This window comes from Leuciscus leuciscus (assembly GCF_965113295.1).
Source record: "Leuciscus leuciscus genome assembly, chromosome: 4".
Lineage (NCBI taxonomy): Eukaryota > Metazoa > Chordata > Actinopteri > Cypriniformes > Leuciscidae > Leuciscus > Leuciscus leuciscus.
In genome coordinates this window covers 35,697,253-35,769,341 of record NC_138728.1, presented here as the reverse complement: position 1 = coordinate 35,769,341, position 72,089 = coordinate 35,697,253, and positions in this window count along the sequence as shown.

The window sequence follows — 72,089 nt, the reverse complement described above, 5'->3', positions numbered from 1 at the left end:
TATGTGAAAGCACTATTGCGCGTGCTGCTCCTGCACTGTATACGCACTGCAACACGCACCGCATACGCACTGCACACGGAGTATGTGTGAAACGGGCGTAATAGTGCTTAACTGACCATCAATTATGCACCTATTGTATTTTAATACAGGCTGATAACAATAAGATAAAACTACTGCTGAGTGAACAGAAAAGGCCCCAGGATTAATAAATCCTGGCTGTTAGCCTGGTCTGGAGCAGGCTAGCTGCACAGAATAAATCTCCATGGTAACTAAGGTGCCTCTGCTTTTGTGCAAACAAGTTAAGACTAAATTCATCCAGGATAACTGGAAAATCCCAGCTTAATCCCTTATCCTAGTTTTGTGCAATACCCCCCAGGTGTTCTTTACGAAAGCGGGGGTAAACTGTTTTGAAAGATGTGCAATATAGTTGTCAAACATAAACAGAAATCGACAATTAAAAAACACTTTGCCACGACTAAATATACGCGGAGAATTCATTAGTTGTCAGTTATAATCATCAAAATTAAAAGAAATAAAACACTTGATATATATCAGTCTGTGTGGAATGAATGTATACATTATACAAGTTTCACTTTTTGAATGGAATTACTGATATAAATAAAATTTTTGATGATATTCTAATTATATGACCAGCACCTGTATATCACAATAAAGGAAAGTGAAAAATACAAAAAGCATAATATGAGCACTTAAGGTAAAAATCTATCTACATTTGCAGTTTTAACCTATAAAAAAAATTGCAACTTTCATCACAACTTTTTAGAAAACCTGCCGCAATATTAGGCATTTTAGCCCGCAACAATCACAAAAAAAGCCCGCGAAATCCTGGCCTATTTGGATGAGGAGGGCATGTGACTGATCAGCTGATCAGCATGGGCGCAGCTTGAGTTGTCTGCCAGAAGTAGTTTCGCAGACTTTGCATCAATCATTGCTACACTGTCATGATTGGATATAATCATTCCCACTATCCTGGCCTAAAAACACACAGAGCCTAATTTTGAAAAAACTTACTTAGGATTCCGTCAACTTTTTTACGGTCAAGGACCTGCTTTCCTTCCTTTCCTGAGGGGTTGTTGCCAGGGCGACCAAAGGGCACTGCATTTTGACACTCCTCAACAGTGAAGAAATGATCAAAAAGTGCATGAAACAGACGCATGCAATTTGGTTTTGATGCGTGATTCATGGCAGCCAGGCGGAATGATGAGATGAATATGCCGCTCCCAGGAAAACAGCTCCTGCTGGCCTGATGGTGAAGCTGGGCTGCCACAATATCTCTCTCCAATTAAGTAATTAAGATCGACGGAAAATGAAAAGTTGCGATTTTCTAGGCTGATATGGCTAGGAACTATACTCTCCAGAGGTGTGGACTCGAGTCATGTGACTTGGACTCGAGTCAGACTCGAGTCATGAATTTGATGACTTCAGACTCGACTCGACAAAATGTACAAAGACTTGCAACTCGACTTGGACTTTAACATCAATGACTCGTGACTTCACTTGGACTTGCGCCTTTTGACTCGAGAAGACTTGCTACTTCCCATGAAAACTGGGGAAAAAAATTTCCACACGGCCGCGCCGCTCTCAGTTTTTCTGCATCTGTGAAAAAAATGTGCACCAGCTGTATGCATGCAGAGAGCGCGTGCGCTGCCTGCAGGACATCCAATCACTGTAGTCCCACGTTGTTTTGATTCGACAGCATCTAACGCCCGTTTCACACAAACTCAGTTTGTAGTGCGTATGCGCCAGCGGTGCGTATTTTTTTCCGTACCCATGTTAACAGGTTAGAGCTTTCACACTGCACACGGTTGCAGTCCGTCGATCCGTTCCAGGTGCGGTGCGTATACAGCAGTGCCGCGATTGTTTCCGCACCGAGTCTATTTCTGCTGTGCTGCACATGTGCTGCACGCGCTGAATTAAAGTGACAGCGCATGTTTCGTGGTCAAAATGAACACAGATTGACCTAAAAATTTAGTAATTTCACCATAAACGCGATTAATTAAATAAAATGTAGTAATCTCTCCATAAATGTATTTAATTAAATACTATTTTCACTTTAAGACCAGGGTAAAGCAAGGAAAACTACAATTTACCTCAACAAGGCGACATAATGAACGACACTCGTCTCATTCGTGGAGGTGGAAAAACATGTTCCTTGTGACATGCGAGATTTATTGTATTAATTTAAATATAAAATAAAAGACATGAGAGTCGGCTGTTTTTTTATACAAGTAGCCTACATGGTTAAATATTTGACCACTTGCTTTAGGAACTTAATATAAGTAGAAGTAATGCATTGAATAATAGGCCTACGTTGTTTAAATTGTGTTTAAACGTGCATACGTCTATTAAAGAGTGTATGTGTACAAAGAGAATCGCAATGCTGAGACGTTAAGACCGGGGTAGCCTAAATCAAGGGAAAATACATATTTCAACAAGGCAACATAACACTCGTCTCATTCGTGGAGGTGGAAAAACAAGTTCTTTGTGACATGCGAGATTTATTGTATAAAGATTTAAATTATGCAAAAGAAAGAGTATGAGTCTGCTGTTTTTGTCAATTTTAAGTTTTAATTAAAAATGTAGGCTATGCGATTTTAATATAAGTACATGGTTAAATATTTTACCACTTGCTTGAGCAACTTAATATATAATTATATAAGAGTAATGCATTAAATAATATGTTGTTTAAATTGTATTTAAACGTGAATACGTCTATTAAAGAGTGTATACGTGTGTACAAAGAGAATCGCAATGCTGACAATTTTTTTTTTTAATAAAAGATGCTAATAACTTCTGGATTTGAAATACAAATAGGCTAGTGAGTATGTATTTGTGGTACAGCCGCGGATCACGCACTGCAAACGCAGCATATGTGAAAGCACTATTGCGCGTGCTGGTCTTGCACCGCATACACACTGCAACACGCATTCCAATTATATTATCAGGTTGGTCCAGTTTTTCAGAAGTGATAATTTTGAGGAGTGAGGATTTTATTGATGACATGTTTAAAAAGGTTTAAGCTAAAACGACCCATGTCTATTTGAAAGTTAAACTGTTTTGCAATATGAGGTTAATACAATACAGGACTGAAGCTGCATGCTGTGCATTGTTCTAGTGCAATATGCTGTTGAAATACAAGCATTTTTTGTGAAAATTAAATTTTCTGCTTTTTACTGTATTTGATTAATGTCATTGTATAAAAAGAGGTTTAAATAAATACAAATCTTACAGACGTACATGATTTGTATAAATTTTATTTCTGTGGTAAGAGGACTTGAAATGACTCGAAACTAAAATGGTAGGACTTTGGACTCGACTTGAGACTTGTTGGCTTTGACTTTTGACTCGACTCGGGACTTGCCTCATCTTTGACTCGACTTGACTCGGGACTCGAGGGCAAAGACTTGAGACTTACTTGTGACTTGCATAACAATGACTTTGTCCCACCTCTGATACTCTCATTCCGGCGTGATAATCAAGGAACTGTGCGGCCGTACCATGAGTGCAGCAGGCGTAATGATATGACGCATCGCCTGAAAATAGGTCTAATAGGTTAGACAAACTTAGTCCCGGTCACGTTGGAAGTTACCGAGCTGGGGACTATTTTCAGGCGCTGCGTCATATTATTACGCCTGTTGGACTCATGGTACAGCCGCACAGTTCCTCGATTATTACGCCGGAATGAGAGTATAGTTCCTAGCCATATCAGCCTAGAAAATCGCAACTTTTCATTTTCCGTCGATCTTAGTACATGGTTTAACTACAGAAGAGTCAAGTTTTAAATAGGAAAAATATTGAAACTCTTTGGTCATTTTGAAAGAAATGCTACTGGACTCGTCAGAATCAATGATCTATGCTAAGCTATGCTAAAAGTGGTACCGCCAGACCCGGAGTTCGGCTGAATGGATTCTAAAACGGTAAAACTCAACCGTTTAACTCTGGGGGAGTTGTAAAATGAGTATATTTCTGAAAAAAAGTGGAGTATCCCTTTAACTAATGTAGTAGGCTAGCTTGTGGATGAGCGCTGACTCACTCAGGACACGAACAATTCAGTCCATTTGGTGTATTTTTTCAACCGGTTCAAAAGAACGATTCGGACATCACTAACGTTACAGCGTTCATGTAAGCATGTACAGATATACGTGTATATCAGTTTGTGTTACGGGTTGTACTTTCATATTTTCATATGTTGATTTTGACCGTTTTATGACATTCACAGTAGGTTTTTGTAATCACGTCATTCTGACGACGGGCCAAATTCAGCTGGAGGTCAGGGAATAAATTAACTGATAGTAGGCCTAATGTTAATTATGTTTAGATACACTAACTACAATGTTGAAATACCATGGACGTGTGTTGTACTATTTTGAGAAGGTATGATTGATAAAAAGACAACTGGAAAAGTGACAGATATGAGTGCATTTTCTTCTGTGATGTAAATATCTCTTTGTGTTCCGGTTTTCAGTGCAGATAGGCTTCCATGAAAAAGTGTCTTGTATTATTATGCATGTATCTAGTCTGCCACTGAGTTAAAGCTTTATTAGTCTAAAATAAGTTTGTATTTTCAGGTTCAGAATCATGAATATTGTTATTCTGATGTCTCAATTGTTCAATTGGGTGTCCAGCACCAAGTCCAAGCTTATATATTTCCACCCCCAATGTAGTACCACATTTAGCATTTTAATCGACAGAAAACCTTTGACAGTTTTTTAACCTTTTACCATAGTTTTTGAATTATTGGAAGGGTAATATTGTATTGGGACTTTGCAATAGCTTGTCAATTTTTTGGTAAACTGAATTTGATCTTTTTGTTGTGTTTTTCAGGAGACTTTCAGAACTGATTTATAGTCATGTTATACCTTAGCTTCTTGTGTTAAAGTTGTGAATACATTTCATAGTTTAACAGAGAAATGAAAGCATATTAGCCTAATTGGTCATTTGTTACTTGACTGTCTTTGAGAAAAGGTAGGAAGTGTATTTTTGTGAATGTAAACGAATGTTTTTGGTAAAAAATAATTTTGGTGTTCAAATAATTGTTTTGTTCTATATAAACAATAAGTTCTTAGTTTCATTAGTGCAATGTTTACAAAATGTTATTTCCCTATTTGTTTACTCTATTCAAAACCACATATCAGGGGCCTGTTTCAGAAAGGAGATTAAGTGAAAACTCTGAGTATGTTAACCCTGAAATGAGGGAAACTCTGGGTTTTCTGTTTCAGAATGGGAGGTATGTTAAACCTGAGAAAGCAGAGTAAGTCAAGCCCGTTTCTGAAAGAGAGGTAACTTATATTCGGAGTCAGTTACCATGGTAACTTACTCTGTGAACCTAACCTGGTCGGGAGCAGGTTTCCTTCGGTAAACCCAGAGTTTCTATCGGTCTCCTCCCCTTTTTTAAAGAGGAAGTGGTGTTTAAACACCTCATTCATTCTTTCAGTACATTTTTATTAATAAAATTAATCTTTTATTAATAAATAAAATATTGCTATTTTTACTGCTGTTTTTTTTCTATTTATTTTTAATAAGATGAAGTCTATAAAACTCCTTAACTGCCAACTGAAAATACAGTAGTAGATTAGAGTTACATAATGTAGTTCTAAACAAATTCTACAGAATTAAACTGTGGCATTTACTGAAAATCACTGAACTGTGTTCATCTGTGCACCAGAAGTTGATGGACTCTCCTCCTGCTGTTCTTCCACACTCTGGGGGAGAGATGAGAATACCCGTTTATACTTAGATTTAAACTTAGATTCTATAGGCTACTCCACATAAAAATGTGAAAAAATCTGAATGTGTAGATTGTTTGATGTGTAGACACTGTAGGCCTCTCTGTGGCAGCAGAAACTCTTTATCCCCATCGTCCTGTGAAGATGAGCATTTGGTCGAGTACACTTTATAACACTATTTGTCATAATTTCTGGTGTATTGAGTAGGCGACTTACAACTGCCTGGGGTTCTGTTGGGACAGGAGGCTCCAAAAGACCAACAAAAAACCCAACCCAAAGTAAAATAAATGGAAATATCAAAAATAGCCTATCTAAAAAATAACACATATGTAAACCTCTTACATGTTATGAAGGCCCTTGGATCTTCAGGAGTGACTGGCTCTGAAGTCCCTCCAGGAATTCCCTCAGCCAAAAATGCTGCTGCACTGCTAGACACTGGATGCTTTAGTTATTTAATATGTCAAATGTTTGTAAAGTCAGGTAGCCTACACCCATGATATGCTCAAGCCTTACCTGATTGAATTATGTTTTTATATTTAAGCTGCTGCCATGTTCTTTTAATGCCTGCAGGATTGCACCTACATGAAAATTTAAATTAGGTTGAATAACATACTGTTCTTCCAGTTTCACCTCTGATATTATAACAGTTGGGTAAGTTACTTGTATTACTAATTACAAATGACATCTTCATCAGTGTAATTAGATAAATGTAATAATGACTATCTTTAGAAAGTATTGGTCTACTTATTACTAATTACTAAATCCCATATCAACCTCAACCACTTGAACAATACAAGGAGAGACAAGAAACTGCACATTTAATGCTTTCAAATAAACAATATACAATTGCATGAATTATTCTTGAATTGACCAAAGTGTTTAGAGGGAGAAGGTTAACGTTACATTAAAAATATACCTTTTAAAAATGTATGTTAAATATACAGAATTGTTCTATAGTCTAATGCAATTACATCAGATTTTACTTTAAATTACAGAAGAATTAAGAGTAATCCCTTTAATTCAATTAGATTACTTGGTAATTAATTACACCCATCACTGTATAACAGTAATTAATATGTAAACTTACGCATTGACTCGAGCAACTATTTTCTCCCAAGCTAACTCTCTGTCCTTCGCTGCTGCAGCCGATATTTAAAAAATAATGATAATATGTGTTCGTATATTCATATTCATATATTCAAAGCACATCCAGTTCTGCTGGTGAGAAATATGAAGACCTCTTTTTGTCTGGCGCTGTTGCCATGGTGACTCATAATATCTGCGCTCCATTGATAATGGCTTTTTATAGTGGTGGTGCACGCGCTTAACTCAGAGTCAGTCAACTCAGAGTTGATTGAACTAACTAATTTCAGCTGTTCTGTAATCGAAAACTCAAGAGATTCCCATCTCAGGGTAAGTCAACTCAGAGTTCAAGTTTTAACTCAGAGTTGGTTGAACCTCCTTTCTGAAACAGGCCCCAGATACATTACTATACCTGTATTAAGTAAACAAAATGCTTAAAGATGAACTGAACTGAAAATTTGAGTAAAGGTGATATAATAGATGTATTTTATTTATTCTCATTGGTACAATTATTAAAATGGCAGAATTTGTTAAAAGGGATAAAATGGTACGTTGAAAATGTTGTTGTTGTTACACGGGCGCCGCCATGTTGGATTTCAGCATTCCACTACGTCACTGGCATGGTAAGCTACTCTGTTGCTAACCAACACAAGCAGAGCAGCCATAGCATGTACATAGTCTGAGGCTAGCTGACATGGCTGAGGAAACAGAAACCAACAGGTCTAGGGGGGCTTCATACTGTATTGCCCCTGGCTGTAGTAATGAATGGTATAGAGCTAAGGCAGCTGGGGTTACGATACATTTTCACAAGCTACCTTTGACAAGGAAACCAGGCTTTATAGACAAAACTGTTCAACAAAACTGAGACTGACACACTCGGCATTCATTGAAATTGAGTCACAAAACCAAGCTAGATACCAAACGATCCAACCTAGGTAAAGAGCTAGAAGCTAAACACGTTGGAAGCACTTTTGTCAAACTCCACAAGCTAGCCACCACTCCGACCATATAAACTGCATAAATAAATCATGAATCCGACGATATCACAGATCGATAATAATGCGTTTACTAGCAGCTAACTAAACCGCAGCAGGTCTGTAAACAGAATCCAATGTCCCTCTCTACTCACCCTGAAGCTAGCTGATGTTCATCGTGTCAGGAAACATTGTTGATGCAGGGAGTTCAACTCGCAGAACTAACGTTAGCTGCTAGGTCCATAGTAAGAGGTATCTGTGTAGTAACCGGCCATACAGTATTTTGATTTTAACATTTTGCCTGCAGCTAACTTAACAAGCGATCCCATTGGATGAATTCGTCCAATCACATTTGCCATTTATCTGCCTCGACTTTCTAAAACGCACAGTACCTCAACCATGTTTAGTATTTTTCTCTAAATGCACACGACATATATAAGCAGTCTCTATTTAATAAAATGCATAATGTGCTTGTATACAATAAATGAGAGTGCATGACAGGCTACTACAGCCCTCCAACCTCCCACCACATTTCCCTCTTATAACACCATGAACCACTATTGCTCCATTAATAATTGACTATGTACATTGCAAATACAATCTGGATCATACCTGCATTACTTTTATTTCGTGTAATTTACAACGTAACGGCGTTGCATGCTCGTAGTTTCTTTTTGCACTTGATCAGTGAGGCGATCCAGCCGCCGCATTTGCGCGTGCAATTGAGTGTGCGCTACGAGAACAGGATAACGGCTGACATGACAAGAAAGTCAGTTTTTCTGAGGTGAAAAACTTTATTTCAGCGTACACTTATGTCACTGCCTGGTAGTTCCTATTGTGCTGGGTTTTCTGAAGTAGTCATGATTCGCCTCTCATAACATAACATGCTCTAAACACGCACGCAGAGTGGAAAAGGAGGAGCGGGGGCGCGGGGAGCAAAGATCACAAATTTTAACTATATCGATATATGCGATATGGTCTAATTCCATATCACATTTAAAAAATAAATGTTCCAGGTTGACCTCTCTGCAACAGATCGATTCCGGTGCAGTGTCCATGCTCCGGCAGCGCCCGCACCCACACCAGTCACTTCCCCCCAAACGATCCTGTACTGTAGGTGGAGCCTGAAACTGATCGTCCTCCTTGTGGTGGTAGTCAGGTACTACTGGCCTGTACCTCACAGGCTCAAACGCGTAACCAAAATGACTCATTTTCGTGTGTATAGGACTTGCAGCTGCAGCTGCCTATATGCCTTCGCAGGTCCTACCATTCCAGTGACGTCATCAGAATTGCCAGCGTTCTTATACTAACAAACACAATTTTTGTGTTGCTTAAAAAAAAGCTATATTGATATTTTTAATACATTGTTTTTGTGTCATTCAGTTCAGTTCATCTTTAAGGCCATTGCACACCGAATTTTTCGGACGTTAAAAAATAAATACGACCTCAACGTTATGTAAATCAGGCTTGCACACTGCCTCCGAAACTTTCGTCCGTAATACAAATATTCGGATTGGGTTCGATTTTCTGCGTTTTTCGCATCCACAGGCAGCGTTTTGAGAGGATTTTTGACTATTCAGAGCCACCGTACAAGCGAACGACAACATCAAGAATGGCGTCTGACAATTTGATACACTTGGTCTCGCAGCACAAAGCACTGTATGATAAACAAAATGCAGATTACAAAAACACTGAATATAAAGACAGATTGTGGCAGGTGATTGCTGAACAGCTTGGGAAACAGGATGGTAGGCATTCATTTCAAAACAAAGTGTGTATGAAAGTGTATAGTATTTTGTTCAAGTTAGCTATACTCTTTTGCTAATGTCATTCATTCGTAGTGAATAATGAACATGGGTTTATTCATTCAGTTGCTAGCATACTTGGACTTTAGTATAATAATAATAATAGTTTAAGTAATAATGTTAACAGATTGTATATATTTGGTTGTGTTTACAAACTACACTGCATACACAAATGCATACATAATGCACGACTGAGGTCTATACGTTGTGATTGGTTGTGTGTGTCTACAATCTGAGTCCACGACGCACACGGTCATACTGCCATGGTACCTCGCCAGCAGGTGAGACAAAATATTTTGTGTATGTGTCTCTAATGTGGAGAGCCTCTTCAGATGCGCGGTTGCCCCTTGGCCTCTGAAGCTCCTGTAGACAGGCGTTGCCACTGCCAGCATCGTCAACATCAAAGCTTTCACCCAGGCTGGCTTGTCCCACAACTTCATGGCGCAGGTAGTTGCATAAGATACAGGTTGCCTTGATGATGCTGTCTGACAGGTCAGGGTTCACCTCCATTGGCCTCTTGTAAACCCTGAATCTTTGAGTCAAAATGCCGAACGCATTTTCTGAGATGCGACGGGCTCTTGACAGGCGGAGGTTGAAGATGCGCTTGTCTTCTTCAATGCGCTTTCCACCGTAGGGTCGGAGCAAATAAGGCTTCATGGAAAAGGCCTCGTCTGCCACGATAACATGGTTGACCTTACCCAATTCAGGCGCAGATGGGAGCTCCAATGGGGGTGGAACATTCAGGGTCCCACGCTGGAGGGCCCGTCCCAGTGCAGAATCTGCAAAAATGCCTCCATCGCTGTTCCCACCATAGCTCCCCACATCGATGGCCAGGAAACGGTAATCAGCATCTACTAATGCGAGGAGGACAATGGAAAAAGTGCCTTTATAATAAAAAAAAAGGGAACCTGTGTTTGCAAGGGCCTCAATCTTGACATGCTTCCCATCGAGAGCGCCAATGCAATTAGGGAAGTTCCACTTCTCATTGAACCTCATCGCCATGTGTTTCCAGATGTCCTCTGTTGGAGTTGGCATGTAGGTGTCCTTGAGCTGCAGCCAGATTTGGTCACAGGTCTCCCTCACAATCTTCCCTACAGTGCTTATGCCCAATCTAAAACTGCTGGCGAGGGTGGTGAATGAGTCCCCAGTGCTCAGATACCTAAAATTATACATATATTAATATAGAACATGAAATGATGTGGTTTTGTATGCTGTTTTCAATAATGTGTGTGTGTGTGAGGCCAGGGGGAGACAAGCCAAGGCTCTGGGAAGAACAGCTCGTTTCGGTTTTCCCAGCTCACTTTCGGTTTTCAATTCGATCAAGTGTTTACATGTTCTCTCGATCGTATTAGAAAAGGATTATAAACCACTCCTTTCAATTTGATCGAAATTTCGGATCGATTAAGGTGTGATTGAGCAGCCAATTCGAATACTAATGTATTATTTGGTTAAAAAAAATAAAGCCTGGGTTGTAATTTCAAAGCTCTCCGACGGTTTTCCTAAAAACAACCCTAAAACTTTTGAGATTTGACTATAAGTGAAATTTTACTAAATATGGAGGCTAGGGTTGCTACAAGGAGGAGAAAGACGAAGGGCACAGCACCTGTTACTGGGGATTTACAACAGGACAGCCGAAGCTGCTCTCCGGCCCACGAGGCCGAGGGGCAAGAAATGGAGGAGGTTAGCTTGGAAAAGGTGCTAGCCGAACTGAGAGATTTTAGACGCGACAACAAGCAACAGCTCTCGGAGATACAACAAGACTTGCACAAGACAAACGATAGGCTGGATGAAGCTGAGGGTCGAATTGAGGAGGTGGAAACGGCCATGCAGGCGGCTTCTTCGTTACTTACGCAACTTTTACAACGCCAGGACAAGATGGAGGCTAAACTTATTGACCAAGAGGGTCGCGCACGCCGAGAAAACATAAGGATTTACGGTATTCCCGAGGGGGCTGAAGAAAATAATATCGAAGGTTTTATTGATATACTGCTTCGGGATTGCCTGGATTTCCCCCAGGACACGCAGATCAAAATTGAAAGAGTCCACAGAGCTCTTGGCCCTAAACCCGCTGACGTGCGATCAAAGCCACGCTCCATCATTGTCAAGTTTGCGAGTTACAAAGTCAAAGAAGAAGTTATACGTAGAGCCTGGCAGAAGGGACAAGTGCAATACAAAGATGACCGCTTTTATGTGGACCACGATTACCCACCAGCTATTATCAAGAAACGTGTGGAGTACAATCAAGCAAAGAAGGTGTTGAAGGAAAGGAAAATTAAGTTCCAAACTCCCTACCCTGCAAGACTACGCGTCTTCTATGGAGACGAGACATGCCTGTACCAGACCGCGGCGGAGGCAACGTCAGACATGGCATCACGGGGGCTCCCAGTCAAAGTTATCCGTCCCTCAGTCAGCTCATACCAGCGGGAAATACGACGGCTTTCATCTTGGCAAGTGGCTGGAGACCAGGATGCAGTTACACCGAGAGGCATGCGCTCCCAGGAGGATGATGAGCCTCGGCAGCGGTTTAAAGAAAAGCTGCAGGAATTCAGACGTCTACCCCCAACTACAGATAAGTGATTCCCAACAGAACGCATTTAGACTGCTGCTTGTTCGAATAAGCTAACAGAAGATGTCCTTTTAGTTCTAGCTGTTCCTTCGTTCTACTCCTAACTAATTGTAAACTAAAATGTCGGAGCATACGAACATTTTGAAGACTGGCTAAAATCATAATGCAGCCAATACAGTGGGCCCTACGCTACGTGATGAGCGGGTTTTCCCCTGAAAGGTGCTCTAACATCTCGAGCCCCTTAAAGGTTCAGTTCATTGGAACCTCTGATCTGGAAGCAAACCTTGTGCAAAGAAATGACATTTTGATATTTCATCATATTTTAGTTTTGTTCATGTTTTACTTGTTCGTGTTACAGGTGTGCATTACTTTTATTTGTTTTGTATGGATACGTCTTCAGTTAAAAACATAGGAAACCATGGCTGACAAATGTACTCTAAAATTTACATCATTTAATGTGAATGGGGTTCTTAACCCCATTAAGAGAAATAAAATATTGTCTAAAATGAGAAAGGAAAAAGTACAAATTGTTATGCTACAAGAAACACATCTTAATTCACTGGAACACGAAAGATTAAAAAGAATGGGTTTTTCTAAAATATATTACTCGTCCTATAAATCAGGTCATAGACGGGGTGTGGCTACTCTAATATCACAAAGAGTGCCATTTGAACTCATATCTGAAACTACAGACAAAGAAGGGAGATTTTCACTGATAACTGGTAGGATAGATGGAGTCCAAATGACACTGTTGAATGTATACGCTCCCCCAGACAGTGACATTTCATTTTATAGAAAACTATTTGATTTAATGGCACAATCAACTGGTATACTTATTTGTGGAGGGGATTGGAATATTCGACTTAATTTTAGACTAGATTCCTCAAGACAGATTCCACAAACGTCTTTGCAGAAGAAAATTAAGATCCTCATGTCAGAATATGGTATTGTGGACATTTGGAGGGATTTACATCCAACAAACCGAGATTATACCCACTTTTCCCATGCGCATACAGTATACTCTAGAATTGATTATTTTTTCATTTTTAAAAGGTATCGTCATAAGGTATGTAACTGCGAGATTGGAAACATTGATCTTTCTGACCATGCTCCTCTATTGATAAACGTAGAAATAAATGATGATTTCAAAAACACACAGTGGAGGTTGAATACAAGTGTACTGAACGATCTACAATTTTCCAAATTAATCAAATCCGACATAAAAACGTTCCTAAAAGAAAACCTTAATGGTGAGGTGAGCCCAGAAATCGTCTGGGACACACTGAAAGCGGTTATGAGGGGTCAAATCATATCATTTTGTGTCCAGAAAAAAAGAGCTAGGCAAGTTAGATTATTAGAGTTAAATAGGGAATTAAAAGAGCTAGAGGGAAAACATAAGAGAGAATTAAAACCGGAGCTCAATACTAAAATGAAAATATTGAGAAATAATATTAATGCACTATATTTACAAGAAATACGAAAGAAGATGATTTATACCAAACAAAAATACTATGAATCTGGGGCTAAGTTTGCTAAACTCTTAGCGAGCAAATTACAAAAGCAACAAACAGACAACACAATATGTAAAATAAGAGACCCAAATTCTAAGAGATGCGTTTATAAACAAAATGAAATTAAACAGGCCTTTCAGAGTTACTATAAACAGTTATACACACAACCAAAGTTAAAAGATGGAAAACAAATCAAGGGTTTCCTTGAACAACTTAATTTACCTGTTTTGTCGGATGATCAAAATCAAAGGCTAGTGGCTAATATCACAGAAAGAGAACTATTCTATGCCATATCAAGGCTTAAAACAAACAAATCTCCGGGTCCAGACGGATTTACGTCCGAATGGTATAAAAAATTTAAAATGGAGCTATCGCCATTCCTCCTTCAAATATTTAATCAGGCTCTAAAAGAGGGTAAGATGCCACCATCATGGAAACAGGCCACAATATCTGTAATTTATAAAGAAGGAAAGGACCGGCTTAATTGTAGTTCCTACAGACCTATTTCTGTTCTTAATATTGATTACAAGCTTTTCACATCAATTCTTTCGAAGAGAATTGAAGAGATACTTCCACAACTCATTTTTACTGATCAGACAGGATTTATCTCGCAAAGACAAACTCATGATAATATAAGACGTACATTACACATACTAAACCATATTAAAAAACACCAAACACAAGCTGCAGTGATCAGCCTTGACGCTGAAAAAGCTTTTGACTCTGTAAGCTGGGATTTTCTGTTTGGAGTACTGGAGAGATTTGGTTTCCACTCAGATTTTGTTAAAGTGATCAGGGCACTATACACAAAACCAACCGCACAGATCAAAATAAATGGTTATTTATCAAATACTATTGAACTAGAACGCGGGACAAGACAAGGGTGCGGGCTCTCCCCTTTACTCTTCGCCCTTTATATAGAACCGCTAGCTCAATTAATAAGGCAAACAAACAGTATAAAAGGTATAAATATTTCTGGTGATGTACATAAGCTGGCGCTATACGCCGATGATGTGTTATTGTACATAAGTGAACCAAACACATCACTTCCCAAAGTATTTCAGACTCTGAGTAGCTTTGGTGATTACGCTGGGTATAAACTAAATGTAAACAAAACACAGATATTAACATTTAATTATAATCCTCCAAAAACAATAAGCGATTAATTAAATCTTAGATGGGATCGGACCATATTAAAATACCTAGGTATCTTAATCCCCAAAGATATAACTATTACAGCTAAGTGTAACTATGATGATCTTTTGAGTAAAATAAAACTTGATATAAAGAGATGGACCATTATCCCCTTTATGAGTCTAATACAAAGAATCGAATCTGTAAAAATGAACCTATTACCAAGATTTCTATTTTTGTTCCAAGCCCTCCCAGCAGAAATTTCGAAAAAGCAATTCTTAGAGTGGGACAAAATGATTTCTAGATTTATATGGTTAGGGAAAAAACCGAGGATCAGATTTAAAAGTTCCTGGGGACCCACATCTCGGCGGACATGACCTGGACAACCAACACCTCCAGCCTGGTCAAGAAGGCTCACCAGCGCCTTTTCTTCCTGAGGACACTGAGGAAGAATCAGCTTTCCTCCACTATCCTGGTGAACTTCTATCGCTGTGCAATAGAAAGCATCCTGACCAACTGTGCTACAGTGTGGTATGGGAGCTGTTCTGTTGCAGAGCGCAAGGCACTGCAGCGGGTGGTGAAAACCGCCCAGCGCATCACTGGGACTCCACTACCTGCCATCGAGCACATCCAGAGGAAACGCTGTCTGCATCGAGCTCGCAGCATCCTTAAGGACTCCTCTCACCCAGCCCACAGACTGTTTTCTCTCCTGCCCTCCGGCAGGCGTTTCAGGTGCCTCCGGACCAGGACCAGCAGACTAAAGAACAGTTTTTTCCCCAGAGCTGTCTCTTTATTAAACTCTAACCCTCATTGATCCCACTCCCCTCATATACTGATTGACTCTCCTCTCCCTCCTCACACCTGCCTCCATTTGTTATTTGTTATTTGCAATACTATAATGTTCATTTGCACTGCTGACTGTTATTATAGTAACAACTGTTTACATATGCATCTTGCACTACTACCTTGACTGGAATATGCTCAATTTGCACTGCCGACTGTTTATTTACAGTACCGACTGTTTACATATACATTTGCAATACCGTACTTTAACTGTAATATGCAATTATTTCCACTGCACTTTCACTCGGATAGCTTCTGTCCAAACTTTATTTGCACTACTTTAAATCCATTGTTATACTGCTCATTTTAGCCTAACTTATACATATATCTATTTGTAAAATTCTGTTTATAGTAATAGCCATCTGTATATTATGCTCACATTCTGTTTATAGTAACAGTCATCTGTATATTATATTCAGTACATATCTATCTGTAAAATTCTGTTTATAGTAACAGTCATCTGTATATTATATTCAGTACATATCTATCTGTAAAAATTCTGTTTATAGTAACAGTCATCTGTATATTATATTCAGTACATATCTAGCTGTAAATTCTGTTCACAGTAATAGTTATCTGTATATTATATTCATAGGACAAATCTATCTGTACATTTTTGTTTATAATAGTATTCAACTCTATATTTATTCAGTACATATCCATGTTCTGCACTTATGGAACCACTGTATATCCTGCACTTGCTGCTATTGCACTTCTGGTTAGACCTAAACTGCATTTCGTTGCCTTGTACCCGTACTTGTGTAATGACAATAAAGTTGAATCTAATCTAATCTAATCTAAAACACTGCAGCTCTCTAAAGAAAACGGGGGTATGGCTGTACCACATCTTAGAAATTATTTCTACTCTGCACAAATTAAACCCCTGATGAATCTATGTAATACAAACTACCGTGCTAGGTGGAAAGACATTGAAGTACTTCTCATGTCAGAACCACCTTTAATGGCAATACTGGGAAATAAAGACTTAGAAAGGACTCTAGGTAAGATTGAAAACCCTTGGTTAAAATCACAATTAAAAATCTGGACGGAGGCTAAACATCAATATAAATTGCACGGTAATTTGAAGATAATAAGATGGTGTGCCTACGACCCTGATTTTAAGCCCAATCAAACAGATGTTGGATTCCAGAACTGGATATCTAAGGGTATAACAACACATTTCTCATTAATAGATAAAGGTAAAGTGAAAGATTTCCAAACACTTAAAACCAGTCATAATCTGGAGAAACAGGCCTTTTATAGATATCTACAGATACGCCATTATCTCAATCAAGAAGTTATTAGATCCCTGGATGTGCAGGAACCAGTGCTTCATGAAATATTAATGGCATACCAGGCAAAAGTTAAAAAAAGTATTGTTTCACGGTTGTATAAGGGATTTATGAATAAACAAACAAATTCAACATTATATCTGAAAACAAAATGGGAAAGGGAAAGTAACATGAAAATAACTGATGAGGAGTGGAATGGTTGCTGCATATCACAGTGGAAATGTACAAACTCATATTCATGGAGGGAATTTGGTTGGAAATGCTTGATCAAGTTTTTCATTACTCCAAAACAAAAAATGTCTGGTTCCGAGAGGAGACTAAGTGCTGGAGGCAGTGTGGAAGTGAAGATGCCAACCATTGGCATATATTCTGGGATTGTCCAGTAATAAAACAATATTGGATAGAGATACACAAAGATATGGAAAATATTCTTAACATAAAAATACCCTACAAGTTTAACAATTTTATTTTGGGTAACACAGACTTTTTGCCGGATTATGCAAAGTATCTGTTCAGAATTTTAATTATTGCATGTAAGAAAACTGTCACCAGACACTGGCTCCTCCCTGATCCCCCTACTCTGGAAAGATGGATAGAATGTGTTAATGAAATCTACCAGATGGAAAGACTAACATTTTCACTCCGTTTGCAGATGAATAAATTTGTAATTTTATGGTCAAAATGGGTATCCTATGTTAATCAAACACTACATGCAGGAATGTTGTCTTGATTGTTTTCAAGATATTGGTAATCAAGGGTTACCTCTATTGTACCTTTTTTTTTATTTTTTATAATTGTGTTTGTTGTATTTCACTTCTATACGTACTAGAGATTTGTCACATAGTAATGCACCCTTTGTTTTGTGTTCTAATGTGTTCGTTATATTTACAAAAATCGGAATGTTGGGAATGGAGAACTGTGGTCTTGATCACAGACTGGAACTGTGACCATGTGGTAAATGTAAATCTGGCTATTGTATCACTCCCAATGTTTCAAAAATAAAGAATAAAAAAAAAAAAAAAAATAATAAAGCCTGTAGGCTACAGCTGTTCTGTCTGCCCAGTGCTTCCGCCGGCCGGTCGTGTGTGTGTGTGTGTGTGTGTGTGTGTGTGTGTGTGTGTGTGTGTGTCCATACCTTAGACATACTGCCAGTCTCTGTTCAGGATGGATTGGTTCACGATAATTGGTGGTCTTCTTTTTAATATGTGGCTCCAGTATCGCTAGCAAATCGTCAAACTGTTCCACTGACATTCTGAAGTAAATTTTAAATCGCTCGGGATAATTTCGTAACTCCTTAATTAAGAGGTGAAACTCTCCTTCCTCTCGCCGCAAAGTCAGAATTGGATGAACCCAATATTTCCTCTTTCTTTTCTTTTTAAGAAGAGACAGGGCAACAAAATCATCCTCACTGCTTGACGAATCCATTTTGTATTGTTTGCGTTTTTTTCCGCAAATGTGTAAAAAATATGCATCGGACTCAGTGTGCAAGGTTTCTGTGCGTGACGAATTTTTAGGCTGACGAACACGAAAAAACGCATACGAAAAATTCGGACTCAGTGTGCAATGGCCTTTACTCTTCACTTTTGCTTTGCACAGTGACAATGTAAAGATGGTGTAACGGAATTTGAGATGAATTTTTATCTGTATGTATTAAGTAGTGGAATTCAGCATCATTGACTAATTTGTTTGTTGTCTTTTTTTATGTGTTGTCTTTTTTTTATGTGATATGGGGAATGAATGGAGCAGTGCTGAGGTAAGTGTAATTTTACACACACCATAATTTTCAGTAAATAGCAGATCAGTCAGATTTAGATTTCAACACTGTCAATGATCAGTAGGGCTGCGAAAAAGAAGAAGATTTTTCTATTAATCGTTTTTTAAAATGTGGTTGATTCAAAATCGATTCTTAAAGACCACGAATCGTGTTTTTTCCATATTCAGGGTTCTAATGTTTGCATGGTATTGCACATCATTTTAATTAGGGCTGGGTGTCGATTCAGATGTTTCGATTCGATTTCAATTCGATTTCGATTCACAAGCTCTAAATTCGATTCGGATTTTGATTCTTGATTCTAAATTAATAAAAAGAAATGAAGAGCCACAAACCTGTATATTAAACTCTTTTTAGGTACACATTAACAGCACATTAACAGTAATTAGGTACATTAAAACAGAACCAAACTCTATATTTCAAATGCATACAATGAATAGACAGGATTTTGATGCAAGTCAGAACAGTCGGTTGCCTTGATCAAACAGGATCAGGTTATTTTATGTTTAAGATTAAACATACATAAAATCTCACAGCATTAGCTGTAACATGGAGGCTGCAAGCCTATGAACAGTGTAGGACAACTAATACTGGATATTGGGTGATTGATAGATAAATATCTGAATTTCTGGTATTTTATTTATTTGGGAAGGGGTTTAAAGGGATATTCACCCAAAAATGAAGATTCTGTCAGTAATCACTCACCCTCATGTTGTTCTAATCCTGTAAGATTTCTGTTCATCTTCGGAACACAAATTAAGATATTTATGATGAAATCTGAGAGATGGATCACTCCTCCATAGGCTTCTAAGGGATTGAAACTTGCCTGCCTAGAAAACACACTAAAGACATCGTTAAAATAGTCTAAGTGACTACAGTTTCTCAACCTTAAGTTTATCAAGCGACGAGGATACTTTTTGTGCGCCAAAACCAAACAAAAATAACTACTTTATTCCACTATCTATTTACTCCCCATGAGCCGCGAGTGTGTTTACGTAGTCTAACTGCGCAGAGCTTCTGGGTTCTGTCACCACGTAGGCTCACTATTGGCTGACGCTGGTCATGTGTTTGATGCGTGTGACGTACAACACAGAAGCGTTGCGCAGTTAGACTACGTGAACACACTCGAGGCCCACAGAGAAGAAAAAATAATAGTGGAATTTTTTTTTTTTTTTTTTTTCGCACAAAAAGTATTCTCGTCGCTTGATAAACTTATGGTTTAGTCACTGTAGTCATGTGGACAATTTTAACGATGTCTTTAATATTTTTTCTGGGCGGACAAGTTTCAATCCCTTAGAAGTTTATGGAGGAGTGATTCAGCTGTCAGATTTCATCATAAATATCTTAATTTGAAGTGTTACAGGGTTGGAACAACATGAGGGTGAGTGATTACTGACAGAATCTTCATTTTTGGGTGAACTAACCCTTTAAGACAATTTATGACATTTATCTCACCTTAATGTTTGCTCACAAACAAAATGTTTGACATTTAAAAATGTCAAACATCTTTTTCCGGCACTTCAAAATATTAATCAAATATCAAATGTAAATGTTATTTATCTATAATGTAATGACCAAAACATTATTTGTCATCCTTCAAAGATTAACCCTAGTTATGAAACAAAAAAACTTTGTCAGTAATGATTTGAACAGAAAGATAGGAAACATTTATCATGATAATTTTTTTTTTGCTATATTGCACAGCCCTACATCAAAGCCTGTTACCCTTGATTTCTGGTTTTATTCCTAGAGAAAGCATAGAAACACAAAAGATGCTTTAATGTTATCCCTGGTTTCTCAGACAAAGCTTAAACTAGTTTGAGCATCTTATATCTTATAATATGGAGGTGCTATTGTTTTGTCTCAAGCTATACCAGAAGTAGTGTGTTTTTCTTTCTTTTTTCTGAGGCTTAGTTCAATTAAGGCATTAAACTAGCTTTAATAACCAAGATATAATGCTGACTTAATCTAAGCCATATCTGTAAAAACAAGCTTGTTTTTTTATTAGACAGTTGAACAGCTGTGTTTAATTGATTAGAAAACATTAATTGACAGAAAACTAATAATGTTTATATAGCTGAACAACACGGATTATCTTATTGTTTGAATAACGTATTTGTATTGTGCGTTAGAGGCAACACTATTGTCAAGTATGTAACTTAGCATAAGAATTAATAACTTTATTTGTAGTAACAGTAATATGGCATTTTCATCAAACTGTGCCCTTGTTTTGAATAAGCGACCTCTAGTGGTGAAATCTGTATATACTTTGCATGTAATATCAGATGTGTTTAGTGGATGTATATTATTAATGGTTCTAGTTCAATTAAATAAATTCTGGTAAGCACTCAATTTAGTTATTTAATTTATAATAAAATGTATGTAAATATTTACTCAAGACTAAATAATTGTTAGCTACCTTTGAGAAACAATTTGGAATTTTTTTTTTTTTTATTTGTTCAGGAGAAGGTTTTAGATAAAAAAAAAAAGGATAGATATACAAGCTGTTAAGGGCACACATATCAATTTATTTGCTAAAGTTTTTGTTTAAATGAATTTGATTAATGTTATAAATTAAATATTACAGGCTAGGGAGTAAAATAAAATGTAGTAAGCACTGTGATAAACTGGTTTTTCTGTGTGTCTTTTTATGTATTTGCAGATGCCTCGTGGAAAGGGTTTCCGTCGATCCCAGGCAGCGAAGAGGAGGAATGCTGAGTGTCATTCGCTCAGTTCCTTCTTGGACTTAGAAGAGGTTGTGCCTCTTCTCCAAAAAAAGGCAACCAACAGCTCTGAAAAGAACTGTCCAAATTGCCGTAAGGCTCCAAATGATTGCCAAAACTGCCGTGAGTCACCAAAAACAAAAATTTGACAAATACTTGTCAAAACTCCTGCCGCAAGGCACCAAATACTTGTCATACTGGCCGCAAGGCTGCTGAAACTTGTCAAAGCTGGAGTGACATTAACAGTGATTTGCATGTCAATAACTCTGATCCTTTTCCACTGAAAGTCATACAGGGTTCCTACCATCAAGCTGATTCCAGATTTGGTTTCAACAGTGGCAGACAGTGTGCAGCAAACAGTGTCACAGCAGTCATGATGAGTGTGCTGAAGGATGTGCTGACCTGGACAACAGAGGACCTGAATGCTGTTCTGTTGCATGGAGATGAGCTGTACACATCTATGAGATGGCAGGGGAAGATCAATGATCGACGTGGTTATGTTGCTGTTCCAGAATTGCCAACCGTGCACACACTCTCAACCGTGCATTCATTCATTCATTCATACATTTCTGCTGTTATAAAGGCGGGGTCAAAGTTTGCTGTAGTCGATTCCCATGCACGTGATGGTAAAGGTATGGTATCTAGTACAGGCAGAAGCGTAGTAGTTTATTGTGACGACATTTACGTGTTGTTTAATTATGTTGTTAACCTTGCCATGTCACTGAAGGGTCATGGAAAATCATTCGAAGTGACGGGTGTAACCGCAACAGTAATCGGTAAGGCCATACCTGCTGGCACAAGTTCAATTCAGTCTGGTCAACAATGCAGCGTCACTCAAGTTTCACCTACGAGCAGAGCAGAGTAACTGTGTCGGTGACGGTGGTAAACAAACACGTGTAGACAAACAGGCTGAAACGCATCTCGATTCAAGTAAGAAAAATAAAGGTGTGCAGAGTAAGTCGAACCAAAAGTTAATGGATGATGATGTCAGTGTTGGACTTAAGTTAAATACCGAGTTCAGTTCTCAAACTTTAACTGCTGATACAAGTCAAATAAGTCTGGTCAACAATGCAGCGTCACACAAGTTTCAACTACGAGAACAGCAGAGCAGAGTAAGTCTGTCAGAGGTTGTGGTAAACAAACACGTGTAGACAAACCAGCAACTATGTGCAAACCGGTTGAGCCGTGTCTGGATTCAAGTAAGAAAAATAGACGTGCGCAAACCAAGTCAAAAGTTTCACATGTGAGCATGTTGCATGATAATTTATTAATGGATGATGATGTCATTATTGGCCCTACAGCTGGTTAATGAAAGCGTTATTGTTCAAGGCACAAATGAGTGTTCTTTAGGAGTAGGCTACCGTGCAAAACTAAGAGCATTAAAGGAGATGGTAATTGCTTGTTTAGATCCATGGCACATGCAGTATGCGGCAATCAAAAGAAACACCTGAAAATCAGATGTGCAGTTGTTAAACATCTCGAAGCTAACAGTTCTAAATTTGTGAGATATTTAAGTGAAGAGCACACATCAATGAAAGATTATTTGACACAGTCTAAAATGAACTTTTCAGGAACGTGGGGAAGTCATGTGGAATTATTTGGTCTAGCTGACTTTTTAAAAATAAATGTAATGACCTTTAACGATGACAGATGGAATGCACACGCCCCTACCGAACAGTCATTTACAGATAAGGCAATATATTTGAAGCATTGCAATGGAAATCACTATGAAGTTGTTACTTGTGTTAAACACAGAAATCAAGAAAATATTTGTGCACAAGCATGTAACATTGAAGTGGATGATCAGAGCATAAATTGCTGTTTGCGAAAAAGGAAATTGAATGACACAACTGAGAACTCTAAATTCAAAAGAGCACGTGAGTTTTACCACAGCAACGGCGATTTCAGGCAGAAAAAACTTGAAAATGTTCGAAATAAATATAAAACCAATATTAATGTACAGCAGTCAAAACGTGAAAATTCAAAGATTAAGTATTCGACAAATGCTCGTTTTCAAAAACTTGTTCGGCACTATTCTCAGACCAAGTATAAAAGCAGTAAAGCCTTTAGAGCAAGTGTTTGTGAATATTCAAAGAATAAATATCGCAAAAATTCAGCATTTAAAGCAAATGTATGTGAATACTAAAAGAAAAAATATTGCAGAAACCTCTCATTTAAAGCAAGTGTATGTGAATATTCAAAGAGAAAATATCAAAGAAACCCCACCTTTAAAGCAAGTGTTTGTGAATACAATAAAAAGAAATACCACGATGATGAAAACTTTCGTATGAGTAAAATACAAAAAAGATCTGAAATTTCTGCAAAACAGAGGGAGAGACAGAAAGACATTGATTTCACTATTAGTCAGTTTAAGCAAGAAGTCAGTACAGGTCCAGAATTTGTTTGCTGTGTTTGCCATCGTTTATTGTTCAGAAAACAGGTCGTTGAATGTAGAAGAGATTGCTATAAAATCAGAGGTCAACAAGTTAATGATTTGGCTGAAAGATGCATCACACTAAAGTATTTACATGTATGCAGTAATGAATGTGAAAATAGATGCAATTTATCAGGTAATCTGTCTTGTAAATTGTGGATTTGCTATACATGCCATCGTAAAATCCTTGGTGGGAAATTGCCTGAAGAGAGTGTTGCCAACAACATGCATTTGGTGGACATTCCAAAAGAACTAAAAGGTCTGAACTCGTTGGAAGAACATCTTATTGCACGCAATATTCCTTTTATGAAGTTGCTTTGTCTTCCCCGTGGAAAACAGAATGGCTGTCATGGACCTGTAGTGTGTGTTCCTGTTAATACCACAGATGTCTTTAATATTCTCCCACGTAATGAATGTGATGACCACATGATAAGAATAAAACTGAAACGGAAATTAACATATAAAGGCCATTATGAATATAAATATGTTAACACTGATCGTGTCAGACATGCACTGTCTTATTTGGTGAGACATAATAAGTGGTATAATGATGTGCAGTTTAATGAGCAGTGGGTAAACTCTTTGAATGCAACTGATGAATTAGACAAGGATGCTGATGATTTTGAAATGGAGGAAGAAGATGTTACAGATAAAAATGAAGATGACAAAGTAGCTGGAGATGACCCAGAGGAAGATATAACATATATTAAAGAACAAAGTGGTCTTTTGTCAGACACATCACTACAACCTGTTGATTTGGGTTCAGAAATAATTGATCAACATTTTCATGATGTACTAAATGTTGCTCCAGGTGAAGGTAACAGTCCTGTTAGGCTTCTAATTGATAAAGATAATGAGGCAAAGTGTTTCCCTGTTCTCTATCCTACTGGTGCTCCAACATTTCATGACGAAAGACAGGAAAAAATCACATTGTCACGATACCTAAATGCAAGAATACTAAATGCAGATGGACGTTTTGCACACAGCACAGACTTCATTTTTTATGCACAGTATATATCAGAAGTTGATCAAATTGTGTCTAATGTATCAATTGCACTGAGGAAAGGTTGTGAAAAAAATTGTTTAAAAGTCACACAAGATATGCTAACAAACTCTGATTCCTTGCAAAGAATACTAAATTATGATGAAGGATATAAATTCTTAAGACCAGTAAGAGGAACTCCTCCATATTGGATGTCTACGCAAAAAGATATGTTTGCCCTGATAAGACAACTAGGCATACCAACATTCTTTGCATCGTTTAGTTCTGCTGACCTGAAAATGATGAACACTATCATTAAACAAGAGGGGAAACAAATAAATGTTGATGAGCTTGAATGGTCTGAAAAATGTGGACTCATAAGACGAAATCCTGTCACTGCAGCAAGAATGTTTGATCACAGATGGCACTGTTTTCTGAAAAATGTCATAATGTCACCAGCAAATCCTATTGGCAAGATAAAAGACTACTTTTATGGTGTTGAATTTCAACAGCCTGGTTCTCCTCATGTTCACTGTTTGTTTTGGGTGGAAGATGCTCTGAAGCTCAATGATAATGACGCAGACAATGATCCTCTGGTTGCTGAGTTCATTGACACCAGTGATGCGCGGGTTGATCCGAAATGAGCGGGTGCCTGCGGTCACCCGCGGTTACGAGTCATCCAAAAATATTTTTAATGATATTCGGGTCGCGGTCGGTCGGGTCGTTTGAAATAAAGATGCCAATTAAACCTTTGTAATTTATATAGTACTAGAGAGCATATGAGCGGAGTGGAGCGGTGAGAATCTCCGCTCATCGCTCACGGAACTGTCCACCCCTCCGCTCCCCCGCTCAAACATCAGGCCGCTCCGCTCATTATCGCTCAGCGCTCAACGCAGTTTGCTCCGCGCTCCACCAAAATCGCCCCCCCGCTCGCTCCAAAAAAGGAAAAAAAATCTACATGTATATCACTGTTAGCTTAGACCACAGCCTTACCTCCTAAAGAACTAATGAGCAACAACAACATTTTTCAAATAGAAATGTTTTATTTCAAATTAGGCCTAGGCTATAAGGAATATAGCCTACACAAAGTCCTGTAAAATTTAACGAATAAATGGGCCTAATAATATAAATAACAATTATATAAACAAAAATATAGCCTACATACATTTCTTTTAAATAAATGTACTATTAGGCCAGAATTTTGATAAGTTAACTTTTGCGCAACGCGCACGATTAAAATTTAAATGGGCTTATATCCATTGTACACATAAACTGCTGTAAAATAAAACGAATAAATGGGCCTAATAATATAAATAAAATTTATATAAACAAAAATATAAAAAAATATACATAAACGTTTTAAAAGTTGGCTAAATTAACTATTAGGCCAACATTCTTATAACTGAACTTTTGCGCAGCGCGCAGGATTAAAATTGAAATGGGCTTGTATCAATTGTTTGAATATTACGCTATATTTAATTTACACTTTGTTACAAGTTACCGTAGGCCATTCAATTTGCTAACCTTTTGCTTTCTTCCCAGCGTGTTCAGATAGCACACTGCATGTTTTCGAGAGATGTGTCTTTTTAGATTCCAAAATGAATCTTTACTGACTGAAACGATGTCTCCACATTCGTTTTCTTCTACCACATTATAGTTAGTTTTATATTATAGTGTAGCCTACCTGTATGACTTCTTATTTTCCTTTTTGAAGTAGCCTACTTTTTGAACTCCATTATTGAGCCGAGTTTTGACTGAAAATAGAATCCATCTTGCAGTCATCAACTGAGTCAGGCTGAGCATGCTTCAGAATCTTGGTGTGCGCGGAGCGAAATTGGAGCGGGAAATAGGGCGACGCTCCATCCTTTTAAAAATGCCGCTCTGCGTTCTGTCCAAGATCCGCCCGCTCGCTCCCGCTCCACTCCGCTCACATGCAATTTTCTATGAAATACATAGGCCTGCTACACTTTATTGGCTGAATAACTGGCGCGAAGGCACGAGCTCAGTCTGCAGGTAGAGATGGAGGCGGCAAGAGAAAAGGTGAAGACTGGGGAGTGGAAGCTCCGCAAATACAAAAAACAGAAAGAGCAAAATGTGGGAGACATTTGCCGAAATAATGAAAGATGATGACCAAAGTGCTGGCTTTGTCATGTGTACTTCTTGCTATGCATTTACTACTTTTAAAAAATGCGGGTCAGGAAGCGGGTCGGGTACAATATTTTCTTCTTTTTTTTTTTGCGGTCCGAGTTGCGGGCGGGTTAGTTGAAAACGTCGGTCGGGTGCGGGTTGTTTATACATTGACCCGCGCATCACTGATTGACACTAACATCACATGTGAGACACCACCAGAAAATGATACTGTACTTTACGAAACAGTGAACAGTGTTCAGAAGCACAGTACAAGACATTCAAAAACATGTCGGAAGAAAAATACAGTTTGTAGATTTAATTTCCCACGACCACCATCCAGTCGTACGTTTATTACAAGACCAAGTAATGCAGATGAGTTGAAAGGTAAAGATGGCGATGACACAGCAAGTGCAATTATAAAGAAAGTCAAAACTGCTTTAAATTCTGATGTGAATTTTGATTCGGTTGATGCCTTTTTTTCATCTATTGGGATTAATCAAACTATGTTTGAAAAAGCATACAACAGGTGTACCAAAAAGAAAAGTATTGTCTTGAAAAGAAATCCAAAAGACATTTGGGTAAACCAGTATAACAGAGATTTACTGCATGCGTGGCAAGGGAATATGGATATTCAGTATGTCACAGATGCTTTTCCTGTAGTGGTCTATATAATCAGTTACATCACAAAAGCAGAACAAGAAATGGGTCTGTTGCTTCAGCGTACTCAGAGTTATGAGACACGCCCCCGCTCAAGAAATCCATTCCACAGTTTGCGGCTAGCCAACATGTCCGCTGCGTGGAAATACTTCACACTGGAAACACCGCAGAGCAAGACAGCTAAATGCAATGTTTGCAAAGCCGTAAGAGTTCTTTGAAGCTCCCTAGCGTCGTACAACACGACGAACGCAATCAAACATTTAAAAAAGCACCACGTTACTGTGCGTTCACACCAAACGCGAATAGCGCGTCAAATTTGTCACGTCATATTTATACCCCAGGGAAACAGGAAGTCATGAATTACTAATTAAAAGTTCCTAGATACCCTGACCAACTTTAGCAACTACAGAAAAATATATATTAAAAAAATCAATTAAATTTTTCAGCGGAATTGTTAGGGGTGCCAATAATTGTAGGACACATGATTTCAAGTTCTTTTTTTTCTAAATGTGTCATTTATTTTTTTTACCAACAAAGTAATGTACTTAAATGAAAGGTTGGATTTTTCTCTTTTTTTGCATTTGGGTTCTTTGTTGTTTAAAAAAAAGGGAGAATTTTTAGAAGTCCACGACCACATCTTAAACAGGGGTGCCAATAATTGTGGAGGGCACTGTATGAGGAGTTCTACAACACTGGTGTCATAAAAAGTGGTTGTGACGTGAAACAAGTGAAATCCATTGTTGATGGCAACAGAGAATTGTTTGAAAAGGAAAGTGACAAAATAGACAGAGCTAAACAGCTTTTAGAGCAAGATGTGGATTTAGAAGATGCTTGGGGCCCAGATATGTCCTGAAACAGAAAAACAGCGTGATGAATGCATAGAACTGATGAAGGATAAACTATTGCCTGATGAAGATGACACTCAAGAATTTATTCCAGATCTGACAGGGAATCCTCAAACTGTGTGTACCATTGAAACAAACCACACTACAATGCCAAGAGACGATGCACTGCATTTACTGAGGTCACTAAATGAGGAACAATTTGCTGTGTTCTACAAAGTGCGAAAGTGGTGTCTACAGAAAATACTTGGACAAAACCCTGAACCATTTCGATTATTTCTTACTGGTGGAGCAGGCACAGGAAAAAGTCATCTAATTAAAGCAATACAGTATGAATCTTCCAGACTGTTATCTCAGCTGTCTGAGAATCCTGATGATATTACTGTACTTTTGAGCGCATCTACTGGAGTCGCCGCATATAGCATCGGAGCTTCCACTATACATCATACGTTTTCAATTGGTGCAAACGTCAGACTGCCATATCAGCCTCTTGGTGATGACAAAATAAATTCTTTACGGACAAAATTGGGTAGTTTGCAAATTTTGATTATTGATGAAGTGTCTATGATTGACCATCGTCTTTTGTCATACATTCACGGAAGGTTGCGACAAATAAAACAAACTGGTGACTACTCTCTCTTTGGAAAAGTGAGCATTCTTGCAGTGGGAGATTATTTTCAGCTTCCGCCTGTTAAAGGAACTGCTCTCTATGCTGATGCAAATGTTAAATCGAAGAAAAATGAACTTCTTCCCACAGCTGATATTGCTATGAAAAACTGTGAAACAGGGGAGAATTGTAATGATCTTCACATATTCACTACAAATGCCGAAGTTGATAAATACAACATTGAAAACTTCATGAATGTTGTCCAGAGGCAATCAGTATACATGCTCAAGATTATGTGAAAAATTCCAAAACTGGACGAATGGAACGTAAAGTTGGATTTCATAGGAACATTTTCAACTCATGTTTGTCTGCATGCGTTTCCCTGGGTATTGGAGCAAGGGTTATGTTAAAAAAAAATATTGATGTTGCAGATGGTCTCGTCAATGGAGCTTTTGGTACAGTGGTCCACATCAGTGAAAGTCGAAACAGTGATGATGATTTCCCATCAGCCATTCATGTGGAGTTTGATAATCCAAATGTCGGTAAAATTCAGAGATCTAAAACGCGCCAGAGATTTTCACAAAATTCAACAGTAATTGAAGTACAAGAAGACCAAGTCACAAATGATGGTTGTATAAGGCGTCAGTTTCCTCTCAGATTAGCATGGGCATGTACAGTTCACAAAGTGCAAGGACTCACAGTAGATAAAGCTGCTGTATCCCTGAAGAAAATCTTTACAGCAGGGCAAGCATATGTTGCATTGAGCCGTGTAAGATCTCTCAGTGGCTTAATAATTGAGGACTTTAAAGAGTCAGCTATATTTTGTAATGAAAAAATTGAGTTGGCCTTGAAAGATATGCCAAAATTCCCTTTGGAACAGTACAGTTACACTAAATTACTTGGTACATTCAGAATAGCGCTGCTTAATGTACAAAGTCTGAAAGCTCACTTTCAGGATGTTCTTGCGCATAAAGCTCTAATGAATGCTGATTGTATTTGTTTGACAGAAACGTGGCTAAATGCTGAGGACAAAGGAGAAGACCCACAAATACCAGAATTTGTGTTCAAGCACAACCCAAGAGCTAAGTGTTATTACAACAGTACAGCTGTTTTTACTGTTCTAAAACATCAGAGAGGCGGTGGAGTTGGAATATATTGTTCTGACAAAATTAAGTGTAACATCTTTACTCCTGAGAACTGGAACTTAGTATGGTTACACTTTACAGTTCCACGTGTCAATTTGACTGCTGCAGTTTTGTATAGACCCAATTCTTATAAAACTGACATGTTTCAACAACAGCTATTACAGGTTATTGAAGAGGTGGAAAAGCATCCAGGACAGAAAATAATCATGGCAGACTTTAATGAAGACATCTTTACTTCATCTAAAGTTGTGAAATTAATGGAAACCCATGGAAACAACATGTACAAAATCCAACCACGGAAAAAGGTACATTAATAGATCACGTTTATACGAAAGATATGGAAGGTATAAGTGTTGACGTTGTGCAAACTTACTTTAGTTTTCATCAGACAATACTCATTTCACTGCTGTGATCAAATTTGTGGTAGATTTGATTCCGGTAGAAATCGATGGTAGAAAGATTCCGCCTACCATTGGTGGAGGGGGTGGATAGGGAGGCAATAGACATGGCGGCTCCCTAGGGGTGGGAAGGTACTGGAGACCGGGTTGGCTGGCACAGGGGAGCTAAATTTGCATCAAGCTAATGAATGTCTTTTTAATTATGAGTAAACCAAACTTGTTTTTTGATCACTTTCACTTGCAGCTAGGAATGGATCATTTTTGCACCATCTAAATTCCTTAGATATATACAGTATTAGCCATTTTTTCACACTCCCTCAGTGAAATAGAAATCCTGATTTAAATGAAAATAAATGCCTTAAGCCTTGTGTTTTTTAAATAAGTTTGATTGTTTTAAAATATATATATTATTTTATGCCTAAACATACCCAGTCAAAAAGGAATATTAAAGCTATCATATGGCTTTATATCACTTTAACACGGTAAAGGGCTCATACTGTAGGCCTACATTTTGCGATTTTTATATTTTATAATTAGGACATCACATTTACATTAATAGTATTATGTCAGATGCACAATAGTCATACATGACACAAATCACAAACAAAATGCATAAAACTTGTTTATTTTAATCTAATCCAATTTTCATCAAATTAACTTTTAAAAGAACTTATGGGCAATTACTTAAAGTGCGGCGTTTTGCATGGCGTCCCCACTGCTTATAGCTACACAATACAAAGTTACCGTTCGAAAGGGAAATACTCGGTTACTATCGTGACCTCAGTTCCCTGAGAGTAGGGAACGACTATTGCGTAGCCAGCCGCAATATAATAGTAACCTGGCAAGTTGTCGCTTCAGTCGTTAAACCTGCTAAAATGGCGTTTTTCGGGGACTAATATCATAGACAGTAAAAGAATAATAGTCTAAGGCCGAGTCCCCCTTGGCGGGCTCTGACGTGTAATGGTGTGATGCTAGCTCATTGGCGCACACGTCAGAGGCGCCCACGCCATTGGATGTGCAGTTGCTGCAGCACAGCCAATGAGTGAGCCAGACACTCAATGTGCTAGCTGTGTAGCTGCAAAATGCGTTTTACATTATAGGCTTCAATAAATCGAGGATATGAGTTTCCCCTTTTCCCGCAACATCTGTATCCACGTAAAAACGCATTGAAACTTTAATTAAACTAGAGATATTTCAATTGGGTGAATATAATTTAATGTTTTGTGAGGACTTTTTCATTTTTGTGATTATTTTGCGGTTAAATAAGGAATTATGCAGGATCGCAAAAGAAAGTGACATTGAAAAAAGTGAATTACACAAACAACTCAAATTACATTAAAATATTATAATTTCCTTTGCTTCTCAAAAATATTGTAGTTGTTACAAATAACAAATATATGTCTAAAACTAAAATAGTATTATAGTTTAGACAACAATTAATTAATAATAAACGGAGCAGAAACAATAGGGTCCTCTCACCATCGGTGCTCAGGCCCTAATTAACTTATGATATTTAGTTTAAAACCGATTAAAGAAATACAAAACTATGTGTTTGTGACATATAGTGTTCTCTTTTTAAAATCTTTAATTAATTGTTGACTACACTGTCTCAAGTAACCAGTTATACTCAATGTAATAAAATGCATTTAGTACCAAATATCAAAACACCCAAATAACTTTACAACATTTATTTTAATACAAAACATTGACTTATTGTAAATGATCACAAATGACCTTAAATAAAATTTTCTTTTGTAATTAAAAGGTGACACATAATCAGATTTGTGGTTTTTCCTTCTTTGTATTCCTTGACACATTCATCATATTTACATTAATGTATAGCCTACTGCACAATGTAAAAAAACAAAACAAACACAAAACACAAACAATTACAATTGTTTTATTTAAATATATAGATATATTTCACACACTAAGATAAAATATTACACAAAACTTACACTACACAAGAAAGTATATACAATAAATAAAAATGAGTATGTTTATTCAGCTATCTCTTCTTTAACTGCTTCTTCATCCTGGTCGTCATTCTCCAACCCAAGTTCCAAAATATCTGTTAAAACACATTGTAAAAATGTAGCTTATATACATTTTAAAAAACAATAAGTACAGTGCATAATCACACATTCCAACAACAAAACAAAGAAATTTACAACAAGTTCTCATTACACACCATCTCTTGCAAAATCCAAAGCTGCCCTCGAAACTTCCAGCTCGCTTTCAGTTTTCTCCAACTTGCTTTCAGCTTTCTGCAACCTGCTCTGGGTGTTCGCCAACTCTTTCCTCAAAAATTTTCTTTCTGCATCCATTGCAGCGATTTTCCTCATCACTGTTGCCCCCAGCTCCGTGAGAGCCTGCTGCAGTTCCCTTCTGCACACAGCTTCGTCTAAAACAGAATACCACACACACACACACACACACACACACACACACACACACACACACACACACACACACACACACACACACACACACACACACACACACACACACACACACACACACACACACACACACACACACACAAAAGAACTTAGCAAAACTTCCAAATAAATTAAAGAACAATTTAAACCACATAGAACTAAAACGGTAAAACCCAATACTTACTGCTAATAGACAGAACTGGGTTCTCATTTTTGAGAACTGTTCTCCTTTGGCATGAGGGATTTTATTTGGACTGTTAAAGGCCATTTTTCCTGCAACAACATACATCATTTAATTAAATTAACACAACTCAATAAAAAGTCACAACAATAAAGTATATAAATATACATTAATAAAGTGGGCCTAGGATACAGGCAAGTTTTTAGGTGAAATGTTTATTTGATCAAGGTGAACTTTTAACCATATTGAAACCTGTAAAATATATATATATATATATATATATATATATATATATATATATATATATATATATATATATATATATATTCCAAAAAACCACATCACATTAGTTAGAATGGCCAATAGTAGTCTAAAGGAAAAAGTATGACAAAGAGGCCAATACTACGTTGGATGTGGAAAAAATATTACATGTAACGTTAGGCAAGTCATTAAAATTTTTTATTATTATTATTTGTATTTAATAGCAACCTATAGCCTACTTAAGGCCAACGATAAATAAGAATAATAGTGGAAGACTGTAAAGAGAAACTTAATTATAAGTTACAGTTTGGTTACAATGAATTTTATAGGCTATAAAAAAAGAAAGCTTACCTTGTTCAGTGAAATATATGACGCAAAACAGTCCAGTTGCTCCTTGAATTTTTTGTCAGTCAACACTTAAGAGAAATTAAGAAACGTTGGCATAAATACAAAAAACAAAGAATTAGCGCCCCTCCTCGAACAGGTTGAGTAGCGGACCTTGACCTCAGTTCCCTGAGAGTAGGGAACGACTATTGCGTAGCCAGCCGCAGTATAATAGTAACCTGGTAAGTTGTCGCTTCAGTCATTAAACCTGCTAAAATGGCGTTTTTCGGGGACTAATATCATAGACAGTAAAAGAATAATAGGCTAAGGCCGAGCCCCCTTGGCGGGCTCTGACGTGTAATGGTGTGATGCTAGCTCATTGGCGCACACGTCAGAGGCGCCCGCGCCATTGGATGTGCAGTTGCTGCAGCACAGCCAATGAGTGAGCCAGACACTCAATGTGCTAGCTGTGTAGCTGCAAAATGCGTTTTACATTATAGGCTTCAATAAATCGAAGATATGAGTTTCCCCTTTTCCCGCAACATCTGTATCCACGTAAAAACGCATTGAAACTTTAATTAAACTAGAGATATTTATATTGGGTGAATATAATTTAATGTTTTGTGAGGACTTTTTCATTTTTGTGATTATTTTGCGGTTAAATTAGGAATTATGCAGAATCGCAAAAAGAAAGTGACATTGTGATTGTGTTGATTTTGCGTTGTATTCAGCGATCACGGAATCCACGAAAAACTGAGGACTGCATAGGGGATTGTGAATATTTCACTGGAACTACATCTTCATTACATCTATATATTTTATTCCTCTTTTTAGTCAACTTTAGCATGGGTGTCTAAACGTATGCATAGCACTGTATATATGTATATACATATGTGTGTGTATGTATATATATATAAATGTAACCGCGCATCTGCGCCATTCATTCACACAGAGACAAGCAGAACATGCAAGGTTGTTGATTCTTGAATGGTTTGAAACTATGAAATGCTTACAGAGCAATGGATAAGGGGAATCAAAATTTTTATTTCAAAACAACTAATCCGAAACCTAACATTAAGTAAGGTGAGGACCAACGAATTTCACACACTTGGAAAAAATGCTCTTTATTTGAATGAGTAAACGTGGCTCTTAAAAGAGCCATTGTTTCTGTCCTTAAAAGGACATTTGGTATAGCTTCATCTTCTGAGTTCCACCTGCAGAGCTTCTCGGAGGTTGATCAGCAGAAGCTGGTTTCCCTCTGGTCTCAGATGGACTCCATCTCTGCACAGATGGAGCAATCCAATGCTTCTATGGTGAATGCAGCGCATCTGCCTCTCTGCCAAGAAGCCAGACATGGCGCCGTTGATCCACCGGCGGCTTAGTTCAATGCTATAGCCATTCCTGCCAGGTTGTCTCCAATTCAGACGGGGTAAAATGCCAGAAAACACCAACCTGGTTCGGGGAAACATTTGTAAGACTTCGGTCAGGTCACTCTTTATTTCCCGAAGAAAATCAAGGCGGTTGCGGCCCTCCCGACACAAACTGTTCCCACCCAGGTGAATAATAATGATGTCCGGAGCTGGAGTTTTGGTCTGGAGGGAGCGCAGAGCTGGAAGCAGCTGCTCCCAGAGTCTACCTCCTTTGCCATCCCAGGTTATCTCACAGCGTAGACCAATGTTTTCATCCAGGCGCTGCTGACAGATGTGATTATGCAGCCTGCGGATGATAGAACTACCAACGATCCAGACGCGTGGTGCCATCTCAAAGAAGAGTGAGAGAACTGTGGTTTACCGCTAGTATTTATAATGAGTGCTGTGCATTTTATTGCCAAAAGACGGCACTATAGTGTACTCTCAACTTGACCGTGTTCAGGGCGCTACTGAAGGCCGGCGAAGTTTTGCACTCTGCCAGCTAGTGTTAGCATGAGTGTTTCAACCAGGTCCTGTACCCGAAGGGTGGGAGGAAGGGGGGGCTTTAGCTCTTTGTTGTGTTCATCAGCTACGGCGTGTGTAACATTTTTCTGTCAACTCTGCATATATCGATTTTAAATGAAAATAAATGCCTTAAGCCTTGTGTTTTTGAAATAAGTTTGATTGTTTAAAAATATATATATATATTATTTTATGCCTAAACATACCCAGTCAAAAAGGAATATTAAAGCTATCATATGGCTTTATATCACTTTAACACGGTAAAGGGCTCATACTGTAGGCCTACATTTTGCGATTTTTATATTTTATAATTAGGACATCACATTTACATTAATAGTATTATATCAGATGCACAATAGTCATACATGACACAAATCACAAACAAAATGCATAAAGCTTGTTAATTTTAATCTAATCCAATTTTCATCAAATTAACTTTTAAAAGAACTTATGGGCAATTTTTCTACCTGACCTAAATATTAACAGCAGGTGTAGTAATTTATACTGTAGAACTGTGTAAATCCTGAGTTGAGGGGTCCTGAGCTGCAGTAGGCAACCAGTTACTTATAGTGCGGCGTTTTGCATGGCGTCCCCACTGCTTATAGCTACACAATACAAAGTTACCGTTCGAAAGGGAAATACTCGGTTACTATCGTGACCTCAGTTCCCTGAAAGTAGGGAACGACTATTGCGTAGCCAGCCGCAATATAATAGTAACCTGGCAAGTTGTCGCTTCAGTCGTTAAACCTGCTAAAATGGCGTTTTTCGGGGACTAATATCATAGACAGTAAAAGAATAATAGTCTAAGGCCGAGTCCCCCTTGGCGGGCTCTGACGTGTAATGGTGTGATGCTAGCTCATTGGCGCACACGTCAGAGGCGCCCGCGCCATTGGATGTGCAGTTGCTGCAGCACAGCCAATGAGTGAGCCAGACACTCAATGTGCTAGCTGTGTAGCTGCAAAATGCGTTTTACATTATAGGCTTCAATAAATCGAGGATATGAGTTTCCCCTTTTCCCGCAACATCTGTATCCACGTAAAAACGCATTGAAACTTTAATTAAACTAGAGATATTTCAATTGGGTGAATATAATTTAATGTTTTGTGAGGACTTTTTCATTTTTGTGATTATTTTGCGGTTAAATTAGGAATTATGCAGAATCGCAAAAAGAAAGTGACATTGTGATTGTGTTGATTTTGCGTTGTATTCAACGATCACGGAATCCACGAAAAACTGAGGACTGCATAGGGGATTGTGAATATTTCACTGGAACTTCATCTTCATTACATCTATATTTTTGTGGTTAATGTAAATTGTTATGTATTAATGTATTCAGCTGTTGTCAGAGCACTGTACATTTTGTAGTTAATTAGCTAAAAGCGTGTGTAAAATTTTTCTGTCAACTCTGCATATATCGATATTAAATAAATGCCTTTGGCTTTGAGTTTGATTGTTTTTTAAAAAAATATTATTTTATGCCTAAACATACGCAATCACACATTTTTTTTCAATAATCAGAGTTTTCAAGCACATTGGCAGAGTCAGATATCTGAAACGGAACCCACGCAGAACACAGAAGGTGCTAAGTAAATACATTTGTCGAGGTAGCGTTTTCCACTGAGTCTCAAGGGGAATTTTTTTGAAAAAGCATTCGTTAATATATTAATTATAATATTTTTGAGAAGCAAAGTAAACTATAATAATTTAATTATTTATGCATCTTTGCATAGCCTTTATATACTAGACATTTTTATGTAATTTTGGTTGTTTCTTACTTTTTTCAATGTAATGATAAGTCTGCAAAAAAAAAAAAAAGTTTTATAAAGATGATCATAGTTAATGGTGCTTAATAATTTAAATGGACTTGGAATTAAATGTGTTAAAATTAAGCCTAAATTATTGTATATACTCTGTATAGGCCTATACATTTAATTGTTTTATTTATTATATGTATTTATGAGTTTTTTTGTTATTCAGAATATTTTATGTTTTATATGCAATGATGCATCTATTAAATGTAAGAGTTTAATGTTTGCACAAAAAGAAATGTGATGAAAAAGCAGGACAACATGAATCTGTCAAAGTTTTTAGAAAGTAGAGGGAGAGTCTCCCGAAATTTCAAATGTTTTTAATTAATTAGTAGTCAAAGTGCAAAAAACATTCTCATTGATCAGTTTACTTTTTTCTTTGTTGCTTTTGAAGTAGGCTACACCACATCAGACATGCTGACGCCCTTTACCTTAAACCATTTCACACCTCTGCAGGCTGGAGACTTCTTAATCCTTTTGAAAGGCTCTCTTCTGTATATATATATATATATATATATATATATATATATTATTTTTTTTTATGTGATATTGTCTGCATTTTATTTTACTTGTGGTAGCCTACAGTTCAGTCTACAAATAATCAGTTAAAATAGCTCTCCTTTGTATATGAGGAAATATGGAGAAGCTTTTTACAATAATAAAAAGTCAAACTAGACAACATTTCAAGCATTATTGTCTACGTTGTTATTTTATTTTATTGTCTGTAAAGTTTATTTAAATGTTTTAGATATTTAAAAAGAATTGCTTACATTGTTTATTATTGTTGGAAAAACAATTATTATTTTAAGAGTTGTTTTGTGTTTATTTTGTGGAATGTATGCCATTCCTTTGTCTCTATACAAAAACAGACATTTGCTTAAGCTACACGAACATCATCGTCTCATATTGTCAATACCTCAGTTACAAGCGACCAAACGCCCATTGAATGTAGTTGTCGGAATAAGAATTACAGGCCATTAGTGTTTGTTCTGTTTTTTATTTATTTTTTATTATTTATTACAAAATGCATTTAAAATAATCTGGCGACCAAACTCAATCTGTACCAACATGCATCCACATTAAAAGGATTAAACAAATAAAGCATAATGAGCAGAATCAAGATAATGCAGACGCTTATTTACGCAACATGAGGCAAAGATACAGCTGCATGGGTTTGCATTTTTAATGTTGTGCAAAATACTGCCTTACAAAGACAAAAACCTTAACTCGCTAGAGTGTGGAACTGAGAAAAATGTGAGAACATTTGTGTGAAAATGTGAGACTCAGTGGTAAGCTCTCTGGACACATAACCTTCTGTGTTCTGCGTATTTCCATGCTCATCCTGCAGTTCTGTTTCAGCTGTCTGACTCTGGCCTATTATTGTGATCGCGCATTTATGCTGGACGATTGTCTGTATGACCCGCTTGTAACAGCTGATTTGATGTTGTTTGTAGCCTATAGTGTAGGCCTACTTTTTGCTTCACTATGTTGTAAGCTAGTAGCCTGCTACTGAAGGCGCCTGCGCTTTTTTGACACTCTGCCAGCGTGATGCATTAGTAATTCCACAAAGTGCTTTTGGGAAACGCCCCCAGGTTGGTTAGCGGACCTAGTTGAAACACTCATGTATCATCACTTTTGCAAGACCAATAGACTTTTGCCATTCTACGTATTTCCGTAAAACAGCAAGGACTGGACAACTGTCTGAAACAAGTATTGGACTATTGTTGCTTTTACTGGATTTTTCGGAGACATCTCTACGAGTTCTACGACTTCGAAGAGTTTTTCATCACGGTATGTGGAATTGTGTGTGTTAAAAAAAAAATAAAAAAAAAAAAACACTTTTAAAGATAAACTTAGCCTTTTTAATGTTAGAACATAAAGAAGAAGGGGGGGTTGCCCTACAGATTAAGAAACTTCTTTTTATATTTTTACTCTCATAATATAAACAAAATAGATTGTGCTTTTGTTAAATAAATAAAACAACACGATGCGCTTCCCGATATCTCATTAACTTTCTGTAAGCAGCGCGTGTAAAAAGGATCATAAACTCAGCATAGGCTATACGTTAGCCATTTTTTTTTATATTCACTTTGTGATTTAAACCTTTCGCGTGTTTGGCTGTTTGTAGAATACCTTTTATAAGTCTGTGTTATTTTATTCTATTGTGCTTGATCCGCAATGGGCGACACGCTTAGAAAACGCTTATGGTTGGATTTTTCAGTGGCTCTCACACTTCTCCATTTTCATTTAAATTATGATCGGTTAACAAGAGACATTGTGAGTCAAGAAAAACTACATAAATTATATCTTGTGATATTTATATTTTAAGTGTTTAATTTACTCGTTTGTTAATAATTTACATTATATCCTAAACAAATATTTCTCCAATTTTGGATTTGTCTGTATAGTTGTAGACCTACATTTTTCTACTTTTTCTGTGTATTTATTTATTAAACTGTTTGCCAAAAATATATAGTTTCAATTAAAGATACTAATGTTTATTGGAATGTTCTGGCAAGATTCTTACTAACCCATATTGCACGCTGTATGCCGTTACTTGAACGCAGAACATTATATTATAAAGTTCGTTTTTATTATGATCAAGTATTGTAGAACTTTTTCTGAGCACTCAAACCGTTTTCTCATAGGTCTCCACAGTAGTTTATTAAAAATGACCAAACAACTGTGTCGGTTAACTGTTAAGGAGCATACTTTAGATAAAAACGAAATGGACATCCATATTTTGGAGTGTCATTTCTCTTTCAAATGTATATTTATTCATTTGTTTATCATTTCTACTAAAAAAATCCCAACTTTCAGAAAAGTACTTTTTATTTTAAAAATAATTAGCAGACAATAAAATAATTAAAATAATATTGTATGTTAAATTGTACATACAACTCAATACAATTACAAACAATATTAACAAATGAAATGAACAACTCTTACCAAGCTATCTATTTTACCAAAAAAACACTACATAAATAACAGTATTAAATATTATTAGAAGTATTTTATTTTCATATTCTACATTTTAAAAAGTGTTACTGTAATGCCACACAGCATTATTGCTCCAGCCTTCACTGTTACATGATCTTTCCAAAATTATTTTAATAAGCTAATTTGCTGATCTTTCTATATTGAAAAACGTTTTGCCTCTTCATTCTTTTATTTTTTTCTTTTATTTATTATTTTAGTAAAGGGAGCTTTTTCCTTGATGTTTGGTAAAATAAAAAAGTTGGTAATAATATAAAAGTCTAATTTTAAGAATTTTTATTTATTCTTGTAATTATTATAAAAAAAAATACACATTGATACTTGTCTATCCAGTAATTTAAATGTTAAATACCCTTTGACTAGTAACCAAAAGTCCAAATCATAGTCTCTGCTGCACCAATTCAACTGATATAAATACTAGTGTAGAACATTGCATAGAAACCGTGTCTATTCCTCGTTTAGTGAGATCAAATAATAAATCTAATGCAGGATCTAGGAAAAATCTAATTGTTATTAAAACAGAAAATGTTGCTATTAGTAAACAAAAACTATTTCTAAAGCTAGGTCTTCTAAACATTAGATCACTCACACCTAAGGCAGTTATTGTAAATGAAATAGTCACAGATAATAGCTTCGATGTACTTTGCCTTACTGAAACCTGGCTTAAACCAAATGATTATTTCGGTATTAATGAGTCTACTCCTCCTGGATACTGTTATAAGCATGAGCCCCGTCTGATTGGCCGTGGCGGAGGTGTTGCAACCATTTATAAAGATATTCTAAATGTTACTCAGAAAACGGGTTATAAGTTTATTTCATTTGAAGTACTTGTACTAAATGTTACGCTCTTAGATGTTAGAAAAACATCCCTATTATCTCTAGCCTTGGCTACCGTATATAGACCGCCAGGGCCTTACGCTGATTTCCTAAAAGAGTTTGCAGATTTTCTCTCAGACCTATTAGTCAATGTCGATAAAGCATTAATTGTTGGAGATTTTAACATACACGTAGATAATCCAAATGATGCGTTAGGAGCTGCGTTTACAGATTTATTAAATTCATTTGGGGTCAAGCAAAACGTCACCGGACCAACTCATCGTCTTAATCATACACTCGATTTAATTATATCACACGGAACCGATCCAACCGATATAGATATCATTCCACAAAGTGATGAAGTCACTGATCACTACATGGTAACTTGCATATTACGTACTGCTGTAATATGTCATGCGGCGTCGCGTTATCAACCAGGCAGAACAATCCTCCCATCCACCATAGATAATTTCTCAAATTGCTTATCTAATCTGTCTCAGCTGCTGCCTGAACCCAAACAAACAGATGAACTAGAAGAACTAACTAGCACTATGAGCACCATTCTCTCTAGAACATTGGATGTGGTTGCACCTATTAAATTAAAAAAGGTCAGAGAGAAAAATAAAGCACCATGGTATAACAATACTACGCATGTTTTAAAGAGAGAAACCCGTATTTTAGAGCGTAAATGGAAACAAACTAATTTAGAGGTCTTTAGAATCGCGTGGAAAGACAGTATGTCACGTTATAAAAAGGCCCTAAAAGCTGCCAGGGCTGAGCACCTCCGCAAACTAATAGAAAACAACCAAAACAATCCAAGGTTTCTATTTAACACCGTGGCTAGACTAACAAATAAACAGACGTCACCCGAACAAAATATCCCGTTACAGTTCAGTAGTAATGATTTCATGAACTTCTTCACTGAGAAAATAGAAAGCATCAGAACCACAATTATAAACGTTCAATCTTCAATCGCGCCTTACAATTCAGCTTCAATTATCACCCCGAAAGAACAATTACAGTGCTTTACAACTATAGAACAAAAAGAGTTAAATAAACTTATCACTTCATCTAAAACAACAACATGTTTATTAGATCCTATACCAACTAAACTACTGAAAGAAGTGTTATCTGTAGTGGAAGAGCCTCTCCTCAATATTATTAACTCGTCTTTATCTTTAGGTCATGTTCCAAGAACATTTAAACTGGCAGTTATAAAACCTCTCATTAAGAAACCACAATTAGATCATAATAATCTAGCAAATTATAGACCCATTTCAAATCTTCCATTTATGTCTAAAATATTAGAAAAAGTGGTGTCCGCTCAACTGGGCTCTTTCTTGCAACAAAATGATATCTATGAAAAGTTTCAGTCTGGATTCAGACCGCATCATAGCACTGAAACTGCGCTCGTTAAAATCACAAATGATTTACTTTTAGCTTCTGACCAAGGCTGTATCTCAATACTAGTTTTACTTGATCTTAGTGCTGCGTTCGATACTATAGATCACACAATACTCTTAGATCGACTACAAAATTATACTGGTGTTCAAGGACAAGCACTAAGCTGGTTCAAATCATACCTATCTGACCGCTACCATTTTGTCTATTTAAATGGAGAAAAATCAATCATAACTCCAGTAAACTATGGAGTGCCGCAGGGATCTGTATTAGGCCCTCTGTTATTTTCAATATATATGATGCCACTTGGAAATATTATAAGGAAACATGGAATTAGTTTCCATTGTTATGCTGATGACACTCAAATATATATTTCATCACGGCCGGATGAAAACGCTACATTTTCCAAATTGACAGAGTGTGTTAAAGATATAAAAGATTGGATGACGCGTAATTTTCTTTTATTAAATCCAGACAAGACAGAGGTAATACTTATCGGTTCAAAAAACCGCCCACAAAACCTCGCACAATACAACTTTAACATCATAGGATGTCCTGTTACTTTATCCTCTACAGTAAAAGACCTGGGTGTTATACTCGATTGCAACCTGTCTTTTGAAAATCATATTTCTTATGTTACAAAAACAGCCTTTTTCCACCTTAGAAACATTGCTAAGCTACGTAATATGCTATCAGTTTCTGATGCAGAAAAGTTAGTTCATGCATTCATGACCTCGAGACTGGATTACTGTAATGCTTTATTAGCTGGTTGTCCTGCATCCTCAATAAACAAGCTACAGTTAGTCCAAAATGCCGCCGCTAGAGTTCTTACGAGATCAAGAAAATATGATCATATAACACCGATTTTATCATCACTGCATTGGTTACCTATAAAGTTCCGTATTAATTACAAGGTATTGCTACTGACTTATAAAGCCCTAAACGGCTTAGCTCCAGTCTATTTAACGGATCTTCTATCGCCCTATAATCCATCGCGCTCTTTGAGATCACTAAATTCAAGGCTTTTGGTCATACCTAGGATATCCAGAACCACCAAAGGAGGGAGAGCATTTTCACATTTGGCTCCAAAACTCTGGAATAGTCTTCCTGATACTGTTCGTTGCTCAGACTCGCTCTCCCAGTTTAAAACTAGATTAAAGTCGCATCTCTTCAGCCAGGCATTCATATAATCCTACAGTTCAAACTACAATCCGGCCTCTATCCAATGCCAGAGGAGAACTGGCCCCCGACTGAGCCTGGGTTCTCCCAAGGTTTTTTTTTCTCCATTAAGGCACCTGATGGAGTTTTAGGACACCATTAGGTCACTTGATGGAGTTTTTCGGTTCCTTGCCACTGTTGCCTTTGGCTTGCTCAGTTGGGGATATTTTGGGGATATTTAATTTAATTTTATCAATCAATAAATTCCTCTTGAAACAAACTTTGTTGTATTATTTTAATTTAATACTGTGAAGCTGCTTTGATGCAATCTGTATTGTGAAAAGCGCTATACAAATAAACTTGACTTGACTTGACTTGACTTAATTTAAAGCATATAGACTGGGTTTTTTTTATGATTAAAAACATTGACTAAATAAAAATCAAATAAAACTCAAAATGAACAAAATCATTCTGTGTTAACCACTTACATAAGTCCCCGTGAAAATGACTTTTCTCCAGTGTTGTGACGTATTTCTCAGTGAAACGGAATATTGATCAGCGGGCAGGGTTTTACTCTAGTGCTCCTTCTCTCCATCTCTGCTCATAGCAGACTAACGGTTTGAGGGGAGTGGTTAAGCGTTTTTCAACCCAAGCCGTCAAGCCTATGTCATCAGAGAGGGACCACCATTCCAGACCGGAAGTAACTTTTCAGACTTTGATTAAAGATTACCACGACAAACAATTTTTTTTTCTGTGTATTAACTTGCACGGATTAATTATTCACCACAAGACTAGTAATATGCGCTAACAAAGTAAATAGGGTCAATTTTGATTTCATGTCGACTTTAAAACAATTCTGTGTTAACAGTTTGAAGATGGTTAGTTCTGGGTTAGGCTACAGTTTGTCTGTTGTGTTTGCCATACATTGTTGTTTAAAAATCCTAAGTTAACAATTTTCATACAAATTAAAATGTTTACAGGGTTCTTATGAATCCATAAAACGTCTTTTTTTCTAAATTTCTTATATTAAAATGTATTCCTGTAATTTTCTTATCTGAATTTTCAGCATTGCTACTCCAACCTTCACTGTTACATGATCTTTCCAAAATTATTCTAATAAGCTAATTTGCTGATCTTTCCATGTTGAAATGTTTTTTTTTTTTTTTTTTTTTTTATGAGCTTTTTCCTCCTTTGATAAGTTCAAATGGACATCATGTATTAGTAAAATACATTTGTTATAATATAAAATTTAAATATTTTATATTTGGTTATTGTCATATTTTATATATATAATTAAGCAGCTTGATGTATCCTTGTAAATTCTTTTAAAAAAAATATAGATTTCTGTTTACTCAAAAATTGAGACTAAGCATATACATGATTTTTTTTCTAATTGAAAACATTGACTAAGTTCAAGAAAAAAGTTAAAAATAACATAATCCAGTATAACCACATACATTGTTAAAAATGACTAAAATCAAAAAGTCATATTCTCAGTTATCTTCAACAGTTTGAAGATGCAGTTAGTTCATGGATTACAGTTTGTTGTGTTTGACATAAATTACTTAAACATCAAAAATAAGCAATTTTCATGCAAATTAAAATGTTTACAAAGTTCATGTGGATCTATAAAAAGTCTTACATTTTATTTTATTTCAAGTCAGAAAAATCTTACAACATTTTATTTTTTACTTATGAATGGTCTTACATTTTGGATGACACTTTAACTTAAACACATCTAAATGCTTTACCAAATTAAAACTATCAAATTTGCTAACATAGCTACATTCTTTTATTCTATCTTTGTGATTATGATTTGATTGTTCTTTGGATTTTGTTGATAATGATTTCATTTGACTGATAACCACACAATACTATTATTATACCCCTATTTTACAGTATTAATATTTATTTCTACAGGTCTTCAAGTCTTAAAGTGCATTATTATAATTTCTGTGATTTTTAATGTGATCTTATGTTTTTCCTTAGATGCCTAAACTGAACAGTTTTCGAATGCGTCGCAAGCCATTGATCAACAAAAGTAAGACTGATATCGCTAACTCCCCAGTTTGCGTATGTCCAGATGTGTCTGGCATTGTAGCTGGCAATGAGGTTAGAATGCAGTCTGCAGAGTTGAATGAGGAGCTTATAGGTGTAGCCTGCAGTGTAGTTTCAATAGTCAAGCATAAAATACATAATGTGTGTACCTGGAAGAAATCAGATCTTCAGGACGTTCTTAACAAGGGAAGTACTTTGTTTAAAGACATGAAAACTGAGGCTAATAGAGACCGTCAATTTCCTCACAACTTTGGTGGCCAATATAGTGTTTTTAATAAAACATGCCAAGTAACAGTAGGACAAGCATTGAGTGGATCAAAGAACGAGTTGTATGAGAAATTACAAGAGATGCTGTTTAGTCATGAATATTGTTTGATGAACATAAATGGAGACATGTGCACTATCGTGAGACATAACGATTTCTATGTTGTTGTAGACTGTAATGTCCGTAACGCATGTGGTTTGGGATCTGACATCGGTACAGCAGTTGTTGTTTTCAACACAAACTGGCAAGACCTAGTTATGCACATTGATAACTTAATGACGAGCTTATCTGCAGGTCAATTTAGTATTTGTGGGGTTAATGTAGACATCTCATCAGATATGCCACCCTTCATCAATAAAGATATTGATGGAGAAATTAGTGCATCTACAGCCAAAGATACTGAACAAAGCCCACCATCTACATCAAATGAAACAGAAAGTGTTAATAGCATTCGTGGATCATTTCATCAGGGTGATAGGCAGTTCCAGTGGGCAGGAAAACAGTGTGTTGCGATTAGTTTGGCTGCAATGGCAATGCACAGTGTACATAGCGTATTCTCATGGCGAAAAAAAGATTTAGATAAAGTTGTGACTGATGGTGACAGCTTGTATACCAGTTTGTATCAAAGTGGTTCAATCACTGACCCAACAAATGAAAAGTTGTTGTGTATTCAAGATCTTCCTCAACAGTACTCTTTTAATTCATATGCATTTAAATTTGAATACGGCAATTTTGTTTCTGGATTTGTAGATGTGATTGATGGAGAATTTATTTTGTCCGGTGCATGTGTGACATTGCTTGATGGTTTGCAATCAATGTTTGAAAAATATGATACATGCTTTTTAACTTGAACTGGTAGTACCTGTGCTATTGTTAAGCAAAATGGGCAGTTTGCTATAGTTGATTCACATGCCCGTAGTAGTACTGGGATGCCTGATGGTGATGGATTTAGTGTAGTTGTATATTACAATACACTGAGCTGTGTTTTAAGGCACATTGAACATTTGGCTACTTGTATTGGAGGAAACCTGAAGGTATTCGAATTAAGTGGCGTTTGTGTACATCAAATTAAAAGCAGTAAACCAACTTTCTGTGAAACAGGAAAGCAACATTGTGTTGACAAGAAAAGGAAATTTCAAAGTTCAAAATTTAGTTTGGAAGAACAGAAAGAATGTGTTGTTGTGAAAAAACAGAAACAGTGTTTCAAGGACAGCACTAAGATTAGCAAAACAAATGTTGACATTTTTGAAAATTCAGATGTAGTTTGTTTAGGAACTGGACCTAACAGAATGTTTGATTTCAGTCCACTATGTCATGAAGTTCAGCAAAAATTAAGTGATAACCTTCATATAGAGTTTCATAGGGAAAAAGTTATTTTACCAACAGAAATTGGACCAATGGGCTGTCCTTGTAAAACAGTTAGTATTGTAGGTGATGGGAATTGTTTCTTCAGGGCAGTGGCACAAGCAGTGGGTGGCACACAAAAAGCTCATAGAGCAGTACGACTTGCAGTTGTAAAGCACATGGATTTGCATAGTGAGGAATACAGGAATCTCTTAAGATGTCAATATACATCTATGAAAGATTATTTGTCAAGTTCAAAAATGAAGTTTGTAGGATCATGGGCCACAGAAGTGGAAATTCAATCGACAGCAAATTATTTCGAAGTTGATATTTATACATATCATAATGACAAATGGTTAAAATACAGCAGTATGCATAGAAGGATGTGTAATCAAGGGATATATTTAAAACACTGCAATGAGAATCACTATGAAGTTGTTATTTGTGTGAGACAACCTGATAACCAGACGTGTTATAAGTTTTGTCAGAATGATAAACAAGATGATGGAAAAATGTGTACAAGACAAAGTGTAAAGCCAAAGAATGAAGTTATCATAAAGCATGAAGAACCAATTCATGTTAATCAAGATACAAATAATGATTTATCTGTTAAAAAGAGCAGATATTTTAACAAGTATTATTCATTAAAAAGAGTTAAAAGTAATATTGATAAACAAAAAAAATGGAATTCAGACCATATCAAAGAGTTGTACTATAGCAATACAGAGTTTCAACAACATGTCAAAACTGCCACTAGGACAAGATATCATACAAATGTTTTATATAATAAGTCATTAAAACAAGCAAGTAAAATTAAATATTTGAAAAACAAACAACATAAGAGTACAGTAGACTGAAATACTGTAACAACAAGCAGCATAAGAAAAAAATCAAAGAGTACAGTAGGGTGAAATATGGTGTCAACGAGCAGCATAAGAAAAAAGTCAAAGAGTACAGTAGGGTGAAATACACTGTCAACGACCAGCATAAGAATAAACTGAAGAAATACAACAGAATTAAATATCATAATAATGAAAAACACAGAAATGCAATAAAGGCAACGAGTAACTTAAAGTATCACAACAACGCACTGCACAAAGTAAATGTAAAAAGAATGAACAAGATAAGAAGAGAACAATTAAAACAAAATCAGCAGATATCTGATTTTATCAAAAAACAATTTGAAGATAAAGTTAGTTCTGGATTAGAATTTGTTTGCCATAGATTGTTGTTTAAACAGCAAGTATTATGTTGTAGAAAAGAATATTACAATAACAATCCTGCAATGTCGTTGGTAGCCAACACATGTATTACAGATCATTTTTTGCACACGTGTGGTGAGCAATGTAAAATTTCCTGTGATTTGGCAAATTCATGTAAAGGTCAATTTTGGATTTGCTTTACTTGTCATTCTAAGTTGAAAAAAGGTCAAATGCCAGCAGAAAGCGCTATTAACAATCTAGAATTGCAACCAATACCAGAAGAGCTTCATTGCCTTAATAACTTAGAGCAACATTTGATTTCATTGCATATTCCATTTATGAAAATGTTGGCTTTACCAAAAGGTGGTCAAAATGGAGTTCATGGTCCTGTCACTTGTGTGCCAGCTAATGTTAAAAACACAACAAATGTCTTGCCTAGAACAGAAGCTGAAGGGTCTTTCATATGTGTGAAGTTAAAGCGCAAATTAACTTATAAAGGTCATTATAAGTATCAGTATGTAGATACAAATAAGATTAGACAGGCTTTATGTTACTTAAAACAATGCAACAAATTTTATTCAGATATAGTTTTTAATGATGATTGGTTTAATGACTTTACTAGGCAAGAAAATGAAGATGATAAAAATGACATTGAAGAAAATGAAGCGGAAAATGTACAAGTAGATGAGGAGTTACATGATAGGCAACAGCACTGTGTGTTTATGGACACGTGTTTACAGCCTGTAGATATTGGGCAAGAAGTCCTTGATCAGTACTTTGATGGGATATTGAGTGTAGCTCCTGCTGAAGGGAATAATCCAGTGAAAATGCTTGCAGATGAAACAAACGAGGCAAAATGTTTTCCTGTTTTATTTCCAGATGGTAGTTCAATATATCGTGACAAAAGGGCACAGAGATTAACATTGTCACGCTATTTTAATAATAGAATTTTACATGCAGATGGAAGATTTGCGCAAAATGTTGAATATGTTTTTTATGCACAGTATTTGTCCGAAGTTGAAAAGGTAGTGTCTAGTGTATCTATTGCTCTAAGGAAAGGACATGGCTGTAGTAAATCCATACCAAATGACATGTTTAAAGACACAGAGTCCTTGAGGCAAGTACTTAATTTTGATGAAGGGTACAGGTTTTTGAAGCCCATTCGAGGCACTCCATCATTCTGGCAAGGAGTGCAAAAAGATTTATTTGCTATGGTCAGACAGTTGGGCATTCCCACTTGGTTTTGCTCGTTTTCATCTGCTGACATGAGATGGACAAATTTTATGTCAAGTATTTTAAAAAATGATGGAAGACAGGAAACTTTAGACCAGCTAGAATGGGCTGACAAATGTGAGCTTTTGCGTCGTAATCCTGTTACTGCAGCTCGCATATTTGATTTTAGGTGGCATCGTTTTTTAAAAGAGGTGCTTATGTCACCTGTTCACCCCATAGGAGAAATTGTAGATTCTTTTTATAGGGTTGAATTTCAACAACGTGGTTCTCCCCATGTTCATTGTTTGTTTTGGATCAAAAATGCTCCACAAATAGATACAAATTCTGATGAGGAGGTTATTGATTTTATAGATAAATATGTTACTTGTGAAGTGCCCATTGAAGATGAGAACTTACACAGTATTGTCACATCTGTGCAATGTCACAGTAAACATCATTCTAAAACATGCAAAAAGAAAAACACAGTCTGTCGTTTTAACTTTCCTAAGCCACCGTCAATGCAGACGTTCATATGTCGAAGAAAGGTAGATGTGTCTGAGGTAGACGTGCCCGATAATGGTGATAATACAAATAGTTGTCAAGATAGAACTAAAAGTGCAACTGTAAATGATAACGTCAATGTAGAATATGCTCGTGGCATAATGACAGCAGTTAAGACAGCTGTTTTAGAAGAAAAGATAGATTCTGTACAAAGTTTGTTTGATAGTGTTGGAATAGATCAGAAATTGTTTGAGATGGCATATAAGTATTATGCCTGCATTGTTTATATCATTTCCTACATTTCCAAATCTGAAAGGGAAATGGGTTTGTTGCTAGCTAATGCCCAACGAGAATCAACAACTCAGGGTAATGTGGATGCAAAACAAGCTTTGAAAAAATTAGGGACCGTGTATTTACACAATCGAGAAGTTAGTGCACAGGAAGCAGTTTATAGATTAACCAATATGCACTTAAAAGAGTGTTCAAGGAAGGTTCAGTTTATTCCTACAGGTGACGATACTGTTCGTATGAGTTTGCCACTTAGCATTATACAAAACAAGTTGAACTCTCAAAATCTGAAAAGTGAAGACATGTGGATGACAAGTTTTGTTGATCGTTACAAGAATAGACCAAATCAGCCTTTTTTTAACGATATCTGCTTAGCCACATTTGCGTCAGAGTACCGAATTGCATACAAAAGTGAACCTTTTGAACACTAAAGTGTTCCCCCGGAACACTCCCAAGGATCCAAGATGGCCGCACATGTGTAGCTGTGTTTGTTTGTCTAATGTTTGTCTAATGTTTGCTGAGCCCAACGTTTTTAGACGAAATATATTATAACTTGAATCTACCAAGAAGTGGAATTTTTTATATTTTTTATATTTTAATGCCTCAACTTCCTGGCTAATTGCTGCCCGTTGCCTGCACCATCTCAGCTGCTAAGTTTTGCTGGATTTGTCTGCTGCCTGCCTGCACTGATCTGGCTAATCAATTAACCCTCACTGCATGCTGCTCTTGCTGTTTGGCTTGCATCTCCTTGCTGTTGCTGCTGCCCATGTCTCCTCGCCGTATGGTCCTCTACAGGCTTCCTGCTTGGCCTTACTGCTGCTAAGTTTTGCTGGATTTGTCTGCTGCTGCTGCCTGCCTGCGCTGACCTGGCTAATCAATTAACCCTTACTATATGCTACTCTTGCTGTTTGGCTTGCATCTCCTTGCTGTTGCTGCTGCCCATGTCTCCTCGCCGTATGGTCCTCTACAGGCTTCCTGCTTGGCCTTACTGCTGCTAAGTTTTGCTGGATTTGTCTGCTGCTGCTGCTGCCTGCCTGCGCTGACCTGGCTAATCAATTAACCCTTACTATATGCTACTCTTGCTGTTTGGCTTGCATCTCCTTGCTGTTGCTGCTGCCCATGTCTCCTCGCCGCATGGTCCTCTACAGGCTTCCTGCTTGGCCTTACTGGTAATCTATGGTACGCTTATTGCTGCTTCACCTGGCTTCGACTGGTAAGACTTCGCTTTTGTCTGCACCTGTGCCTGTTTGTTGAGCCATCAAACTTTCCAGCCTTCTCTCTGCCTGTACACGCAGTCATCTGCCAAGCAAATTGCATTCCAATTTAAGCAGCAACTCTACAGTGCTGAAAATGACTCTTTTTTTGTTGAGTTTTGTCTTGCTCTGGGGACATGGGCATATGAATGTCTTTGATGAAACCTCTTTAGTGAAGGCTTGGTTTCCCTCATTTGTTCCCAGTATGACTTGCTCCAGGCCAGAGCTACCTGTGCAAAAACTACAGCCCCTCTATAGTGTTCCTTCTGAATCCCTTCTCCGCTCTTTGTGCCTTGCTGTTCTGAAAAGCTTCACTGTTTTATCTGACAATGATCTCATGTTGTTTTTTAACTCATTACACACAAAAAATTCTGTGAGCCGTGGTGCAACTATGAAACAGAGATGTTTGATTATTATGTTGTTAATTATCTGTGGTGATGTGCATCCAAATCCTGGCCCAGTTGATATTGACTCTAAGATCTGCAATACTCCGGCTAATTTCAAAAACAGGTCTGGGTTGGGTATTATTCATTTGAATATGCGAAGTATGCTCCCTAAGATTGATTCTTTACGTATTTGGGCAAAATCCACCGATGCAGATATTATAATTCTTTCAGAAACATGGCTCTCTAAATTAGTCACAGACAAAGACATTGCTGTCAGTGGATACAATGTCTTTAGAACTGACCGGCCTCGTAAGGCTGGGGGCGTGGCTATATATGTAAAGAGCAAGTTCATTGCCAATGTAGTTTTGTCCATATCTGTGAGTAAACAACTTGAATTTCTGGCCCTAAATGTTGAGGTGTACAAAGGCATGACTGTCACTGTTGTTGGAAGCTACAGACCACCCTCTGCTGTAGCTGACACCCTTCAGACGCTGTCACAGCTTTTATCACAGCTGCAGTACAGTGAGATTGTCCTGGCAGGCGATATGAACTGGGACTGGTTCAAACCTGCTTCAGACGGATTGAAGGGTCTTTGCAGTGAATTAAATCTTACACAATTAATTGAGTCTCCTACTCGCCCAAATCCAAAACACCCAGAGAAATCTACTCTAATTGATTTGCTATTGACAAATGCTCCCCATAAATTTTCTGAAATTGGTGTGTTTGCTAATGACATCAGTGATCATTGTACGATTGCTGCAATTAGAAATGCCAAAATTCCAAAATCCAGGCCTCGATGCATTGAAAAACGTGATATGAAACATTTCTCCTTACAAGACTTTACACATGATTTATTTTATTTTAATTGGGACAGCATTAGGCTTATTGATGATGTTGAAAAAGCCTGGAAATACTTTCATGATGGATTTGTGCAACTTATTAACAAACATGCTCCTTTGCGTAAGTTTAGAGTCAAGGGACGAGACAACCCTTGGTTTTCGACGGAGCTTAGCAAACTTCTTCATGAGAGGGATGTGGCTTGGGCAAAGGCTAGGAAATCAGAGGTGGAGGCCGATAGGATTAATTTCAGACGACTACGAAACCAGTTCACAGCAGCTGTTCGACATGCCAAATCTGAATACTATCTAGCTGCTACTACAGACAATCTAAATAATCCTAGGACTTTTTGGAAGTCTATCAAGTCAATTTCTTTAACTAAATCTCGTAATGAACTGCCTCCCCATATCATCAGGGACAATATTACTATCTCGGAAAGATCGGCGATGCTAGAATGTTTTAATGAACACTTTGTTGCATCTGGTTTTTTGTTTGACCAATCTCCACCTCCAAAAACCTCCCCTTCTGATGGTAATGCTGCTGGAAGATTTTGTGTTGGCCAGCCTTTTTCTTTTACCTTTACCCCGTTTTCATTCAATGATGTACATAAAGCCCTAATGTCACTGGACATCAAAAAGCCTGCTGGCCCAGATTGCTTAGAGCCATATTTTTTAAAAATCGCTGCAGATTTTGTTGCTAAACCGCTCATGTATATTTTTAATTTGTCCTTGGCTCAGAATGTTATGCCATCAATCTGGAAATCTGCCCATGTCCTCCCCTTGTTAAAGGGAGGAGATCCTACCTTGCTAAACAACTATAGGCCTATCTCCAACTTGTCTGTGCTGTCAAAGGTCTTAGAACGACTAGTAAGTGAACAACTGAAAGAATTCCTGAGTGTTAATAATATTCTCTCAGAGTTTCAGTCGGGTTTCCGAAAGGAACATAGTACCATCTCTGCTTCACTGAAGGTTGTGAATGACATCATTGAGGCACTGGACAGCAAAAAGATGTGTGCAGCTCTTTTCATCGATCTTTCCAAAGCTTTTGATACGGTGAACCATTGTATTTTAAAACAGAGACTACTCAACATTGGTCTTTCTGAGAAGGCAGTTGGTTGGTTTGAAAATTATCTCTCAGATAGGACTCAGTGCGTCGCCTTTGACGGTATCTCTTCAGGTTTCTTACAAGTTGTATCAGGGGTTCCACAGGGATCGGTGCTGGGCCCACTTTTATTTACCATTTATGTAAATGACCTTGGTTCAAATGTCCACAATGCTCTGTTTCATTTTTATGCTGACGACACAATCATTTACACCTGTGGAGAAACCCTTCACCAGACCTTTCAGTACCTGCAGGATGCCTTTGACACTGTACAATCTCGGCTATCTGATTTGAAGCTTGTGTTGAATGCAAGTAAAACCAAGACGGTTCTGTTCTCAAATAATAGGAACTCCACAGTTATCCCTCCAAACATTGTTACCTTGCAGGGAAATCTAATAGAGCGTGTGGCTGAGTACAAGTACTTAGGGCTTTTACTTGACGACCATTTGACTTTTAAGGCTCATATCCTAAATTTAGCCCGGAAACTTAGGTTAAAGCTAGGGTTCTATTTTAGGAATAGGGCCTGTTTTTCTCTTGCAACAAGAAAGAAATTGGTCGAGGCTACTTTCTTTTCTCTTATGGACTATGGTGATTTTTTATATATGCACGCCCCTAATAAATATTTGCACCAACTGGATTCAGCTTATCATGGTGCACTGAGATTTATTACAGGGTGCAAACCCTTTACACATTGTTGCACTCTGTATAATCTAGTCCAGTGGCCCTCCCTTGCTCAGCGCAGGCTAACCCGGTGGCGATTGTTTATATATAAATCCATCATTGGGACATTGCCCCCTTATTTATGTAGGCTTATGTCCTTTAAGGCCAGCACTCGCTCTCTGCGGTCTAATGATAATCTCCACCTGGTTGTGCCTAGGGCTCGCACAGAGTTAGGGAAGCAAGCATTTAGAATTTCTGCCCCATCAGCGTGGAACCTGTTACAGAATGATTTAAAACTTGCTAACTTGGTCTCCTTTGGTCAATTTAAGAGGCTAGTAAAGTACCGGGAAGCAGGCACAATGGGCACCTGTCCCTGCTTCCCAAATTAGGATAAGTCTATGGTGACAATGGGGGATGTCATGTTTTTTTTAGTTTTTTTTTAACGTTGGTTGATTCATTGTACTGTTAACGTATTATGTTTTGTATGTTCATTGTATTTATTATATTTTGTATTCTATGTGTAACTTTTATGGCGGCCTTCTTGGCCAGGGCTCCTTCGTAAAAGAGACTTGTTCTCAAAGGATTTCCCTGGTTAAATAAGGGTTAAATAAAATAAATAAAAAATAAAAACCTACTTCCAATAAAATTATGTTACAAAACAACTTGGGTTTCATTGTGAAAAGAACACGCACTCAACCTGCTATAGTCCGTTTTGCACGATTCTCAGTGACAAAAAATCCAGAAAAATTTTATCAAAGTTTATTACAACTTTTTCTTCCATACCGTACAGATAGTCAACTTAAACCAGAAGGATATAATAATTATGAACACTTTTATAGGGAAGGTGAGGTTTCTTTTAGCAATGGATCAACACAATTAGTACAACACGTCATAAATACAAACAGAGCATTTTTTGAAAAGGATGCCGATGTGATGGACACTGCACAAAATACTGTTAATAATGAGGGCATTTTAGAAAATGCATGGTGTGCACTTTGTCCTGAACAGCAACTACAACGTTTTGAGTGTGAACAGCTTAGACAGGAGACAAATCAGGAAGTAGAGGGACATGAGATCATTCCAGATTTAGCATGTAACAATCAGCAAATTGCTCAGATAGAAAAAAGAGATAATTGTCTCAGTCGTGTAGATGGGTTGAGCTTAATTCTCTCTTTAAACAAAACCCAAATGGCTATTTTCTATAAAATTAGACAGTGGTGTTTAAATAAAATCAGAGGAGAAAGCCCAGAACCATTTCATGTCTTTATCACTGGTGGCGCAGGCACAGGAAAAAGTCATTTAATTAAAGCTATACAATATGAAGCTACAAGATTATTGTCTCAAACAGCTCTGCAACCAGATGACATTACTGTTCTTTTAACCGCACCTACGGGAATCTCAGCGTACCAATTAAAAACTTTAACAATTCATACAACATTTTGTATTAGCACAAATGTGAAGTTGCCGTACACCCCTTTGAGCGAAAACAAGCTAAATTCTTTACGCGCAAAATTCCACGGCCTTCAAATATTAATTATAGATGAAATATCAATGGTAGACCATAAACTGCTAACATATATTTATGGAAGATTGAGACAAATTAAGCAAACCGGAAATTTTTCTATTTTTGGTAATATTGCCGTCATAGCTGTTGGCGATTTCTTCCAATTAGCTCCTGTGAAGGGTAAACCACTCTTTGTGGATGTACCAGGAACCGATTTATGGGTGAATTACTTTGGTGTTGTAGAATTGACACAGGTTGTTAGACAACAGGACAGCACTTTTGCTGAATTATTAAATCGATTAAGAAAGCGAAGCAGGAAATCTCCACTAAAAAAAGAAGATTTGGAAATATTAGCAAGTTGTGAGAACGATGAAAATAATGACTCTCTACATATTTTTTCTACCAATGATGAAGTTCATGAGCACAACCTAGAACAATTAATTAAAATCTGCGAAGATATTGAAACAATAGAGGCTGACGATTTTGCACGTAGCAAGCAAACTGTTAAATTAGAATTACTTAGTGGACATCATGTAAAAGTTTATAATACAAACTTGGCAGCAAAGTTGCTTTTAGGAATAAATGCACGTGTCATGTTAATTAAAAATCTTGATGTCAGTGATGGACTAGTTAATGGCGTTTGTGGTACAATTACACACATTGCACGTTCAGATAAAAATAAATGACCTGAAACTATTTACGTTTGTTTTGATGATAAAAACGTGGGGATAAAAGGCCGTAAGCAGTGTTCGTCTCAGCCAGCAACAATGATTCAATCTACACCAATATATGTAGAAGAAGAAACAATTGGTACAAAAGGTGGACTTCGTCGACAGTTTCCTTTAAAATTAGCTTGGGCGTGCACAGTTCACAAAGTACAGGGTTTAACTGTCGATAGTGCTGTAGTTAATTTAAAAAGAGTTTTTGCTGCTGGGCAGGCTTATGTAGCATTAAGTCGGGTAAGAACTTTATCTGGTTTGACAATAAAAGACTTCAAAGAAAAAAGTATTTATTGTAATGACAAAGTCTTCGAGGCAATTAATGAAATGTCTTCTTTTATGTCTCGCGATGATTTAGATTATACAATTCCAAATACCACATTTTCTGTGTTTTTGATAAATGTACAGAGTTTGCAATGCCATAAACAGGATTTGATGGTTTGCATTCAACAGTTGCAACCCATGTGTATTGGTTTAACTGAAACATGGTTGCCTGCTTTCTATCAATCAGACAGTGTCCACTTAGACAATTATAACTTTGTTAATCTTTCTCGATCAGCCGCATACACAAGCAATAGTCCTCTTTTCAATGATTTAAAAGCTCAACAACATGGTGGCGTCGGTTTATATACAGCATGTGGTGTGGAACACACTACAATAACATGCCAAAATCTTAACTTGGAATGCATGCTGACACACTTCACTGAAATAGACATTTTACTTGGAGTTGTGTATCGGCCACAAACATATCCTTTATCCATTTTCAAAGAAAATGTTGGTAAATTGATTAATTGAATGACTTCAATTTGCAATCAAATCATACTTATAGGAGACTTTAATAGTGATGCATTAAAATCTAAATCCCTTTGCTCTTTCATGTCAGATCATGGTTTTGTTCAACTTGTTAAAAAGCCAACATCTGAAAAGGGAACCTTAATTGACCATGTCTATGTTAAGAACATTAACAACTTTTCAGTGCACACAAATGTTGTGCCAGTTTACTTTAGCACACACGAGGGAGTTTTGTGTTCATTTCTACAGTAACATGTTTAAATGTGTTGGACAACTTGTTCCAAAACTATAGCTTATAGATGATATATTACTTTTACACAGATCCATCAGCGATAAAGATTAATAGATAATACATTTGATTATGTACAGATCTGATTACATAGTAAAGGAGACAGGGACCGTGAGACAAAGCTTAGCTCTATCTTTTGGATCCTTGTTAAACCACAGTGTTTAGCTATTCTATTCTGTGCTTAATTGATCGCAGAAATGTATTTTATTCCTATGTGCAATACAGAGTGTGAAACTATACGCTGAGTCAGTGTGCTGAAAAAACCACCCATTATTAGATTTACACAAACACACAGTTCTGATCTGTGTTTTCTTAATGTGCGTAATTAATTGCAGTGTTTTGGTATTTAATTCTTATGTACTATACAGAGTGTGCTACTATACGCTGGATGAGTATGCTGAAAAAACCACCCAGTATTACATTTACACAAACACACAGTTCTGATCTGTGTTTTATTAATGTGCATAATTAATTGCGGTGTTTTGGTATTCTTATGTGCAATACAAAGTGTGCTACGCTGGGTGAGTATGCTAAAAAAACCACCCAGTATTAAATATAAACAACACACAGTTCAAATCAGTACTGTTAATAAACGTACTTAATTACACTCATGTGTTATTCAACCTTTATTATGCTCTTCTTAATTAACTTATATACATTTATGTGTACCTTTAAAACTTTAACATGTAAATTACATCCTTCAAAAAGATCCTACACAATTATTCAATTTCTACAAGTAGGAAAAATTAACCATATCTAAACAAATACATTTTCTTTTTTTATTAACACATATTTTAACAAAAAGGTTTTGTTTTTCTTGAATTGCAACAGCATGTGAATAACACAGCAATATCTATAGTTCAACTTTATATGTAAATCTGACAAATTCAGACAACTTAACTATATTGCACAATAAATAAACATGCCAATACCAATAGTTTGTTATAGCTTACTGATTAAATATAAAACGTTTTACAAGACAAATACATTCACTTACACATTTATTATTATATTACATTTGAATAAACTTATCAGTAATAAACTGTATACAAAAATATTACAAACAATACATAACTTGTATAGCAATATTGTGATTTCAAAAAGTATCGTAAAAAATTTACACATTCCAAATAAAAATCACATAAAATAAATACTATACTTAATGTTTCCTTTAATCTCATGCTAACGTACCCAGATCAACATAATTACACTATGCTGTTGCTAATACAAGTTTTTGCTTTTCCTTATAACCAAAATAATTACAAAAAGCAAAAATACACTGGTACTGGTACTCCAGGTTAACTACTTGGGTGGAGTTCGATTCTCCGCAGTGTACTTGCTTGTTATATTAGCTAATACAAAATATATAAATAAATTTACTTTCTTAACTTGTAATGTTCTACTTAACATAATGATCAATAATTCTAAGATTTTATATCGTATGCTATGTGTTGTGAATAAACCCATGTTAAACATTAAAATTTACTCCATTAAAAATATCCATTGCATATCATAAGAACACATAAGCATAAAATATAATTACATTAATAAACCTATAAAAAAACCTCCAATAAATACTGTGCTTCTGGATTTACACATTTTGAGTGGGTGTGTATATGTGTATATCAGGGTGTCTACAGATATAAACAAGTTAAATTTAAGACTTTTTAAGACCTTTTTAATGCCACTTTGAATGAAATTTAAGACCAAACCTGTGATGGAAATATATATTATATTACATGCGTATTAGATTTTTAATTTGAGGGGGGAGTTTAGACTTTTTTTTTTTTATTACATGTATCTGGCCTAAATGTATGCTCACTCATTGCATTTTTACAATGGGGTAATTTTGGTCTTAAGAATTTACACAACACAAGGAAGCTTGATTTCAATCTTTGAATTAAATTGAAAAAAGTAGCACAAATAAATACAATAGAATAAAGATACCAATAAATAGAAATAAAGAGAAAAGTTTTTGCTTAGGTCTAACACTAGTATTCAGAAATACTACAGAGACTGAATAAAGTAATCAAATGTAAAATAACACTGGGTAGTATTTTAGTCCTGACTAAATTAAATACATAGGCTATTAATCCTGATTCCTTAAAATGAAAGCTATGGTTTGTTGTTTTGACAACCAAATGAATGACAGACACATATGGCTGCTGTCCCTTTAAGAGCTAGTGCACGGATCCTGTGTTCATACGGTCACGTGCGATTTATGCTTATTTAAGACATAACCGACTGTGTTTAGAGGATACTCACCAAGACCGAAATTGACATCATTTTCGCATGTTTTTGACTGTTACAGCGATAAAATCCACGAAAAATAACTTTTGTTACCCACGAGCTGTTTGTGAGGCGGCTTTACTCTATGTATGTGTGCAGAAAAAAAAACATCTCTCTCAGACAGCGCGCAAGTACTGAATAGTTTCAAATCGCGTGAATGTTTAATCAGGTAAAACTTTAAAAGACGTGCAAATGGTAAAGTTACTTATGATGCAATGCTGGCCCGATTATGCAAGTGACAATTCCGTCTATCCCGACCGACTCCCGAAACGCGAGAGTGTATTTTTACCTCAGTATGTTTCTTCTGGGAGTTTTTTTTGTTTGCCGTTATGCTCATTTGTTTTGATTTCTTCCTATAAAATCTATCACAGAGACAAGCAGCGCGAGCCTCAACAGCGTTACCAGAAAAAGCCTACATTATCATTATCAATAGCTGTTTATGTAATAAAATCTGAATCATTCTCGCGATTCGATGCTTCACTGGTTATTTGATGGATATTAGGTCCGTCAGACTGGAGAAATTTTAGCGGTAACGTGACCAGAAATATTTAAGACCTATCGAATCTGAATTTAAGACATTTTAAGACTTTTTAAGGCCTTTTTTTAGGAAAACTTTATTTAAGACATTTTAAGACTTTTTAAGGACCCGCGGCCACCCTGGTATATGTATGTATATATGTATATGTGTGTGTGTGTATATATATATATATATATATATATATAAATAAATATAAATAAGCTGCGAGCAGCGATGGAGGACCCAAGCCGGTGACACCGCCACCACGGTGCCTTTAGTATAACTAAAGGCACCAGGGTGGCGGTGCCACCGGCTTGGGCCCGCAATCGCTGCTCGCAGCTATATTTAGGGGTTCAAGCACGAAGTGCTGAAACCCTATTGTAATTGTACTGATTTTTAGGGGTTCAAGCACGAAGTGCTGAAACCCTATTGTTATTGTAAGGATTTTTATTAGGGGTTCAAGCACGAAGTGCTGAAACCCTATTGTAATTGTACTGATTTTTATTAGGGGTTCAAGCATGAAATGCTGAAACCCTATTGTAATTGTAAGGATTCGTAAAACGCATCGTGCAGGACAAACCGTAAGGCCTAGAGACGTGAAACCTGGCCAGATGGTAGGCCTCAATTTGGGGACAACCTATCAGAGTATGACCCCAATTGGCCCATAGGTGGCGCTACAGCAACCAAAAGTACTAAATCGCTCACAACTCTTAGACCGTTTGTCCCAGGATCAAGTGTCTTATATCGTTGGAATCCTTGGCTCAAGGCGGACAAAATGGCTATCTCCGATTTGGATGTAGGCAGGGAAAATTTTCTGCTATGTCGGATTTTGTCCAAAACCTACTTTTGCGAACTAGTCCCTGGTTTTTGGCCCGATCGGAACCAAACCAGTCTAGGACAATTCTCTGGACTCTCTAGATCAATACTTATCGAAAAAAAGTTGAATTTTTGCATTTGGGTGGCTGTAACAGGGTCATTTAGAAAAGGGGCGTGGCAAAATACACTAAAAAGCCTATAAATCCCAAATGAAAACTCAGAACTTCACAAAAATTGATGAGCATATGTGTCAGAACATGGTGAGGAAGCATGCAGAGTTTCATGGAGATCGGACCATAGGTGGCGCTATAACTGGCAAAAAGCCTTCATTCTTATTAGGGGTTCAAGCATGAAATGCTGAAACCCTATTGTAATTGTAAGGATTCGTAAAACGCATCGTGCAGGACAAACCGTAAGGCCTAGAGACGTGAAACCTGGCCAGATGGTAGGCCTCAATTTGGGGACAACCTATCAGAGTATGACCCCAATTGGCCCATAGGTGGCGCTACAGCAACCAAAAGTACTAAATCGCTCACAACTCTTAGACCGTTTGTCCCAGGATCAAGTGTCTTATATCGTTGGAATCCTTGGCTCAAGGCGGACAAAATGGCTATCTCCGATTTGGATGTAGGCAGGGAAAATTTTCTGCTATGTCGGATTTTGTCCAAAACCTACTTTTGCGAACTAGTCCCTGGTTTTTGGCCCGATCGGAACCAAACCAGTCTAGGACAATTCTCTGGACTCTCTAGATCAATACTTATCGAAAAAAAGTTGAACTTTTGCATTTGGGTGGCTGTAACAGGGTCATTTAGAAAAGGGGCGTGGCAAAATACACTAAAAAGCCTATAAATCCCAAATGAAAACTCAGAACTTCACAAAAATTGATGAGCATATGTGTCAGAACATGGTGAGGAAGCATGCAGAGTTTCATGGAGATCGGACCATAGGTGGCGCTATAACTGGCAAAAAGCCTTCATTCTTATTAGGGGTTCAAGCATGAAATGCTGAAACCCTATTGTAATTGTAAGGATTCGTAAAACGCATCGTGCAGGACAAACCGTAAGGCCTAGAGACGTGAAACCTGGCCAGATGGTAGGCCTCAATTTGGGGACAACCTATCAGAGTATGACCCCAATTGGCCCATAGGTGGCGCTACAGCAACCAAAAGTACTAAATCGCTCACAACTCTTAGACCGTTTGTCCCAGGATCAAGTGTCTTATATCGTTGGAATCCTTGGCTCAAGGCGGACAAAATGGCTATCTCCGATTTGGATGTAGGCAGGGAAAATTTTCTGCTATGTCGGATTTTGTCCAAAACCTACTTTTGCGAACTAGTCCCTGGTTTTTGGCCCGATCGGAACCAAACCAGTCTAGGACAATTCTCTGGACTCTCTAGATCAATACTTATCGAAAAAAAGTTGAACTTTTGCATTTGGGTGGCTGTAACAGGGTCATTTAGAAAAGGGGCGTGGCAAAATACACTAAAAAGCCTATAAATCCCAAATGAAAACTCAGAACTTCACAAAAATTGATGAGCATATGTGTCAGAACATGGTGAGGAAGCATGCAGAGTTTCATGGAGATCGGACCATAGGTGGCGCTATAACTGGCAAAAAGCCTTCATTCTTATTAGGGGTTCAAGCATGAAATGCTGAAACCCTATTGTAATTGTAAGGATTCGTAAAACGCATCGTGCAGGACAAACCGTAAGGCCTAGAGACGTGAAACCTGGCCAGATGGTAGGCCTCAATTTGGGGACAACCTATCAGAGTATGACCCCAATTGGCCCATAGGTGGCGCTACAGCAACCAAAAGTACTAAATCGCTCACAACTCTTAGACCGTTTGTCCCAGGATCAAGTGTCTTATATCGTTGGAATCCTTGGCTCAAGGCGGACAAAATGGCTATCTCCGATTTGGATGTAGGCAGGGAAAATTTTCTGCTATGTCGGATTTTGTCCAAAACCTACTTTTGCGAACTAGTCCCTGGTTTTTGGCCCGATCGGAACCAAACCAGTCTAGGACAATTCTCTGGACTCTCTAGATCAATACTTATCGAAAAAAAGTTGAACTTTTGCATTTGGGTGGCTGTAACAGGGTCATTTAGAAAAGGGGCGTGGCAAAATACACTAAAAAGCCTATAAATCCCAAATGAAAACTCAGAACTTCACAAAAATTGATGAGCATATGTGTCAGAACATGGTGAGGAAGCATGCAGAGTTTCATGGAGATCGGACCATAGGTGGCGCTATAACTGGCAAAAAGCCTTCATTCTTATTAGGGGTTCAAGCATGAAATGCTGAAACCCTATTGTAATTGTAAGGATTCGTAAAACGCATCGTGCAGGACAAACCGTAAGGCCTAGAGACGTGAAACCTGGCCAGATGGTAGGCCTCAATTTGGGGACAACCTATCAGAGTATGACCCCAATTGGCCCATAGGTGGCGCTACAGCAACCAAAAGTACTAAATCGCTCACAACTCTTAGACCGTTTGTCCCAGGATCAAGTGTCTTATATCGTTGGAATCCTTGGCTCAAGGCGGACAAAATGGCTATCTCCGATTTGGATGTAGGCAGGGAAAATTTTCTGCTATGTCGGATTTTGTCCAAAACCTACTTTTGCGAACTAGTCCCTGGTTTTTGGCCCGATCGGAACCAAACCAGTCTAGGACAATTCTCTGGACTCTCTAGATCAATACTTATCGAAAAAAAGTTGAACTTTTGCATTTGGGTGGCTGTAACAGGGTCATTTAGAAAAGGGGCGTGGCAAAATACACTAAAAAGCCTATAAATCCCAAATGAAAACTCAGAACTTCACAAAAATTGATGAGCATATGTGTCAGAACATGGTGAGGAAGCATGCAGAGTTTCATGGAGATCGGACCATAGGTGGCGCTATAACTGGCAAAAAGCCTTCATTCTTATTAGGGGTTCAAGCATGAAATGCTGAAACCCTATTGTAATTGTAAGGATTCGTAAAACGCATCGTGCAGGACAAACCGTAAGGCCTAGAGACGTGAAACCTGGCCAGATGGTAGGCCTCAATTTGGGGACAACCTATCAGAGTATGACCCCAATTGGCCCATAGGTGGCGCTACAGCAACCAAAAGTACTAAATCGCTCACAACTCTTAGACCGTTTGTCCCAGGATCAAGTGTCTTATATCGTTGGAATCCTTGGCTCAAGGCGGACAAAATGGCTATCTCCGATTTGGATGTAGGCAGGGAAAATTTTCTGCTATGTCGGATTTTGTCCAAAACCTACTTTTGCGAACTAGTCCCTGGTTTTTGGCCCGATCGGAACCAAACCAGTCTAGGACAATTCTCTGGACTCTCTAGATCAATACTTATCGAAAAAAAGTTGAACTTTTGCATTTGGGTGGCTGTAACAGGGTCATTTAGAAAAGGGGCGTGGCAAAATACACTAAAAAGCCTATAAATCCCAAATGAAAACTCAGAACTTCACAAAAATTGATGAGCATATGTGTCAGAACATGGTGAGGAAGCATGCAGAGTTTCATGGAGATCGGACCATAGGTGGCGCTATAACTGGCAAAAAGCCTTCATTCTTATTAGGGGTTCAAGCATGAAATGCTGAAACCCTATTGTAATTGTAAGGATTCGTAAAACGCATCGTGCAGGACAAACCGTAAGGCCTAGAGACGTGAAACCTGGCCAGATGGTAGGCCTCAATTTGGGGACAACCTATCAGAGTATGACCCCAATTGGCCCATAGGTGGCGCTACAGCAACCAAAAGTACTAAATCGCTCACAACTCTTAGACCGTTTGTCCCAGGATCAAGTGTCTTATATCGTTGGAATCCTTGGCTCAAGGCGGACAAAATGGCTATCTCCGATTTGGATGTAGGCAGGGAAAATTTTCTGCTATGTCGGATTTTGTCCAAAACCTACTTTTGCGAACTAGTCCCTGGTTTTTGGCCCGATCGGAACCAAACCAGTCTAGGACAATTCTCTGGACTCTCTAGATCAATACTTATCGAAAAAAAGTTGAACTTTTGCATTTGGGTGGCTGTAACAGGGTCATTTAGAAAAGGGGCGTGGCAAAATACACTAAAAAGCCTATAAATCCCAAATGAAAACTCAGAACTTCACAAAAATTGATGAGCATATGTGTCAGAACATGGTGAGGAAGCATGCAGAGTTTCATGGAGATCGGACCATAGGTGGCGCTATAACTGGCAAAAAGCCTTCATTCTTATTAGGGGTTCAAGCATGAAATGCTGAAACCCTATTGTAATTGTAAGGATTCGTAAAACGCATCGTGCAGGACAAACCGTAAGGCCTAGAGACGTGAAACCTGGCCAGATGGTAGGCCTCAATTTGGGGACAACCTATCAGAGTATGACCCCAATTGGCCCATAGGTGGCGCTACAGCAACCAAAAGTACTAAATCGCTCACAACTCTTAGACCGTTTGTCCCAGGATCAAGTGTCTTATATCGTTGGAATCCTTGGCTCAAGGCGGACAAAATGGCTATCTCCGATTTGGATGTAGGCAGGGAAAATTTTCTGCTATGTCGGATTTTGTCCAAAACCTACTTTTGCGAACTAGTCCCTGGTTTTTGGCCCGATCGGAACCAAACCAGTCTAGGACAATTCTCTGGACTCTCTAGATCAATACTTATCGAAAAAAAGTTGAACTTTTGCATTTGGGTGGCTGTAACAGGGTCATTTAGAAAAGGGGCGTGGCAAAATACACTAAAAAGCCTATAAATCCCAAATGAAAACTCAGAACTTCACAAAAATTGATGAGCATATGTGTCAGAACATGGTGAGGAAGCATGCAGAGTTTCATGGAGATCGGACCATAGGTGGCGCTATAACTGGCAAAAAGCCTTCATTCTTATTAGGGGTTCAAGCATGAAATGCTGAAACCCTATTGTAATTGTAAGGATTCGTAAAACGCATCGTGCAGGACAAACCGTAAGGCCTAGAGACGTGAAACCTGGCCAGATGGTAGGCCTCAATTTGGGGACAACCTATCAGAGTATGACCCCAATTGGCCCATAGGTGGCGCTACAGCAACCAAAAGTACTAAATCGCTCACAACTCTTAGACCGTTTGTCCCAGGATCAAGTGTCTTATATCGTTGGAATCCTTGGCTCAAGGCGGACAAAATGGCTATCTCCGATTTGGATGTAGGCAGGGAAAATTTTCTGCTATGTCGGATTTTGTCCAAAACCTACTTTTGCGAACTAGTCCCTGGTTTTTGGCCCGATCGGAACCAAACCAGTCTAGGACAATTCTCTGGACTCTCTAGATCAATACTTATCGAAAAAAAGTTGAACTTTTGCATTTGGGTGGCTGTAACAGGGTCATTTAGAAAAGGGGCGTGGCAAAATACACTAAAAAGCCTATAAATCCCAAATGAAAACTCAGAACTTCACAAAAATTGATGAGCATATGTGTCAGAACATGGTGAGGAAGCATGCAGAGTTTCATGGAGATCGGACCATAGGTGGCGCTATAACTGGCAAAAAGCCTTCATTCTTATTAGGGGTTCAAGCATGAAATGCTGAAACCCTATTGTAATTGTAAGGATTCGTAAAACGCATCGTGCAGGACAAACCGTAAGGCCTAGAGACGTGAAACCTGGCCAGATGGTAGGCCTCAATTTGGGGACAACCTATCAGAGTATGACCCCAATTGGCCCATAGGTGGCGCTACAGCAACCAAAAGTACTAAATCGCTCACAACTCTTAGACCGTTTGTCCCAGGATCAAGTGTCTTATATCGTTGGAATCCTTGGCTCAAGGCGGACAAAATGGCTATCTCCGATTTGGATGTAGGCAGGGAAAATTTTCTGCTATGTCGGATTTTGTCCAAAACCTACTTTTGCGAACTAGTCCCTGGTTTTTGGCCCGATCGGAACCAAACCAGTCTAGGACAATTCTCTGGACTCTCTAGATCAATACTTATCGAAAAAAAGTTGAACTTTTGCATTTGGGTGGCTGTAACAGGGTCATTTAGAAAAGGGGCGTGGCAAAATACACTAAAAAGCCTATAAATCCCAAATGAAAACTCAGAACTTCACAAAAATTGATGAGCATATGTGTCAGAACATGGTGAGGAAGCATGCAGAGTTTCATGGAGATCGGACCATAGGTGGCGCTATAACTGGCAAAAAGCCTTCATTCTTATTAGGGGTTCAAGCATGAAATGCTGAAACCCTATTGTAATTGTAAGGATTCGTAAAACGCATCGTGCAGGACAAACCGTAAGGCCTAGAGACGTGAAACCTGGCCAGATGGTAGGCCTCAATTTGGGGACAACCTATCAGAGTATGACCCCAATTGGCCCATAGGTGGCGCTACAGCAACCAAAAGTACTAAATCGCTCACAACTCTTAGACCGTTTGTCCCAGGATCAAGTGTCTTATATCGTTGGAATCCTTGGCTCAAGGCGGACAAAATGGCTATCTCCGATTTGGATGTAGGCAGGGAAAATTTTCTGCTATGTCGGATTTTGTCCAAAACCTACTTTTGCGAACTAGTCCCTGGTTTTTGGCCCGATCGGAACCAAACCAGTCTAGGACAATTCTCTGGACTCTCTAGATCAATACTTATCGAAAAAAAGTTGAACTTTTGCATTTGGGTGGCTGTAACAGGGTCATTTAGAAAAGGGGCGTGGCAAAATACACTAAAAAGCCTATAAATCCCAAATGAAAACTCAGAACTTCACAAAAATTGATGAGCATATGTGTCAGAACATGGTGAGGAAGCATGCAGAGTTTCATGGAGATCGGACCATAGGTGGCGCTATAACTGGCAAAAAGCCTTCATTCTTATTAGGGGTTCAAGCATGAAATGCTGAAACCCTATTGTAATTGTAAGGATTCGTAAAACGCATCGTGCAGGACAAACCGTAAGGCCTAGAGACGTGAAACCTGGCCAGATGGTAGGCCTCAATTTGGGGACAACCTATCAGAGTATGACCCCAATTGGCCCATAGGTGGCGCTACAGCAACCAAAAGTACTAAATCGCTCACAACTCTTAGACCGTTTGTCCCAGGATCAAGTGTCTTATATCGTTGGAATCCTTGGCTCAAGGCGGACAAAATGGCTATCTCCGATTTGGATGTAGGCAGGGAAAATTTTCTGCTATGTCGGATTTTGTCCAAAACCTACTTTTGCGAACTAGTCCCTGGTTTTTGGCCCGATCGGAACCAAACCAGTCTAGGACAATTCTCTGGACTCTCTAGATCAATACTTATCGAAAAAAAGTTGAACTTTTGCATTTGGGTGGCTGTAACAGGGTCATTTAGAAAAGGGGCGTGGCAAAATACACTAAAAAGCCTATAAATCCCAAATGAAAACTCAGAACTTCACAAAAATTGATGAGCATATGTGTCAGAACATGGTGAGGAAGCATGCAGAGTTTCATGGAGATCGGACCATAGGTGGCGCTATAACTGGCAAAAAGCCTTCATTCTTATTAGGGGTTCAAGCATGAAATGCTGAAACCCTATTGTAATTGTAAGGATTCGTAAAACGCATCGTGCAGGACAAACCGTAAGGCCTAGAGACGTGAAACCTGGCCAGATGGTAGGCCTCAATTTGGGGACAACCTATCAGAGTATGACCCCAATTGGCCCATAGGTGGCGCTACAGCAACCAAAAGTACTAAATCGCTCACAACTCTTAGACCGTTTGTCCCAGGATCAAGTGTCTTATATCGTTGGAATCCTTGGCTCAAGGCGGACAAAATGGCTATCTCCGATTTGGATGTAGGCAGGGAAAATTTTCTGCTATGTCGGATTTTGTCCAAAACCTACTTTTGCGAACTAGTCCCTGGTTTTTGGCCCGATCGGAACCAAACCAGTCTAGGACAATTCTCTGGACTCTCTAGATCAATACTTATCGAAAAAAAGTTGAACTTTTGCATTTGGGTGGCTGTAACAGGGTCATTTAGAAAAGGGGCGTGGCAAAATACACTAAAAAGCCTATAAATCCCAAATGAAAACTCAGAACTTCACAAAAATTGATGAGCATATGTGTCAGAACATGGTGAGGAAGCATGCAGAGTTTCATGGAGATCGGACCATAGGTGGCGCTATAACTGGCAAAAAGCCTTCATTCTTATTAGGGGTTCAAGCATGAAATGCTGAAACCCTATTGTAATTGTAAGGATTCGTAAAACGCATCGTGCAGGACAAACCGTAAGGCCTAGAGACGTGAAACCTGGCCAGATGGTAGGCCTCAATTTGGGGACAACCTATCAGAGTATGACCCCAATTGGCCCATAGGTGGCGCTACAGCAACCAAAAGTACTAAATCGCTCACAACTCTTAGACCGTTTGTCCCAGGATCAAGTGTCTTATATCGTTGGAATCCTTGGCTCAAGGCGGACAAAATGGCTATCTCCGATTTGGATGTAGGCAGGGAAAATTTTCTGCTATGTCGGATTTTGTCCAAAACCTACTTTTGCGAACTAGTCCCTGGTTTTTGGCCCGATCGGAACCAAACCAGTCTAGGACAATTCTCTGGACTCTCTAGATCAATACTTATCGAAAAAAAGTTGAACTTTTGCATTTGGGTGGCTGTAACAGGGTCATTTAGAAAAGGGGCGTGGCAAAATACACTAAAAAGCCTATAAATCCCAAATGAAAACTCAGAACTTCACAAAAATTGATGAGCATATGTGTCAGAACATGGTGAGGAAGCATGCAGAGTTTCATGGAGATCGGACCATAGGTGGCGCTATAACTGGCAAAAAGCCTTCATTCTTATTAGGGGTTCAAGCATGAAATGCTGAAACCCTATTGTAATTGTAAGGATTCGTAAAACGCATCGTGCAGGACAAACCGTAAGGCCTAGAGACGTGAAACCTGGCCAGATGGTAGGCCTCAATTTGGGGACAACCTATCAGAGTATGACCCCAATTGGCCCATAGGTGGCGCTACAGCAACCAAAAGTACTAAATCGCTCACAACTCTTAGACCGTTTGTCCCAGGATCAAGTGTCTTATATCGTTGGAATCCTTGGCTCAAGGCGGACAAAATGGCTATCTCCGATTTGGATGTAGGCAGGGAAAATTTTCTGCTATGTCGGATTTTGTCCAAAACCTACTTTTGCGAACTAGTCCCTGGTTTTTGGCCCGATCGGAACCAAACCAGTCTAGGACAATTCTCTGGACTCTCTAGATCAATACTTATCGAAAAAAAGTTGAACTTTTGCATTTGGGTGGCTGTAACAGGGTCATTTAGAAAAGGGGCGTGGCAAAATACACTAAAAAGCCTATAAATCCCAAATGAAAACTCAGAACTTCACAAAAATTGATGAGCATATGTGTCAGAACATGGTGAGGAAGCATGCAGAGTTTCATGGAGATCGGACCATAGGTGGCGCTATAACTGGCAAAAAGCCTTCATTCTTATTAGGGGTTCAAGCATGAAATGCTGAAACCCTATTGTAATTGTAAGGATTCGTAAAACGCATCGTGCAGGACAAACCGTAAGGCCTAGAGACGTGAAACCTGGCCAGATGGTAGGCCTCAATTTGGGGACAACCTATCAGAGTATGACCCCAATTGGCCCATAGGTGGCGCTACAGCAACCAAAAGTACTAAATCGCTCACAACTCTTAGACCGTTTGTCCCAGGATCAAGTGTCTTATATCGTTGGAATCCTTGGCTCAAGGCGGACAAAATGGCTATCTCCGATTTGGATGTAGGCAGGGAAAATTTTCTGCTATGTCGGATTTTGTCCAAAACCTACTTTTGCGAACTAGTCCCTGGTTTTTGGCCCGATCGGAACCAAACCAGTCTAGGACAATTCTCTGGACTCTCTAGATCAATACTTATCGAAAAAAAGTTGAACTTTTGCATTTGGGTGGCTGTAACAGGGTCATTTAGAAAAGGGGCGTGGCAAAATACACTAAAAAGCCTATAAATCCCAAATGAAAACTCAGAACTTCACAAAAATTGATGAGCATATGTGTCAGAACATGGTGAGGAAGCATGCAGAGTTTCATGGAGATCGGACCATAGGTGGCGCTATAACTGGCAAAAAGCCTTCATTCTTATTAGGGGTTCAAGCATGAAATGCTGAAACCCTATTGTAATTGTAAGGATTCGTA